Source organism: Melospiza georgiana, chromosome 1, assembly GCF_028018845.1.
Source record: "Melospiza georgiana isolate bMelGeo1 chromosome 1, bMelGeo1.pri, whole genome shotgun sequence".
Classification (NCBI taxonomy): Eukaryota; Metazoa; Chordata; class Aves; order Passeriformes; family Passerellidae; genus Melospiza; species Melospiza georgiana.
The window spans coordinates 16,771,817-16,832,262 of record NC_080430.1 but is presented as its reverse complement, the minus strand read 5'-3'; the positions used below and the strand labels follow the sequence as shown (position 1 = coordinate 16,832,262).

Genomic DNA, 60,446 nt, shown 5'->3' with positions numbered 1-60,446 from the left:
TGCAACTATGGAGAATATATTTTCCCTGCCTGTAGATATTTTTGATATGGTAGAACTTTTTTGTTGTTGTTGTTTTAAAATGGGTTAGAAAGTGTAAATAAAGAAACAAATTAAGAGAAATAGCCAGAAGAGCATTTTTAAAAAGTCAGTAAACATAATTTGGAAACGTCAATATTTTTGTAAGTTTCAATTATCTCTATTTTGGTGTTGATTTCAATCCTTTTTACTGTAATTATCTTACATTTCAAGACAACAAAAAATAAATATGAAAAACTAGACTTACTAATTTTAAAAAAATATATAAATTGAGGATTTATCATCTCCAAGCTTTCTTAAAAGAAATCCAAAGAAATTAAACATAGTTGTCCTGTTCCACAAAATGTTTCCAATTTGCTGACCTGGCATTTAATTCACAAAGATTTAGCTGAAATGTTGCTGACCATTTTTCATGACTACACTGGCTGCCACTGAGTACTTGGAACATTTTAAAATCCGGCCACATATTTTGTGGCCATTTCACAAGATTCCCAAAGTTAAGATTAACATTTTAAGTGCTGCCCAAACCATTTAGCCATGTACTTCAGTTATAAACTCTCACTCTTCCCTATGAATAGTTTTTTTTCTCTGTATGTGAAGGCAACAAATGTGAATAGGGAATTTACTGTTGAACCCATTTGTGCAGTGCAGTGATGGCACTGAAGACCCCAGTGTGGTGTCTATGTCCTTTCCCAAAATCACAGCAGGGTTTTCTTGTGCTGCCTGACTTCTCTGTTTCTTCTGATTCTTATGAGCACATTCTCCAGGTCTCAGACCTGGGAGAAAAATTCTTTGAAAGGTGCAAAAACAGAGCTTTAAACCCTTTAAAGTGAAGATTCTCCTCCCTGCATCAGTTTATCTGAGGCAAATCAGACTGCTCTGCTGAACATTCCCAAGTCACAGGGACAGTCCTAAATGAAACATCTTATCTTACACCTGAACTTGTTCATCCACGAATTCTTGGGCAGCAAGAAGTCTTTCTTAAAGACACATTTCAGACTTCCTAGGATGACATTATCCATGTGCTCCAGTGGGCTCCTCAGCTGATATTGCAAAGGAAGGTCAGTAGTTTTGGCCTGAGCCCAGTGAGAGTCTTTGGTGTGTGGGTCCCAAAGTCTTGTTTCTTGAGAGTCCAGTTTGTCTTCCCCAACTTTAGCTGTGTCAGATTTGGATATCTGGTCTCAGTAGCTCAGTCTCTTCCTGCAGTCAGTGAAGAGATGGAAGTGCTGCAGAAGGTGATGCCTGCACTGGGACACGTGACTGAGGTGAAATTTGAAATTACACTCAACATCTGAAAGCCATCACTCCTTGAGGGCATCCGACTGAGTGTGCCACTTACAAAACAGCATTGCTGTCTCCTACCACAGCACTGAGGGACATCTCAAGACATTCCCTGGTCTTTAGAGCACCCCAGGGAAGAGTCAGCTTGTCTGCATGGACCAAACTCAGAATAAGGCTTACCTGGCCTCACACAGGGAGTCTGTGGCAGGAAAGGGCCTGCACTCCAGTTCTTTACCAACAAAATATCTTTCTTATGCTCAAGATAATGTGCCTTTACTGTAAAGAAAGAAATGTCCCTAATTTGTGGTTATTTACAGCACTGTAAATCAGACACATGCCACGAAGTACCAATAAAAATTGTTTAAAATCAGCCTTAAATAGCTAAACTCTCAAAAGCAGCTCATAAAATGAGACTTGGCAGTTCTTAGGTAGTTATGGTTAAATTGACAGTCCTTTTGGGAGTTAAGATAGCCAAAAGCAGTAGTAGTTAGGAGTGAAGTGATAGATGGTGAGCTTGTTGGTTGAAGAGCCTCTATTGCACACCCCTGAGGCTTCATATGTTCATTGGCTGGACTGTGAGAAGGGAGATACCAAACTTTGTCATTGAGCAGCAGCTTGTTGTATCATTTTCGCTCTACATGGCCCTAGGAACTGCAAAGCCAGAAGAACGAGCCTTGGCCTGAAGGATCCCCTTGCTGTCTGCATGAAACAGGAGACTTTTCAGGCAGGAGGAAAGATAGAAGGACAATTAAGTCCAAAGCGGGCTGAAAGGAAAGTTAAGGAAATCTGGAGAAAGGACCAATACCAAGAATGAAAAAAGCCCATCCATAAAGAAACCAGATCTCAGCTCCTTTTAAAACGTCAGGTGCACAAGTTATATTAGCCTTGAGCCAGGTCTAACTTCCGCTGCCAATAACCACTTCCACTGCCAATAACCCAAGCTGACATAACAGCAACATTAAGGAGGTTTGGGGTTTTTTTTTTTTTCTGTTGCATTAGGCATTCATGTCTCTTTTCCACTTCTTCTTTTTTTTTCCTCTTCATTTTTTTCCCCCCTCAAGGTACTTGTATTTTAGCCAACTGCCTCCCTTCTTGTTAAACAAGAGGAGTTTCAAGATGGGGCCCAAACCTAAACACTGGCTCAGCAACCCAGCACTGTGAAAGCTGTGGGTTTGGGTCTCAATTCTGCTGCTAATGAGAATCAAGCACACACTGGCACTTGCAAATCAGCTTGTAAAACATGAACTGGCATCAAGGCTGGATTCCTGTAGCCTGCCTTGCAGTGTGTCAGTGCAGTGCTCTGAGGCAATCCGGCCCTTTGCATCATGCTTCACCTTTCTTTCCTGCCCTACCTAACTAGGATGGGCAGGGATGTCACCAGAGCAGCTTCCAACTGCCAATGTCCTCCTACAAACATCGACTCAGCCACACAAAGCTGTATTATTGTCCTCTTTGAAATACTGTACCAAAGCACAGAGAAATTTGTGGATAATCTGAATAAGACATAGAAAAATCAATGATCCCAAAGCTGCACAGACATATTCACACCATACTAAGTCCAGTTCATGCTCTTTGGGGGATCTTGGTAGAGCAGCTCAGGTTTGATGCCAGACTTGGCTACCCAAATTTCTGTCCAGCTGGCTCAAAGTAGGCATGCTATTGCCTGCACTTGGCCATGGAAACATGACTTGGCCCTCAGACCTCCAGAAGCATTTCAATTTGTTAGGTTAGGAGCCTGAAACCCTTTGAGGTTCTTTCTAATTTTCCAAGAGTCTCACAGATCGTTCATAGTTGCACAGGAATAAGAACAGGGGTTGTCATGCTTAAAGCTGTCACTGTGACCACTGAATCGGTGCCAACTGGACTTCAGAGCTGGTAGTGCAGCACTGGAGGATCTGCTATTCTCAGTCTGTGCCAAGTCCAGGTTCTATTTTCCTGCAAGTACCAGGCTCAGGTTTAAGAAAGTGTGGTCACACCAAGGACTGCATGGAGGCACACGTGTGCTGAAGGTGCCATAGCAGAACATGGGGTTTCACAGCAAGAAAAATTTGTTTGTGTGAGAAAATAATTGAATTTGGACAGAAATGTGGGGAACACTAAAAAGATTTTTTTGCAAATGTATTAATGGTAATAGGCAGTGCAAAAACAACTTTGGACCATTATAGGATGAAGATGTTCACCTCACAGAGAGGGAGGGACATGGACACGGCAGAGGCATTTAATGCATTCTTTGCCTCTAACACGGACGATGGATCAAGGGGGTCTCAGTGCCCTGAGCTGGAGGACCCTGATTGCAAGAATGATCAGTTTCCATTCAACCCTGAAACTGTTCAGGATTTGCCTCCCCAGCTGGATCCCTACAAATCTATGGGATCTGGTGGGAATCATTCAAGAATCCTCAAAGAGCTGGCTGGTGTCATTGCAAAACCTCTCGATGGTTTTTGAGCAGTCCTGGGAATCTGGAGAGGTCCCAGCTGATTGGAAGCTGGCGAACGTTGTCCTAATTTTCAAGAAGAGCAAGAAGGAGGACTCCAGAAACTGCAGGCTTGTCAGTCAGTTTAGTGCCTGATGAAGTTATGGAGATGATTCTGGGAGGTATTGAAAAATACCTGAAAGACAACACAGTGGTGGTGTCATGTGGTCACAGTGTGAAGTCTGACAGAGTTAAAGAAGTGTTTGGACAATGCTTTTGGGCACATGGCGTGATTCTAGAGAATGGTGCTGTGCAGGGATGGGATCTGGACTTGATGGGTCCCTTCCAGCTTAGCTTATTCCATGATTCTGTGATTCTGTGAAAGTCAAACATGATAGAAACAGCTGCACCCTTCCCTTTGCCACACAGCAAGAGGACATCTGAGGCAATGCCAGGAGCAGTGGCAAGCTTTGCTTTTCTGTTTTTCTCTCCTGGCAGTACCAGGATCATGGCTCTTCCAGGGCTGCTCCAAGGTCCTCAGTGTTCTTCTGAATGCAGAAATTATGCATAAGACTTGTATAGCCCTAGTGTAGCTCAATTTATAGAAGTTTTTCTGTACATTGGAAAGTTGGGTGACTAAACACTCATCATTTACTCTCATCTTCAACCCCATACAGGGGACTCACCAGCAGATAAAGCCATCTCCTCCAGCCCCTAGACGCCCTGTGAGGAATATGGCCCAAGACTTCCACAAGACTGAAAGATACAGAGGTATGATGGAACCTGAAAGCCTCTGGAAAGATCCCTGAAGGAGGATCCGAGCTTGCTGGCTGCGGTCCCACTACTTGGCAGTGCCTTAGGAGGCAGGGTGAATTGTGCCCCACTGGCATGCTCTCTGACTGGCCCTGAAGGACTCCTCATGCCAGTGATTCCTCATTTACTCTTTGTGGTGAATCAGGGAGAGAAGGCAGTTCCCTGGCATTTCAGAGCATCCCCAGAGCAGTCACCAAGGCCTTTCCCTGGTGCAGGGCCCCTTTTGACTAATGCAGAACAATTCCTAAACTGTCTCCCATTGCTGGGGATGACACACAGGGTAAAACGAAGGACTTTCTGAGCATTAAAAGTACAGCAAATTCCAGAAGCTTATGATTTTTTTAATAACCAAATCTGCTTCCTGTAATAGCAGCTCACATTTGGTGTGGTTGATCTCCACTGATGGATAATTTAGGTAGATAAAAAACATAATTCATCAAAGCCAGGGAATATGATGAAAATCTCTGTGAGTAAAGAAATCATGAAGAAAGTGGTTTAAGCCTGCATAGAATTTCCCATAGCCAAAGCTAAACCCATTCTTCCTTTCACAGTACAGACATCTTATCAACCTCCTCCCTCATCTTCTCCTTCCAGCTCCTGGTACAGTGGCCACTTCACACACTTGTGTGTGGGTATCCAGGTCTAGCTGCTGTCCTTTGCCAAACTCCAAATTAAAACATAAGCCACCAAGTTATCAAATGTCCTCAAAATGGTCTGTGTGTTGTCCTGGCACTTGGTCTCAGTCTCCCTGGTGGAATGCTTCACCTGGCATATGTATTTATGCATTTGGTCACCAGTGGAGGATATGAGGCTACCAAGTGAGAACTATAGCTCAGTGGCTGCAGCAGTTCTGTGGTGCTAGGAGAGTCTGCAATCCTGAACCTGAGAAATATTCTAACTACTGAATTGAAAATTGGAGCTCCCCTTACTCAGTGGTTTATAAGAATTTGGAGTGCTCAGCTCTGGCAAATGATGTGACAGAGTAGGTGGGAGCAGATTGAGTTGGTGTCTTCATGTCAGACTCGGGTACAAAGTAGGTGCCAAGTAGCTCAGCATCATTAAGATGTGGGTGTTTTTACACATTCCCAACAGCAAAAGTCAGGCTGTAGATACTCCCTCAGGAACTCACGTATCAGCTGAATACCCAGATCTCCACTGACATGTTGGGTGGCCAGAGGTGTTGCAGAAGTACATTTTTATCACAAATCAGCAGGACATAAAACCTGAAAGTGATGATTGCCCACCAAATCTGAGCTATCACCCCTCCCACACAAGTGGAGCAGCTTTGCCAAAGCACAAAAGTTAAGAGATCACTTGCACTGGGCTCTCTGCTATGAGCACTGAGCTCCTGGATGGGCTGACTTCATCTCCTTCTCCGCCTGGTTCCCCAGCCAAACATCCACACAGGGTAATGTAGGCAAATGTAGCCTGTGCTCCCAAAAAACCACAATGACCAAAGCTTTTCCCCAGCTGATGGACCTTCTCCAGGGACTCAGGTCCGTGAGTAGCTATGGCCTCCCCCTGCACTCCTCCAGTGTGGAGGATTTATCAGCATCAGGCCACGTTGTCATTAGCAGTCATTACTCAAACCTTGTTGCAGGCATTTTCATTGGGTAGGAGCTAAACTACTTGACACAACTATGTACCACGAGGTGTATGGATCAGAACAACTTTTCTGTTTCGTCCTTGCCCATCACAGGCTTGTGTCCCAGAACAGGGAAACCCTGACTATTACAGGAAACCAGAAATGCAAATGCCTAAGGACAGATAAATGAATATTTAATTCAAACCAGCAAGATGTTGTTTGCAGTTATTTATTTTACTAAAATGGTTACATATGTTGAAACAAAGAAGAGCAATAGTAATAATGTTTGTTTTTCCAATATCATAAATAATTACTGAGTTTTCATTAGCTGTTGGCTCAGCACTGGTCATGACTTTCGTTATTTAAAAAAGACACACACATAATTCATCAGAATTTGTGTTTTCAGAAAACTCTAAAGCAGCAGTAGAAAAAAAAATAAATTAAAGGAAACAGTAACAAGAAATTAGGCCAAGTATTCCTTAAATTTAAAACCCACTTGATGTGTTTTACAGATTATTCTTGTGCTTTGATCATTGGAAAAGAGAACCATTAACTAGTTGTTTATACAATGGCTTGCCTTCTCCAGTTTTACTTCAGAGGAGTCCCCAGAAGTACCCTTTCTACATGACAAATTTTGTTGTTTATACAGACAAAAACACTGAATATTCCTAACAGAAGAGTTTGTCAAAACCATGAATTTATTGTCACAAAATATTTAATACCAGAATAACTTATAATAGTATGAACAAAAGTGAAGTATTAACTCTCTGCTATTAGTTATAAACTCACATTATTATGCCAAAATCCAGTAAAGTATTAAAAATTAATGTCATGGAATCTTAGACATATAATGATGCAAGTCAGTAAAACATACTTCAACTGTTCATACAGTCACAACATACATTTCTTGCTTGGCACTTTAAGTCAATGCAAATCAGCAATTTAGAAAACAAAGTAAAAATATATATGTACAAAATATTTTCATATCAAATAATTTTCATTGTACACTAAATAAAACCAACAACGTTATGTTACATCAAGAAGTTTCCTAAGAAGTCACACCAAGGCTGATATTTGCAATGTGTCTTGACTATTTTAGTGCAACTCAAACAGCTTCTATTTGCAAGTTAGTTACATCATTAGCATAGTCCTGCTTCCATTGATGTGGGAGTTCTGCCATTAAACTCAGCAGGAGCAGAACTGAAGTCTTGTCTTGTTCATTGATGGCTCACCAGAAAGAGAAGCAAGGAAAGGGATAAGTAGGAAAAAACCCAACAGGATACCCACAGGAAAAAAAATCCAAATCCTAGCAACAATCAGCTCTTTTCCAGTTTTCTGTAACAGATTCTCTATAAATTGGTTTTGGCTTTGCCACTGTTTATTCAAGCACTGTAAACCTCATTAGACTATTGTTATATGACTTAAGAATAACTTGTACACCTCCAGATAAAGTTTTAAAATAAACCTGGTTTTATGACAGTTATTACACTCAATAGCAGTCAATTTTAGAGACATGACATTTAATACGTGGTTTAGTATCTTCTTAAAACCTTCCTGCCTTAAATGCTGAGATTTTTCAATGTTTCAGTTCCTTCTTTAATTCTTGTTTGGGCTTTGATAGTTTGTATTACAGGCTTTTCTTACTGAAATGTTAAATGTCAATCAACTGTCGTCATTTATGCAGTACATACAAAATAAAAATGTTTAAACCACATTAAAGTAATAAGTTCCACCATGGAAACATTTCTGAATGGCACCATAGATTTAGTTTTGTACAAGAAGAAACCAATTTTACTTCTATCAAAATTTCAGTAAGTCACCAGTAAAGCTTTAAAATTATAGAAATTCAACTTGAATTTACAACTAGTCTGACTAAAACCTTCTCAACTAGAAATCTTTAATGAGCAACACAGCATATGTATAAGTTCAAAATAATCTGAACAATTAACTTATTTCCTAAATTTGTGTGTTCTAGAGTATTGCACTTTTCAAAGGAATGGTTTTGGTATTTTAATATACTGCATATACAGGTAGGAAACATGCATAACAACCTTATCGTCACTTTGACAAAACGTACTGTACAATTTTTATAACACTGTTGATTAAAAAAAAAAGAGAGTGAGAATGATGTAACAATTTCATTAAGACTCATCAATTTGTACAAGTCAAATAAGCACGAATCTCCAGGGCCTTCAGCAGTAATGTGTTTAGCCCTCGGCTGCTTAAGCCCACTTGGAATAATATACAAAGTTTAAGCATTATGGCATTGTCATTTTGAGGCATACCACTGTTGTACTATGCCCACGTTATAGCTTATTTTTTCAAAGCAAGGCACTTACTGTAATAGCAATGCAAACATCTTATGCGCACTTCGATTAACATAAAATAAGTTAATGTTTTGATAAAAACAGGGTTTTTATAATTTACATGCCTTTTATAGAAGCAGTTGAACATTTCATTTAATACAATGAAAACATCTGAGTCAGAAGGGACCTCAATTTTTTTAACTGACCATTCTGTAAAAGGGGACCTATTTTCCACATTTTCCCCCTGTCTGTGAACCGCATTTTGCCGAAAACAAATCCTGTGAGGGAAATGTCTGTTTGACGTGAAAAAGAAAGAGGACCCACCCCTTAAAACTGCTGAACTAATGGCACTTTAACAGTCTTTACTTCTGATATATGTGATGATTTCTGAATGATGCAGCTGGTGGTTCCCTGCAGTTTGTCCTTCCCCTGGGCAAGGTTCGTTAGGGCCATGGCTGCGTTGATCTCCTTCCAGTACGTCTCGTCTTTGCTGGGTCCCCTTCTGTTAGCTGCACTAGATTCAAGCAATAATAAATATTTACACACACATCTTACATAGCTACATGGCGTCAGGAAAACTGTAATAGCAACAATAGTTTTGGAAAACTGTGAAGTCCCTTACTCACCTTTCACACTTATTTGGTCCATTCTCCAGATTTTCTGAAAACAGGAAAAGAAAAGTCTATTTTATTTTAATAGTTTTAAAAACAAGCATGTTCAGGGAATAGGCATATTGAAAAATAACCCAAGATTTATTCCAAATTTGCTACCAGATCTAAAAGAAAATCTTTGCTTTGACACATATAAAGGACCAGCTTTATGCAGGCATCTTCCTGGAGAAAGCTACACTGAAGGTGTAGCTGTTCCTGAAGGTTCACCCACATCTTGCAGGGCAATAGAGGAGCTCTTCAAAACATATTTATGTTTTGAATACCAAGGACATAAGGAATTGCAAAACCTAAAAATAAAAATCAGCTTCATTGCCTTTCAGTGAATGCCTTCTAGTATGCACTAAAAATAGGACACTTGATGTGTGTGGGATTCAGCGCTCCCCTTGCCCAGGCAGTGCCTCAGTCACAGAGGCAGCTGAGAGGGACACAAGTAACAAACACACCTGGTCAACAGCCCTCAGACATGAAATTGCATCACAGGCATAAACTACACTTCCTCATCAAGAGTCATATTTGTTCATTCAGTGAGTCCTCACGTCCCAGAGAAGCCAGAAATATTTACAGAAATGTATAAGCTTTATTCAGTGGGTTTGCCATCCTGACACAGAAATACATTATAGAGGAGCAAGAAGCTGATGCCCAACTGCAATTCCTATGGAAAACAGGTCAAACCAAAGAAACAGCAATGGCATGAGCACTAATGGCTACAAGACCCAAAAAGCCTCTAAACACAACATCAATCTCAAAAAGTAATGTACATCTTTGTGAGGCCAGATTCCCAAATAAAATCAACCTTGCTGCTAGATTTCCATCAGATTATTAATTAAAAGTTGATCTTCTTTAAACAGAGATCCAGTGGAATAACCCTTGGTAGCCCTTCCCTTAGGAGCAACCTTGCCCACCACAGCCAGCAGCCCATTGCCTCCTACAGGCAATAATTCAGCTCAGCTGCACGGCCCAGCACTTGGAGGTGACTGATGGAGACCACAGTTCCAATAAAGAGCCACAGGGAGACCAGCTGCAATTTCAGAGATCAGCTGTTTGCCTGTTTGATCTAGCAGGCCTCTATCCTTTTGAAAAACAGCTTTATAAATAAATGTTCCCAGGTGACCAAGATTTAAGTGTTGTTCAAAAATTGCACAGCTTAAATCAGTGTCTCTTAATATTTCCTAGAACCATGCTTGAATGGGATTCAAGAAGGGGAAGACCAGCCTATGCAGAGGAAGGAACCAAGGAAAAAAGAAACATTTGATCCATAAAGAGGTACTGGATTACACAAAAATCTCCTTCTTCACACTGTACTTCACTATGAAGAATTCCTCAGCCCTGCTTCATTGCTTTTTCTAATTAGAGACAATTTTCAAGATGATGTTTAGGACTGAATAGATCAGTAGGTATAGAAATGGAAACGGCAAGTAATAGAGAACATCATGGCCAGAGCAAACCTGGCTATAAATACACCTCTCTCAAGCATCTGTCCGTTTCTTTTGCTGTTGGAAAATATTTCCTATGAACAAAAAAATTGCTTGTACAAACTTCTGAGGGAAGTAGGTGTGAACGGTGACACACATTCCAATTCCAGCGTTTATTTGAAGGAGTATTTGCAAATATTTTTTACTGGTGTTTAGCCAGCTCTCAAAGAAAGCATCTTGCCCATGGTATATAAAAGCAGTAGCAAAACTAAAACATAAAATCCAGGAGGAAACAGCTGCCCATTCTTTAACTTTGCTGAAGATTTTTCCTGAATCACACATATTTTCTTATTCTGTTCAGATTTTATGGTTTTTTCAAACAAATAATTTATGTCAAAGAAACTCAAAGCTAGGTTAAAATAAAACCATCACTAATAATTTGCAAAGCTCTGGCTAATAACTGCTCTTGAAGCATGTTAGCACAATGAAGTCTGAAAATCCATAATTTCAAAGAACAGGCCCTCTTTTTCTTGCCAAAAATCCTTTTCTGCTATACCAAACCTCTGACAGCATATACCAGTTTGCACTACCACAGCATCCAAGCAGCTCCCTTGTGTCTGAACAGCCTTTAGCAAAGGAAATAAGTAGTACTTTTTTTTTTTTTTGATTGGGGATGACCTCAGTGAGATAGACAAAGACCTTTCCTTATGCTGTCCTTGACATCTTGTCAGTCAAACCAACTTGACGCGACTCAAAGCAAAAGTGGGGTTCACTTCACATGCCATGAAAGTGCCATCTAAGTCACATAAATTTGTACATTTTTTTGTCCGGACTCCATTCATAAAGAATAGAGATGTTCCCCAAAAAGTGGATTCAGCCACTCTATTCAACACTGCAGCCCGAAATCCCTGTGGGCTGCTGCAAAGCCAAATCCCTGAGTCCTGCTCTGTGGCCCCTTCCTCACACGTTGTCCTTTGGACAGCATTATCATCCATGTGGATATGCTGAGAGCTGGATGGGGGAGGACCATCTCTCTCCTTTGGCTATTTAGTATATCAATGATTCATATCTATTTTTATATAGAGACATTAGACACTGCTAGTATAACTACAGCCTTAATGGCTTAGCTCAGCCTGGAAGAAATGCAGGCTACTCATGTCTGGCTCTTCAGTCCCCAGAGAAAGAACATAGATGACAAAATGTTATCAATCATATAAAAAAACCTGCAAAATTGTGAGTCTTACCCAATATTTTGCTTTTTCTTCATCTTTTGTAATCTATCTGCTCTGCCTCCAACTTCTAATTAAAGATTTTGATAATTTTAAGCTTTTAATATTTGAGGTACCTTCACAAGAATTGCAAAGTATATTTCAACTATAAAATATTAAAAACTATAAGACTATTTTGGTGAGATCGCTCCATGAAAATAATCAAAGAATTGCACTCTCAAAATGGAAAGTGTTCACTTGTTTGACCATCACACAACACATCCCTAGATTTAATCTCTGAGGCAATTAGGAAATGGCTCTGGGGCTGGATAACCTCTGGAAATGGTGGTGAAGGGAATGGAAAAACAGTGGAGCATGCTGAATCTCACCAAGCAGCCTCAGTTGAGGACTCACCCCAGAGCAAGTGCTGATGGGCGCTCCACTCCTGACCCTCTCTCTACAACATGAGAAGCAGCATTTTACCAACCTTGAGGTGCCAAAGTTGCAGCAGAGCTGTTCTCTCCAGGCACTGTGGTTACCTTGAACCTCACGCACCTTTGGTGGCAGAACCTCTGTTCTCTTCACAAAGTGTGGGGCTCTCTCCATAGTCAGATCAGATCAAGGCAAGCTGTCACACAAATCTAAACCCCCACAGACTGGTCAAGCTTAGATCAGTGTGCCCAGTGACTCCTGGGAAAGCCAGCACTGATGAATTATTGTATTCCACACTTTTCCCAAGGCTCATTTGATAGGTTAAAATTTATGTTTACCCTACTACACACAGACATAAATACATTTTAACAGCATACAACTGGCCAGCACAAATAGTTTTCCTAAACAAACACCAGTAGTGCTCAATAGCATATTTAGTAATTGAAACCAGAAGAAGCTGCTGCTGAAGGTGTTTTGTAGCATCTCAGAATGGATTATGCTTCTTGTCAAAGGATGTTGGTAGGCTTTCAACATGTATTGAGATTCTATAATAAATCTATTTAGTACTAAACCTCAGAGATACATTTTTGCTACATGTTTGGAAATCACTTAAAACAGTGGTCATTTGCTCTGTAGCCAGAAAAATTTTTAAACACTGTGAAAATAGAAACTGAATCATTTAAAATTAGGAGTTGTCATTTATACCTCACTTTCTGGTGCTTCATTCTGTAAGCATCCTGAGAATTGCTTTTGCCTGGCCAAGAATGTCTCATTCTGCTCTCAACATCCACCCCAAGAAACCAGCAAGGCAGGATATTTGTTCCCTCTTGTTTATAATAGGAAGTCACTATAAATCACCTACCAAAGGAATTCTGTATACCTTTCCATTAATATGAGTTTTCAGTATACAGTTTACTGTAGGGCATAGTGCCAAGAGTGTAGACACCAGACAATACCAGCTTTGTGATACAGCATGGTATTTTTCAGGACTCACATAATTATTAATAATATACATGGCATCTTTTTTTTACCATAAAATTTCTTCATAAATATTAACTCACTGATCCTGACAACTCTCTTGCAAGGTAGCCTGCTGTCCCATTTCAGCAGAGATGTAAATGAGACTCAGAAGTCAAAAGTCAAAATACTGCCTAGGCAATATTTTGCCTATTTCAAAAGCATTCAACAACAGAGTTTTCCAGGATTTCTCTTATATTTAAAATGTTTTCCTTTGTTCTTCTGCTATCAGAAAGGACTAGCCAAAGAAAATGAAGCCTAGGGTTCTTGCAGGCAAACCAACCTTAAACTGCACAATAGCATCACATACCTCCAATTTACTATGTGCAAAGGCTCTCTGGTGACACAGAGCTTGCAGCACATTCAAACATTTCAGAACAACTCAGACCCTTACTGCTTGCTGCATCCAGACTAAGAATTTTTTTATATATCTGGACGACTTCAGGGGTGTGCTAAATAACGTTAATTACAGTTAGATGTTATCACTTGGATTTGAGAATTCTAAACTAAGCACTGCATGTGTGCAGTGATGAAGTACACGCCAAGGCCCTGCTGGGAGCAGGGAAAGCAGGGCTGAGCCCTTATGCAGCACCAAGCAGCCTCACTTTGCTCCCCCACTCACCCTGCTGTCCAGCTGAGCCACAACAACTGGCTCAAACCCTGCTTTGTGTTATCAGGTAACACTGACAAAGCAAAGATGGCTTGAAACCAACAGGGGAAAGAATGTGTGAATGAGGGAATGAGACAGAGATGGAAGGGTACAGAACATTATGTAGTGGGGAAAAAATGGACATAGAAGTCAAGGCACAGTAGGTCAGTCTCACATGACCGTCGTATTTTTTGAAGCTACTTAAACATGTACAGATTCCTGGTGAATTACACATCTTCTAGCTTAAAATAGAGGGGGAAAAAAAAGAACTTCTGGCCTCAAATGGTGAACACTATAAAACATTTGTTGGTTCAATAAAAGGTCCTGTATAACTTATCTTCATTTTAAAATTGGCAACATTATTCAGTTGTTTCTCCCACTGCCACTCCTGAACTTTCTTTTGTTGGTTTTGGAGACTCTGGCTTAACATGTGTTGACCAGCATTTTCAAAACAAGCAAGAAGAGGAAAAAGAAGGAGAAACAGGAAATAAACCCGGGCAGCTGAAAGAAAAATGAACATTACATGTGTGAGTAAATTAGTGGGGAGATGAAGAATTTCTGTAGGTCACGTACTCACGCACACCTTGATCCCAGTATTTTCCAAACCACAATTTCAGGGCGCATAAGACTTTCAGATCTCTGTTTCCCCAAGAACAAAGTTGGCTTAATTTGAGTTAATACTCCTGTGCTCTTCTGCACTGACACAGCTCCTTTACCCCTGAAGGATCCCAAAGTAAACTGTGAACCACACAACACCACTGATATTCACCCACATCTGGGGAGGGAATGTGGCTTAGCCCAGGCTGCTCAGCAGTGCAAGGGAGGGGAAACTGTAGCCCAAAGCAGCAGGCCAGGGCTCTTATAAAAAACGTCATTTAATCTTGGTGCAAAAACTACAGTAATGTTTTGAAAAACAAGAAAGCCTCAGCTTCTCTAGTTAGAATTGGAGGAAGAAGGAACTGGCCATCCCATATTTACACTTGCAGCCTCCCATTTTGAGCCTAATGTAAACAGACAAATGAGCCTGTAAACACGGATAACTGCTCAGCCAGAGACCCACACTACCACAGGCTTTCCACACACAGGCAGGGCTCATCCCACCCAGCACTGAAACTCCTAAAACCCTTTTCCTTTTGCACCATCCTCCCAGTTTCCTCAGGGACAGCAGACCTATTAAGGATGAATTATGAAGAAGTGCAGACAGGAAAGCTCATGCTGGATGAGACTCCAAACCGCAGAGTCTCCTACAGAAATATTCCCCAAACACGCCCTGGCAGCTGATCTCCTGCAGACCCCAGGCCACCTCCACATGGGACCCTTTCAGTGTTGCCCCTTGTGAGTCCCCTCCTGCCCCAAAGCAGGTCCTGGGCTGGGAAGGTCGGTCTGAAACCATCTGGTTGGGGCTGGCAGCACTCATGCAGCAGAACCTTTAGGTGGAGGAATGAAAGTCCCTGCTGGAGTTTCAGGTGACCTGTGGCTGCAGACACAGCATGGCAGTGTGACCTGGGAGAGGGCAGGATACCAATCACAGCTGGTCCCACCTCAGGGGTGTACTGGATTTCTACTGACAAAGATTTATTGCCATGTCCTTTAGCTGGGTGGGAGGAGGAAAGCTGTCAGAAACCTGCAGGAATGAGCTGTGGGCCCAGGCTCTAGAGAAAGCTCCTTTTCAGCAAAGCTTTATTTTACCACTGCTCTCTTTCTTCCAGGAGGAGGTTACAGAGCAGCTTGTAATGAAGTCACCCCCACAACCCTGTTACTTCACTCCTTTGGCTTCCCAGGGACACCAAGTATAACAACTGACCTGTCATCAGCTGTTATGTCCTTTCAGATGAACAAACTGCATAATGACAATTTATGTTCACAGTAACCACTAGAGTGAATATTTTTCCCTGCTCACCCAGTGGGTTTTTTCTCAGGAACAGCTATAGCCCTGGTCTGACATCTTCTATTAAGATCCATATGGTCGGTCTTTCCAATGTTAGAAACATCCCTTTTCCATTGTGCCCCAGACTAAATGTTTTCTATGAAAATACTTCCTTGCAATTTGTTTCTTGCATCAAACTTCGCATATAAGCTTTAACTGTGAAGGACTGCTAACAATCAAGTTTTTTGCTGAATATCTGAGCATCCAAAGACTTTTTTACATTGTGCAGCCTGGAGCCTGCTGCAGTGGGAGTAGGCATCTAATTACATTTTAATACATGTGATTTTTATAAAATGAGTGTACATGCCCACAGAGACTGTGATAGGTGTATTTTATAAATAATAAAAGAGAACTGAGTTTGCAAGTCTATATTAATATTTGCATTAATAAGTGCACTGAAAGCCCCACATAATAGTTGGCTTGGTGCAAATGGTCTTAGAGTCTTGAATTATGCACGTGAATGTAAGAATTTATCAGTTAGCATAATAGATAAAAAACTGGTGTAAATCACTTCATTGTTCAGGCTGTCACAGCTGACTCCAGGTTTCCACTGACCAGTGACAATGTGTTCTCCTTGGTGAGATTCAGGGCTCTGTGGGAGTCTTGTTTTCTTAGCCAGACCTTAGCAGAGCCTATAATAGGAGCTGGGGCTGTGAGTGTTGAGGTGAGCTGTTAACAAAATGATGGTTATACGGTTTTATTTTCTTTACAAGTTTGCTGCAAAGCTGGCTGAAATACGTTTTTTTCTCATTGAGTTGGCATGTTCCTCATTGAGTCGTGCAATGTTGTCAGATTCCTTGGTGATAGTCTCCCACATGCATTTCACAATGCATAAAGGAACATCTGACCTGGGCTCCTTTTTTTTTTTTGTGTGTGTGTGTGTGTATGTTATTTGGGAAGGTATTTACAACACGTGCTGTGCTGACTCATCAGGTGAAGTGGTCTGCCCTTCTGTGGCAAACCATTGGGGGTTAACATTGAAAACCACATTAGGCAGCAGGTAAGGGGGAGGGTGAAATAAAGAAAAGAGGAAAAAGAAGAAGAGGAAGAGAAAAAAGAAATAAAGGAAAGACTAGATGTTACCAAAAAAAAGAAGAAAAGTACAAAAAGCAAATGAAGATTCACCAGGAAAAATAAGAGTAAGGAATATAAAGGGAGAAAACATGTCACTATATAAATTTTCTTTATTTTTAATACAAAAATATCCTTCTCCCACCCAGGAAAGTTGCTGTTGTGCAGGCAGGCACGTTCAGTCTTTCATTCTGGATCTAAAGATTTTAATTGGGAGCTCTTAAAGACTAAAATAAGGCTTTAAAAATAAAAAGCTAAAGTCAAATGCAGCCAGGGTAAGCACTATTACACTCCAGCACGATTGTTTTTCATTAAAAAAGCAGGGTGAAAGGGAGGGTTTCAAAGCCATATTTCAACCCTAGGCTGACACGACAGCAGTAAAATCTGATTTTGTTATGCTAGTTGGCTGTGGGTTTGGGAGCAGACCCTATATACGCAGTGTAATGTTATGATATGAATGCACAGACACAGGATATTTTCAGAAGCCTCTTGCAGAATTTAGAGGAACGTGCCACCCATTCCTGCAGCCCTGCTTGCAGGAGCCAGCTCCTCTCCTGCTCCTGGGAGCCAAGCATATGCTGTGCTAAGACAATTTAAATTACAAGGTGCTGTATTTTCAGGCAAGTGGAGGAACTTATCAGTGGATGTCAGAACTGATTTCCATGGTCTGTTTAGCCAGAAGCATGGAGTAAAGAATGGGTGAGTGTCTGAGAGACAAAAATCAGTTCCTTTCACTCACCTGTAAGATAAAGAAATTACAAATATGGTCTCTTTAAACACAGCTTCTTCCACCCACTGCATGGGGTACTGAAATGTGCACAACACTTACCACAGAATCATGGAATATCCTGAGCTGGACCTACAAGGATTATTGAACTCCAGCTCCTGGCCCTGCACAGGACAGCTCCAAGAATTACACCATGAGCCTGAGAGCATTGTCCAAATGCCTCTGGAGCTTCAGCAGGCTTGGGGCTGTGACTGCTTCCCTGGAGAGCCTGTCCCAGTGCCCAGCCACCCTCTGGGTGAAGAACCTTTTCCTAATATCCACACAAACTACCACTGATACGTGTGCAAATACTGAACCCCAGGCAGCTCAGCAGTGTCCCAAACCTACTGTGCTGTGGGATCATAAGCTTACAAATTCAAGGAGCTTGTAAGAAAAGTGCATCAGCAGGGCTCCAGCAATCAAACAGCTATAAAAATGACTGTAAGCTGCAACCCTCATGGTAACCCAGACAACTGTTGCACAACAGATCCTGTAAATCCAGGGATTACATGTGAAATTTAATATTGTTTATATCTCCAAGGAGATATAGATATTTTCAAATATATACCTACCTGTATCTGCTTCTACATTATGTTTGCATAGAAATGGGAATGGCTCAGCATTCTGCCTTCACACTAGGTATATTATGAGATACAGCAGTACAGTCACACACGGTATTTTCTGTGGTCACCACCTCCTGCAGGCACATGGCAGAGTTGTGCCAGGCTGAACCTGCAGCAGTCAGTGACACCTCTCCCTGCACAACCTCGGTGCCATGACACAGCAGCTCCAAGGCTGTTGCTGCAAGAGGACACAAGAAGAGAGAAGACAGATGGACTTAACACATTGAGTACATCATGTTAGGGGCTGACAGTCTCTCTGCTTGTGCTACAGGTTAGTGTGGGGCTCAATGAGTCATTCTAACTAACCTTCTCATAGGTGCTACAGTACATTCCCTGGTCTGAGAGAACATTCTCTGCCTTGAGAGCATAGGCTTTCCACTTCAGCATGGCTGAGTACTCACAGGTGCAAATGAGGTAAACAAGAGTGTTCCTTTGCATGCATAAAAAGCCATGAAACCTTGAGCATCCTCAAGGTCTTACACAGCTAAAATTACTTTAAATTGTAATTATTTGATGCCTTACTTATCCATTTGTGAAATACAACAGATGTCTTATGAAAATACCTTTATTAAACTTTGAAAAGGGCCAAATAGAATGTATCAAGTGGCACTGAACAGCACATCATGAAATCATCCTGTCCTGAGAGGAGCTCAGCTACATTCATGCTGTGGCTTTGGTGGTATAGAACCAGCAGTGAGCAGCCAATGAGGATTTAAGATAAGTTTTGAGACATCTAAACTAGGCCAGGTCATATATGTCAGAAAAGTACCTCTTTCCTCATCTAGCTCTAAGTGTGATGGGAACCCCTTTATTCAGCATCCTGAGGAATAACAGCAACATACACAGAAAGCTTAAGTCACACAGCTCCCTGACCATATACAGAATAATCACTCAGCACAAGGAAAGTGCTGAGTGAGCTGCAGGGGAAGGAGCTGCCTGTGGATTATTCCCATCTCCAGTTGAACAAAAGTGATTTTAGTGTTTGACAGTATTATTTTTGAGTCAGCTCTTCAGTTTTGTTTCCTTTGCTTTCCCTTGTGAAGCTATTGCAGTCTTCATGCTCCTGCTTACCACAACATGCACTATTATTATTTCCATTACAGGATTTCTTCCCAAACCTAAATATTCCCAAGCACCTTTTAAACAGGCCCTCAGAGATCCTAGTAAATTGGGAGGCCTATCAAGAAGGGCTGTGTTTTCAGTTTTCCTATTCACTGAGTGAGTGACAGCCAGTGCGCTAAAAGCCACAAGGCTCTTGGAGCAGAGCATCATGCCCAGAGCTATTCAGGAAGATGTGCCTATTTGCCAAGAGCTTCTGTACTCAAAACATCATCTCATGTTTAAAATGGTTTGAGTCCTAATGCAGTGCAATTCCAGTAACCCTGCAGAAGAATCATTCTAAGAAGAGCTCAAAGCCTGTCTGGGCTATCATGGAGATTGGTGCAGTGGAACAAATCAGCCACACTGGACTTGAATTCTCAAGGAGCAGCTAAACTTTAACACTGCAGATGCTCACTAATTGGAAGTTTTAAGTCCCTTTCACAGCAGAGCCTTTGCCCAAGACAGATGAGGCTCCTGGACTCTGAAGGAGCACGTGTGGGAGATCCTGAAACAGTAGTAGGTCAGTACTTAACATTGCAGGGGCCTTGGATGTGAACGGCTTTGTGGAAGAAGATGAAATTGCTTCTCTGGCAAAATGTATGAAACCGTCTATGATAACAGCAATGAGAGTGAGGATGACTGAACAAATATTTGCACTGAATGCCTTGTCAGGACAGCGAAATTGCTACTGATATGATCTTCACTTTCAATGTTACTGCTTCTGACAGTCTTACAGACCTTGCAGATGTTTATTGGCCACTAAATCATTCTTCAAGAATGTTGGCTCTGTTCCCCAACCTGAAGAGCCTGAATGTGAAGGGGTTTGTTATTCAACACACACACTGCTGCTTTTGGAGACAGTGATTTTTAAGAAACCAGCAGGGAAGCGCTGTCACTGATAACAGGACAGGGGCTGGGCTCAGATTCCCTGCGCCCCAGGCCCCAGGCTGAGTAAATGAGCAGCAGTAGCAGCAGGCACGGAGCATCCATCCACGTGGCAGAGAGCAGCGAGCTGTGACAGCAGCGGATAATGGACCTGCATGGCAGCAAAACTGCAGAGAGACAGCGCTTACAGCCACCCCGACCAGACATGCTGCCTGCTCCTCTCGGTGCAGCACCGCTGCCCAGCTCCCAGAGCCTCTGCGGAGCTGCAGAGCAGCTCTGCTCTGCTCCTCTCCTGCAGGACACGCTGCAGAACAACGAGGAGCATTCACAGCCTTTGCCATTCAGCTCAGCAAGAGCTGCTCGCAAAGCTGAGCCGGGGAGGACCCCGGGCCGCAGCATTTCACAGCAAACAGATTGGCTTTCAAACAGGGTTTTTGAACTACGGGCAACGTGCTCAGGCTGTTTCTCTGAGTGAAGAAGACGATTTTCTGAGATCACTGCAAACAGTTCTCACCTGAAAAAGCTACACTAGCCGCTGTACCTAAATAGGCACTGGACTAAAATAGTATTACTAATAATTGTGACAGTAATAATACATATCTTTTAAATAATGAGTAATAAAAGTAATCCATTCCCTTCATACTATAAAATTATTTTGTAATAAATTTATTAATAAAATTTCATAATACAAATATGAGTTATCGATGCACAGTGTATTATTACCACAGGAAAAATATATTGTCTATAGGTATTGAACATACTTCTCCCAAAAAGGCATCAACACATTGACCAGTGAATGGGATCTAAAAGCAGTTAAAGCCAATAGCTTCCTCTAAACCCTAACTGAATTGCTGGCTATCAGCTTCCAAGATAAAAGACAATGCTATCTGAAGTAGCACTTGTAACATTTTTCCTCAAAATAGGGTGAGTGCTGTTGAAAAATATCAGGTTGGTGCAGACATAAGATGCTTTAAAAATATGTAAGACAGTTGCAGAAGGTGATAATGTCATATATACTTTGTTTTACATTAGCTCATATGTGGTTTTCTGGAAGCCGGGAGACTTCTGCCAGGGAATTCTCTCCTGCAACAGTTTGCCATATCAGACTTAAAACACACATATATATTTATGGTAAAGCCATATGGTATTTATGGTTAAATCAACTGAAATACTTCAAAAATATAAATTTTGCTTAATTTGGAAGCTCTATAAATCAAAACCAGCTCAGAAGCTTTATTAGCATTATAAATAATTGGTCTTTCTTCATGTTACCATAAATAAAAACAAAACAACCCCTAAAAATTCTTCACCCAACAAGGTTTGCAATGGGAAACTGAGCTACAGAAATGTGAATAAAAAAATTAGAAAATACCAGCATTCATAGAACAATTCCTTACACAGATGCAGTTGGAAATCACTGTGAACTTTTTGTTCAAGGAGCAATTAAATTAACTTTATCTCAGAGTAATTCACACTTATGGAATTTGTTAAGGTGTCTTCCCTAATCTACTTAGATGTTTCCTAAGGGTAAGAAGGATCTGCAACAGTCATACATTTGTACAGATAGCCTTGCATTCTCACCTGCCTTTTAAGAATTAAGATCCTGAATTTCTACTTCTATAAAGAAAACAATGAGACGTGAAACCATGGCTCCAGACATAAAGAACATTTATAGTCTTTAGGAAATAACTGTGGTAAAAGAAAGTGAGATCCTTTGATCCCTCTAACACAGTTCAACCCTAGGCTCTGAGCTTTTGAACAGAGGATAAGAGGAGGACTCAGCAGCCATGCAAGCCAGGCAGCTACAACACAAAGTCTTTAAGCTCTGTGAACTGTTTCATGTTTTTTAATTAACTTGCTGCTATTATTAGTAGTACTTCTGTTTCCACTTTTATAACAAGAAAGGCTTTTTCTTTAATTTTGCAAGAACTTTTTATTTTTGCCCCTGAGCCAAAGCTTTCCCATAGAACAATTGCCTATACATCACAGTCTGTGAAGTTTATGGGGCTTTGCAAAGCAGACAGAGAAAATCCCATGTGTGGACAGTGCCTGAGTTCCTGCCCACTGTCCTTCTCCAACAAAGGACAAACAGACCTTGCATCACCAGCAAATGCTGTATTTGATAATATGGATTCATCAGGATGCACAAAATTCACCCTAGTTGGGTGGGACCCACGTGTTACTTCAGACAAACAAACTAGAGAGGTGTTGGCAAAACCAGCCCCTCCAGCAGCCCTGGCAGTGGCTCACCCAGCTCTTAGGCAGGTCTTGGTGAGTGCTGGCAGACATCATCAACCCCAACTGAGGCTCCAGGTTCAGCAAATCTTTTAAAAATTCTCTCTGGATAGCACATCCCATCTCTCACTGGTCAGAGTGACCCCCACAAATGTTAGAAAGTCTCTTTTCCCAGCCTGGCACTTGAAGAAGGAGTCAGAGCTCTTCAGTTCTCTGTCTCAAGGTTGTTTATTGTTCCTTATCTGCCAAATTGTTTCTCCTGTCCAGCTGAGGTCTGTTCAGCACGACAGTCCAGGCACTCTCTCTGCCCCCGGGGTGGTGTTATGTCTTTATACTAAAAACGACATATACAATATTTACAATTACTTTCCAATACCTATCACCTGTGTTAGACAGTGAGCTTCTACTCTAAAACAATCTAAAGTGCCAACATCACAGCAGAAGATGGAGGCCAAGAAGAAGAAGGAGAAAGGCTGGACACGCCCAGATCCCTCCATCTTGCCCCCTGAACCCCCATTCTAGAACCCCCAAAATCTACCTTGTGATAATTTCACCATTATTCTACCTAAACTGTTGTGGCTTGCTGATCTTCATATAAGGTTGGTAATTTGCTCCATGGGTCATAATCAAACCCACAGGTGTTTTGGGCTCTGTGCCAGGGTCTCTGAGCCCTCTGGCAGGGGTCCTGGCAATCCAGGACAGCCAGAGGAATTTCCTGGGTTTCCACAAGGTAGGAGCATCCTGAGAGCTGATGAAAGCAACCTGAGGGCTGCTGACCACCCACAGCCCCATCTGCAGCAACACCCACCCTTTCTCTCACACCTCCAACACAGCTGGCTGCCTCAGGCTGTTATAACACAAGGTGAGTTCTGCTCCTAAGCTCTGCAATTAGTGCTTGCCTTGCACCCTTCAAACACCCAGAGGCCCACTTTGGGGCTTAGATGACACCTGCCCCTTTCCTTTATTTTGTTTTTAATAAGACTCTTTAGCCTTTGTGGGGAAGCAGAGATTCCAGATTCCAGAATACAAACCAGGACACTGACACTGTGAATATCCACACCCTTAGACCCCAAGGAGGACCTGCCCAGAAGAAACAACAAAGTGTCTAAAACCCTGGCATCGAGGACTTTTCCATATTATTTTGGTTAACATTAAGATGCCACATTGCTCAGATAGAGCAACACCCTCTGCTTTATTTGTGAAATCTGCATTTCAGTAGAGAGAACAAAACACAGGAATGTTCAGCCATAATCAGTGATTGCAATTCTCAATCAGAATTGCTTCTCAATTGTGTTGTCATCTTTTCTGTCACATCTGTCTTTTTCCACTTCCTCCCCATTTCCAACTGGATCCTCATTTTATTTTCTCTGCTATGATAAGGGAAGAGAAAACTGAAGCAGGAAGAGTTCTTTCAAAAAACATCCAGGACTACCTGTTGGGATGGCACCTGGCTTGCCAAAGTCACACTGCAGCAACCATCAAATACGAGGAGCAGTGCATGTTCAGCTGCTGGCATTAAACCCTTGTTCTGTAAGAATTGGGTAGAAATTGGTAATTGCTGTCTGCCAAAGAGGCAGATTGGGAAGAATGACTTGTGAATATGAAGCACAAAGACATTGTTAAAGTTTCCCCTGGCCACAACTCTGTGCACATGTCCTACTCCTGAGTTTGGTATGTAAGCTGGTTTCTATACAGCATTTAAAATGGAAAAAAAAATCCCTTTGAAAGAAGCGCCTTGAAACACAGATATTGGCAATGGATGACACTCACTTGCTGTAATTACTGAAAGACAAATTTTTGATCAGGACTCCTATTTGAATTCTCTCCAAACCCTCTCTGAGCTCCAAATGCTGTGACCTTTAAAGTCAAGGGAGCAAAATGTTCTCTGTTTTAATGACTGGTACTGTAAAAGCAGAAAATCCACATTAAAACAAAGATTGAAATTGTACTGTTCAGCTCTAAAATCAGACTAGTTTCTTTTTGGATATCAGAGAAAAACAGTCTGTACAAAAAATTTAGAAGGATACTAAGCTTTAGAAAAATAGGCAAAAGTTATAAAAAGGAGTCTTATGTTTTCAAGGATGATGAAAACAGTACCTAAATATGTAATGGCGTAAAATCTACTGCCTGAATTCTACATTTACTTGTATGGAACACAAAAAAGAGCATTTATGTTTCAAGCAAACAATAGAAAATTTTCTTTGATGATGACATTTCAGATGAGTTTACAGCTCTAACTGTTGTTCCTGTTCTCATAGATACATGCAAGAAACACTTCTGTACAAAACATCCCTACTTTCCAAACGAAAGAAAGGATGCCCTCCTTTGGACAATCATACCCTTTTCATTTATTTGGACAAAAATATTAAAATTAACAGAACAAATTTTCAGTCAACACTTGTTAATTTGAAACACTAAAAATTCTCCCATATTGAAAGCAGATTGCTCTGAAAAAACATTCATTTTCAAGGTCATAACAGTGCTGGCAGAACTCAAAAAATTGTAGTCCAACTTGCTTGTGTTCAGCTGTGTTTACTTAGTCTCAATTTGACAAAAGTCTGCCTCTGATTATACATAGCAGTCATCTGCCCACAGATAAATAGATATTACACAAACACTTGGAGAGAATGACATTTGGCTACCATTATTTTTGGAATAATTTACCCTGCATCCTGAACTTAAAACACCAAAATGATTCATAATGGTTTCTGGACCCAAGTATTTCCATTTAATAAAAAAATTTACCTCTATGACCTTTGTGGACTTTATATTGTACATGTTGCTGGAAAATAAAAAAAATAAAAAAAAAGAAAAAGAAAAAAAAAAGAAAAAAAAAAAGAAAAAAAGGCAATTTATTGTTAAATATTCTGGTTTCTTGGGAAAGGTGTCTTTACCCAGAATTCAGACCCAAGTCAGTGGCAAACCTGGTGTGCTCACTGCCTCAGCTCAGAGGCAGCAGGTGCAGTGCAAAGGGCTCAGGGTGCTGCTGGGGAGGGGGCTCTGACTCTCTGACTCAGCTCCACAGGACATCCCACCCCATCAGCACCTGCCAGCCCAGGGGCCCTGCTCAGCCCTGCAGAACATGCACCTGCAGTGGGAGCCCACACTGGCAGAAACCACAACAGCACTGCCTGAGAGAGAAATGTGCTTTCTATTTCAAGTGCTCCCACCTCAAATGTAAACTTAATAGCTCTCTGCCTATTATTTGTAGGAGGGAAAATTAATACATACTGGATGCCAAAGTGAAATTTTGTGTTATCTGAGGGAAATAGTTGTTTCATGACATCTATGGAATAACTTATATTTTAAAGGAGAACTGCAGTATTTCTCTGATGTGGATAGAAATTTTGTCCAGTTAAAGATACTACTCGGTCTAGGGTATTTTGTGTTATAAATTATCCATGAATAAGGCAAAATCTTATGAATAAATTATAGTCCCTACTCCCATTCCTTCCCTGATGCCTCTTCCTAATTCTCTCCCCTTCAAGTAATGCTCTGTCAGTTCCACAACTTCAACTACCCCAAACCATATTTTCCACATCACACACTAGCAGTGTTGAGGGCAATTCAAAGTCCATGAGGTATACTGTTACTGCTGCACATTTAAAGTGGAAAATGGTTCCAGAGTGTGCTGATAGATGGAAGAATAAAGCCTGGACCAAACAGAGTCAGATTAGTTTCTGTAAAGTTAGCATGATTTCAAAAATATCTCTTCAATTAGAACACCAAAATTAAGAAAGTCCCTGATGCAATAGGAACCATATGTGTTTGATATACCCAGCTTCTCTAACATAACATCTAAATACTCCGTTTAAAGAAAATTAAGAGGCTTGTTTACAAAGAACTAGTTTATGTGTTTACAAGACTAAGCTGAATATTTTTAGATGGAACAATTACATACAAGTCATTTCCCCTCATTTTCCCTTGTTTCATGAAGGAATATTACTACAAAGAAGGAATATTTTTTTCAATGTGGACAGCTGGAGGTACAGAAAACAGATTTCTGTCACGTGGAACAAATGCAGCAAATTCCTTCTTTACAGGGTATTTCCTTACAGAGATTAAGTATTAGTGTTCATTACACTCATTCAGAAATGTGCTAATGACTGTGACCCAAAGAAGAGTTAATTCAGATGGAATCCAGGAAAATGAGGCAACACACAAACCTCATCAGCAGTCCAATCACATGACAAAATGCAAAGCATCTCCAAAGCCACTGCCTGCCAAAAAAAGAAAGGCTGCTGCAAGAAAAATACTTTCACAGCTTGATATCTGGGTCTTGTGACTGCTATCCAAACAAGGAGTAAAAGTGGTACTATATAATGTGGCAGGGTAAACAGAACCACCCACTCACCATCACCAACCATGTTTTTATTTCAGATACATTCTGTTTCTTTAAAAAATGATGGGGGAAAAAGAAACAAAACCTTTTGTTGAACTTGAAAATTATACGTGTAATTATCAGATCTGGCATGACATATTTTAGGTTCATATGTACCATGAACTGTATAGGAATGCATGTTTTGACATACAGGATCATACAACCAGTCCATCCCAGGTGATGTCCTTTCTACTCTACTGACAGATGCTCGTCTCAGAGGAGCACAAAGACACTGCCCCAGCTAACCATGCATTAGGTTAAAAAGATTTTTCTCTTTAACTTACAGATGATGACTTGAAAAAATTTCAAAGAGAATATTTGATTTGAAAAAATTACAGAAAGCAGCAGACCTAAAAGAAGTTAAAACTTTGAGGAGCACTGGGCCAAGGAAGCCTCCACACTTGGCCAAATTGTCTCACAGTAGCCTGAAAACTACTTACAGTTTTCAAAACAGGTCTTGGTAGAATCCGCCAAAGTCTGGATTGGGTATGATTAAGCCAAAGTATGAGAAGTATTCTATACTTTTGTGTCCAGCTTAGTCAGGGATTGCAGATGCACCAAGAGACTGGGAAATTAATAACCACACACCTCACACAGATGCCTCCATCACTGCCACCACTGCCACTAACACTGGAGCATTTCCCAGTCCCAGACTAAACTGTGTTTTTGCCCTAAGTTATGGAGCAACAGTTTGGATTAATTTGCTTTGTATCCTAAGCAAGGTCGTACCCGTTCCTGGAAGTGCATTTCTTCTTAGCCTGTGTAACATGGAAAGAAATGCCAAGACACCACAACTGCACTCAAAGGTTCCTTCCAAGAAGAGTGGCAGTGTCTTGAATGCTTATCTACCCTCATTTCTCAAACACATTGAAAATGAAAATATCAAACTTCTAATTTTTGACTTAAAAATGCAGATATCTCCTTCCCTTCTCTAATTTATTCTAGAATCCTTTCCTGTTACACTTCAGATTCCTACCATTATTTCCATAACTGCTTCCTCAGTATTTTATCTTCTTGTCTTCATCCCTTTGATCCCTTTTCTTTCCTTTTTCTTTTTGTTCTTGTCCTTAATCTCACATTCCCCTTTCTGCGTCCTCTCCCAACACTATCTTCTCTTTACAATCTTCCAAAACTTTCTGCTCTTTATTTTCCTATCTGTATTTATTTCCTGGCTCTGAGTTTTCTTTTTCCCTTAATTCCCTATCCTTTCTTCTATCTTTTCCCTCCTAGAACTAAAATGATACTCCAGCCGTGACCTACCTGAAAAGAGAGTTACATCTTTTAAGTCCATTGTCAAGACTAAAGGGATGGAAAATATCTCAAAAAGAGCTAAACGACTATTCCAGTCACTGTCCTGGACAAACAAGTGTAACTCCCATCAACAGCTGGAGGAGTTCAGCACCTGAGTCAAGTTATTTCCCATTTGCCACCAGTGACTGTTTGGCGTGGGAGTCCTGCTATAGCAATCTGTCCTCACACTAGGGCATGGAGACAGACAGAATTTCATGCAGTGGCTGCAGGGTGTTGGTGATGAGAAAAACAACTCTGATAATGTAAGTCCTTTCTTCACTCTTAACTGAGAACAGAACCTAACTCAAGTGAAAACTGTTGAAACTTAAAAAGTAAGGAAGAGACCTGTATAAATATGGAGACAGCTATGCACCACTTCACCCCCGTATTCTGCTGGATCTCTAATAAAATACCAAAACATCACAAGAAAAATTCCTTGCATGGCATGCATTGTGTAATCAGTATCACTAGTAATGAAAGTCTTACTCTTGGCTTCAAATAAAGTGGTGTAACATCCTGTCAAAGGACAGAATTACCACACAAGCAATTAGGGCAAGAGGATAAAAAGACTAAGAAGCATTCGCTCCCTGAAATTCTTGAGATCTGCCCATTGAAGCAGTAATGTTTGCTTTTCAAGACAAAACAAGCTAACAGAAACATGCAGTAGAAATCATCTTTATGGCCAACACTGCAGACAAATTACTGGGGAACACTCTTGTTTTTCATGGTGAATAAATTGCCCCTGTAACACTCCCCAGTCGAAAGCCCAGTTGGTGCTGCCTGGACAAGCTGGAGCTGTCTTGTGCATGGCTCAATCCAAGTTGCACACTAGATCTTACAAAACTTTCCCTGTTTTCTTTGTCTCACTCTTTTTATATTGCTTCTGGTGGTTTTCTCTGTGTGTTTTTGTTGCTGCTTGCTTCCCACCCTTACCACTCTCCAACTGCTTGCTGGGCAGGCACAGCAATTCCATGTAAGGAACGCAGGAAAGAGAAGCATTCCTTGATTTTTCTGTGCGCAGTAACTTGCACGACATTTGATCATAGACAGAGATTAAGTCATTCATGAATAGGGCCCAAAGGGAGGAACAACTCAGAAAAACAACCCTCCTCACTGTTAGTGAAGCATCCAGGACTCCACAATCATTACTGCCACACTTACAGTTCATAGCCGATCTGGCAAAGCAAGGAATCCAACTGCAGGCTCTGTGGTTTAAATAAAATGTATCTACAGCAGCTTGGATCAATGTTTAAAAATGTTCCATGTTGGTTTAGTCCAAGGGCAAGCTTTTAAAATTAAAAGAAAACTTTGGCTTTAATTGCAGATTAAAAGTGAAAGTTGTTTAAAAAGAATGCATATTCTAAGAACAGTAATAGAAGTTATTTAAAATTTAAAACTCATTTTTCTCTCTCCCAAAGTGTGACAAGTCTCCTTGTAAATATTTAAAACACAACTTTCAAAGCTATTAATTTGTGGACAATATTTAGGGTGCTTCTGCCTTGCTGTTGTGAATCTTTGGCAGAGCTCAACTTTTTCCTACATTTATACTTTCAATGTAAAATAAGTGTCAGATTTTGATTCATGTTACAGTGGCCAAAAAATAACCACAACTGTAACTTGTACCTCCTTTTCTTCCCCTAAATTTTGTCACCACATATGTGTGATGCAGCAGATGTCACCACCCTGTACATAAATGCAAAGGGTTTATTCCAGAGCAGCTACAAGCAATGTGATCCCACAGTGGTTAGGTGCTACAATGGAGAAGCTGCTGCTCTTGGGATGATTTTTAGCAACAATTGCCCATCTGAAAATCATTAGTGCATAGCAGTGGATTTTCCACATGTTCATATGCTGGACAAGCAGGTTGCCCTTGAAGTATGGTTCCCTGGGGGAAGAAGGAAAACCCAGCGAAAAGTATTCTATTGTCAGATCACGGTTTCACTAGAGCCAGACAAAAATATGGTCAAGCATTCACTGGGCTGCTCTGCTGGCAAAACGATAGGGTACCGAAATGGAGACAGCTAATGAGGAAGGCAAAGAATGAACCTCAGGAAGAAGACCTTAAAGCAGTCCAGATTTTTTTTTTTTCATTTAAAAATTCAAAAATAGGGGTAAACATGTGAATGTAATTACTTTCAGATTACTGACCTTTCTTTTTATAAGGTCAAAAAGGTTTAGAAAGGGTAGTATTTTCCAATAAAATATGTCATCTTTTAATTCAGCTGTGTTTGAAGCACCAATAAGAAAGCATTGAAAGAGCCTAAGTTAAAAAGTGTAGGATTCTAACTAGGCTGTATTTGTTACTTAATGCCCCATTAATCGATAATTTGGCTTGAAGAAAGAAAAAAAAGTTGGCAAAAGGGAATGGAATTCTTTAGCTCCTTGTTTTACTTAAGAAAAATTCCCAATGGGCTTCACTTAAACAAAGAACTTTAGTTTTCCACTGGAAAGACAAAAAGAAAATTTTGGTCTAGCATGTCCTGCCACATGCTTTAACTACACAGTAAAAGAGTATGTACTTGGATCCCAGGCACATTTCAAAAGTGTAGTATTTATTAGCTGCTCTGTTGCCAAGTTCCACTATTATCATTTTATTATAACTAAGGTATATTTTTACTAACTAAATTATATTTAGGTTTTTAGTTTAAGCATTTGAAGGTCTCGGAGTGTCACGTACAGACGACATCCAATATATCAAAGGCCTTTGTTGATTTTCTCCCTCCTCTCCTCTCCAAACAGTTGCCCTGTATTTGTGAACTCGGTGTGTCTGATTTACCTAACCCATATTCCAGCTGGAAGATGTGTGGGGGCCAGGGGAGCAATATCCAGAGCAATATCCTTGGATGGAGCAGAGCTCACCAAGGACGAAGCTGAGCCCCGTTAGTGGGTAACCCACATGTCCCTCACAGCCTGAGGGGCAGGACAAACCCATCTCTCCCAGCTACCTCCTTCACACACCTTGCTCCAACACTTCCCTCTCACCCTTTGGCCAGCTCACCCAGACCTGGCTTTTCTCTGTGAACTCCTGTTCCCAGCTGGGCCGGGGGCTGGAGGTGCTGCACGGTGGGACACGGGCTCCCCATGGGCAACCATGGGCAGGAGCCAGTGGCTCGTGGGGAGTTTGCCTCAGAAGACCTGTCTCCTGTACCTTCTGTAAAAGGATTTTTGGTCCTGTGGGGAGTGTGGAGCCACTGTCTGGAGCCTGTCCAGACGTGATGGGAAGATGACGGAGCCATGAGGCAGGAGAGGGTTTGGTGGGCTCACACCAGGCTGAGTGCTGCCACTGCTCTGGACAGGGAAGGGGTGTTTCCGAGCAGCCATAAAGCCCATGGACAGGTATCAGAGCTCCCCAAACCTCAGCAAATGCAGGAGCACCGCAGCACTGAATACAGCCTTTATTTTTCCTACTTTGTGCAAGGAATGAAGGATAAGGAGTACCCAAATATGAGCACTTACATTCTCTGAGGCTCACAGTCTTTGATCTGTGAGCAAAGATCCCACTGAAATCAGCAGGAGTTCACAAAATGAAGTTTGGAAAGCTCTGTGAACACATGAACATTGTGTGTCACATCATGTAGCACGCTTTGGGGCCAAAACACTCAAAACCCAGACCAGATCCTGGCAAATTGGACTTCTGCACTTCCAATCACTTCCAAAGGGTTGGTTTTAAAACATATCTGAGTGCCTGTCCCTCAATAATCAGGTGAAGATAAAGGCCCTTTGAGTTGAGTATAGAGATAATTATCAACCCCTTCTGAAATAAGAGGGAAGAGAATCAGGTGTGTCAATCTGTGATTTGAATGAGGTATAGAAGAATGAAAAATATTAAGGACATTTACCCTATATAGATTTACAGCAAATGCAATAAACACAAATTAATGCTTATGTGCACAAGTAGCAAGGAGAAATTATCAATCACAGTCTCATTGGACAAGATGTGAAAACAGCAGCAGAAAGGCTGGGACAAAATGCTAAAAGGAAAACAGGCTTATAAAGACACCTGCCATTTTTGTTCATTTAAATATTTAAACAAGTATTTCTTCACATCAGTTTAGACAGCAAAAACAAGCCTTTCCATGAAAGAAAGGATTAATTGGGATCAATACCTGTAGGTCAACCTTGTCACCTCTGCTGACTTTCGTGAAAAGGGTTTTCAGATTTGCAGGGGCAATCTGGAGTAAGCAACTCAGCAAGGTATGGGATTTGAAAGCAAGATATGTCACTGTTTGTAGACAATACTGTTGGGAGCCTCTTTTCCTCTCTCTTTGCAAAATTCACTGCCATGGTAAACTTCTGCCCAGCTCTGAGCTGAAGGTACAAGCACAGCAAAACAGCAAGAGAAATTGTAACAGAGCACTAAGGAAATGCATGTGCATCTGTGTGTATGTGTATATATGAAACATTGTACATCTCACAAACACCACTACAATCTCAAGCGCTGGCCAGAGCAGGACAGCTTTTTTGGTTTCTCTTCACTTCAGAAAGTGTCACTAAACACCCAGCACTGCTGAGATTCAACAAGTAGGAGGCCCAGAACTATTGTGATTATGGCACTGCAGACAGAGAGGGGCTCCAGGCTGCACCCTGCAGCCCTGCTCCCCCAGCTGACATAAATTTCACAGGCTGCACATGGCTCCCTCTGACACTGCTGGCACAAACAGTGCTGCAGACACCCAGAGCTTCCCCTGATAGAGGGACAAAGGCTGCTGTCTTCTGGAGGAAGCTCCTGTTTCAAGATGATCCCAGAGAAATTATTTGATGCAAAAGTCAACAACTACACCAGCTAAAAAGCATGAAAGGGAGAAAAGCAGGACAATGATTTTAGTGTGTCTGTGTAGAGGATAATCCACCCCCATAGTGCAAAGCTGCCATAAATAGTCAGGAGCAGACCATTGGATTTGCACACCAGACCCAGAACCTGCTCCCTGAGCAGCCACCAGTCCAGACTCTGTATGATCCATCCCACAATGGGACAAAGCCAGATCCTGCTCCTTGGGGTAGGAAGAGCAATTAGACAAACAGGGACCTGGGAACAAAGTCTCCCTGAAGGGAAGGGCCAAGACGAATTCTCCAGCACACCAAGAGCTCATTAAAACTGCCCGCAGTGTCTGGCCCACAAAGCTCATCCAGGGCAAGGAGCGCAGCCCCGCCGCTGTTTTGCAATGCATTACAAAATACCTTGGCTAGCAGAAAGAATTTGAGGCAATTTGCTCCTGAAGAGCCAGGTCGTGAAGAGCCTTCATTTTTCCAGCAAAAAAAAAAAAAAAAAAAAAAGTATTTAAGTTGACAAATAGTAACAGAGAGAAAAAAAACACCCTGACAAAGTAAGAGGAGATGGAGAAGCCGACAAGGTTTAACTTGATCTTGGAGGGTGTAAATCTGTCAATACCCACAAATGACCACAAGGCCACATGCCAGTTTTCACTCCGAGATACCATAACTAAGACATTTGGCTGGTACCTCACATTGGAAAGAAAGTTTTTACATTTAGAAATGTAAAACATTGTAACATTTAAGGAATTTTGGCTACAGCCCACTAGCCAGCCTTCCCCCAGCCTCAGCTAGGGGATTATTTTGAATGTTGCTTTGCTTTTAGTGCATCTGTTGCCTAAATCAATGTGGAGGCATGAGGGAGGGACTGAAAATTGGCTCTAGAAAAAGTGGTATATTTTAGTGTCATAACTGAGAGTCTTGGCAATCCCTTTTAACTTGAAATGTCAGTGCCATACCAAATGATCTGGTCATCCTAACCTCAATTTCTGGCCATCAGTGAAAGAACAGAGATAGAGTCTCTGACATCGGCTTTCAAGGCCACAGTGAAAAATTAAGGAAAACAGATTTCATGCCTCATTGGAATTTTGCTTTACCTATTTTTGTGTTTCTTTACAGCTATTCCCGCTTCAAATGTTTATCTGATCTCTTTCTGTTTGAACAGTTTTTCACTTTTCCAGATTTTCTACAATGTAATTTACCTCTCCAAATCTCTTCCCTGCTTTAAAAAACTCCTGGTCCTTTTTTTTAAAACTCATATAAAACTCATTTATACAAGCCTTTTGCATGCTTTTGCTGTTAGGACATATTTCTCCTTTAGCAGATCTAAAGTGGTGATTCAATGCCAATTTAATGCCATAAAGCATAAAAGACCTCAACAGGTCTTAGTAATCACTGGTAATTTCCACATCTGTCTCTTTATCTCATACCCAAATTTTTAAGTCTGTAGTGAAATGGATTTAATATCACTGGATCCAACTCTGGTTTTCTGAATAATTAGAAATAAAACTCTACAGATGAACACTAGACAAGGTTTTGCAGAACAGGTGTTTTTAAATGCACTCCCCTTTCTCCTTCAAGCTGATAAAACTCTCATTTGCAAACAATACCTACAGGTTTCTGACATTTTCTGAATTGCTCTGTACAAAATTACCCAAAGCCCAGCATTATTCCATGCAGATATCACTTCAGTCCAGTTCTCAAATTGTGTCAAAACCCTCCCAAAATCTTCTCTGTGAGTACACATGGAATATCAGAAATCTGGTCTCACTAAACTGCTTTCATCGTTATGTTTCTGTTATTCATATTATGGACAAATGACCAAAAAAATTTCAGTTAAACACATATAGGAGGGTTGTTGGTTTTTTTCAAATTACAGAATTACTTTTAAAACCCACAAACCTGCAAAGGGAAATAGGATTTGCTAGATCAGATAAGATCACTAGTTTATATCGTCAGGCATGTTCACTGTGTAGCTTCTTAGAAAAGAAAATTAAAATGGGAGGAAGCAATGGTGAATAAAACTAATTTTGCAGTTCAATACTGCATCCATTTTTACAGTATTTTAAGAAAAATTTAAAAAAAACTCATCCAAAAGAAAAAAATCCAAGAAAAAAAAAGTCTTCTTATTTCCCTATTTTTTTCTATTACAATCAATAGATAAATTTTACCATTTACTCCAGCACAAATACAATTTCTTAACCTACTTGAGAATCATCAAACACTGCTTTAGTGCACGAGACTGGAGAATTTCAATTGTTTGCCACTCATATAAAAATCTTGCCATGGTAAGGAAAATGCATGTGTTTGTGTACGTAAGCAAACACAGAGAGACCCAAACCATTTTCTTTATTTACAGCTATATGACTGAATACAAACAAGCTGGTTTTTCACTAGTTTCACCACAGGCATAAAATATTTCAGACTCCAGGACTACTGAGAAGCTCACAGTTTTTTTCACCAGTCATCATGCTCCGAATTTACAAGCCTAACTCAGATGGTTATTACTGGGATGTACCTGCTTAAATCCCTTCCACAGATGGGAGAGTGAACACTGTTCATGCCAAGTTTCAGTCTGGATTGAATTTTTACAGCTGGGTCATAAATTTGCAGATTAAAAGGGTTCTAATGGAAACACAGGTACAACCTTAACTACAGCAACACGAACAGCAGCAAGGTAACCAACACTGCACGAGGGACAGTCTGCACTATGAGCAGAATCCACCAGGATTTACCCAAAGTCGCATTATTTCTCCCCAGCAGTGGCGGAAGGAGGCTGGGACATGCAGAAAACTCATGCCAGGTGTGAAGTTTCAATTCAGATGTTTTTCCAGAGAGAAGTAAAACTTTTATGGGCTTGCCATTCCTTTAAGTTTACTGCCCTAGCCAGAATGTGAAAAGTCCAGCCCTTTTTTCCCCTTCTGCTCCTCCCCTGTCTCGCCTGTGCCTGCCTTGTCTGCAGCCTGTCCCCTCCTGGTCACACTTCCTTGCACTGCACACAGATTAGTATGTTAGTAAGGCATTGGTTACTCATGGTGGAAATTATAGATTTCAAATGTAAAAGTGATCCACTGGGCAATAAAGAGGTTTGTCCCTGTCATTTCTCTTTCTTCATGCAGGTGCCATGAGCAGGTGTCTTGGTGCAGGAGCAGAGTCAGCTGCACTGCCACAAGAGCCCTGAGGAGCAGAACAGGCACATTTCAGGGTTGGAGCCAGCACAAGTCCTGCTCACAACCCAGTGATGTGCCTCCAGCCATGGCTTTGTCTGCTCAGAGGGGCTACCCCATCACTGATACAAAGTTGTGTGTGATTTCTGAGCCACTTCTGATGAGGTGACAGCACACATCTCTGTCTCTGTGTTTTATTCCTCTGTTTCGCTATTCCAAGTATAAAATCACGCCATATTTTTAAAGATCATTGGCATACATCTCCCCTTTGGCAAAACCAGCTGATACTCACTCACATTTTGCTGCTGGATTTCCTGGGTAAGGGGCAGAGCAGACACACTCTCCTTTGTGCCTTCACAAGCGTTCTGGGGGACAGCAGCAGTGCCAGGGCCCCTCTGCATGCACACCAAGGCAGAGTGAGGCTATGGAGACATCCCTGGGATGCAAACCACTGCTCCTGCCTGGTGCTGCCCTGCTCGGCCCCTGCCCCTTGCACCAGGGCTGCAGCACCCAGGGCTTTCTGCTGCTCTGCTGCAGCTGGGGCATGGCTCATTTATCTCGTCTCATTGTCTCCCCTGAGCCCCACTCTGCCCTCCTCTCTGAGCAGTGTTTCTTTCTGCAGCAGTGGCTGCAGCTGGCTGATGTTTGCAAGGCTGAGGGACCCCTGAATCAGGGCAGAACGTGGCAAGGCAGCACGAGAGCCTGGCGTGTCTGCTGCAAGAGATCTGCACGCAAATTTGGCTACTGGGGAAAATCCTGCTCAGGCAGTGGAAGGAGAGAAGGAATCACATCCATTTCACTAAATGAGTTTTCCCAAGCTGTAGTTTCACACACTCTTTAAATATCCCTAAATTAACTGCTAATTTTCTAACTAATTTCCCTATTATATTCATTACTAACTATGCAGTCTAGAGCTAAAACTGGAAAAAAGTCTGATTTATGACTATGTGCTTTTCCATGCACATAATTTCCTGAAACATTCACATTTTGGCTGGCCCCAGGCTTTAAAACCAAGCATAATTCTGAAGACATTCGGAACAATGGGAAAATGGGGATAAATATTTTTTTCTCTTTGAAAACACCTTCACTAAATGAGTGCAGCCTAAGGCTTGCCAGAGAACAGCCCTTCCTGAGGTCTGGAGCATTGACTAAGTCTAAAGACAAGCATTAAAATAGAATAAAATGTAGTTGTTAGAAATTGGTGACAGTACCACACATTTTTCCTGCCATGTCTGAGAGAGGTCTTGGGCAAGCACAGGGATCTGATGCTTTTTGGCCACTGCTGTGAATATTTGCATTGGGAAAATTTTAATGGTCTCAGAGAAACAAAGGCGGGCTTGCTGCACCAGCACAGGCAGCAACAGCCTGTGGCTATGGAAACATGGCTGCTGCCCTGACTTTTTTGGTGCCTTCTCTGATTTTTTGGTCAAATGTTGTAATCTTTTCCATTTCAAATCATTCATGCAGGAACATCCCATTCCCTACAATGATAAAGCTGTCAGGAGTCCTGACACGTGCTGCTCTGAAGCAAGCTGATTTGAAGAAAATCCTCTGCAGCCAATAAGTGGCTCAAGACAGTTTTTACTGAAGCATGTGGAAAATTTGCCATGACATCAAGAGAAGCAAAACCAGAAGATGTGCCTACAGTCCACCTCTGCTCTGTGGGGTCCCCACAGCAATTATACCTGAGTTATAGAACAGGCACAAATATGCTGCTCTTTGAAGCACACCTTATCTGCATAGAGGTGGGAATCTTTAATATTTTGGCTTTAAACGGGAAAAAAAGCCTTAAACATTCATAACCTTTTGCATCTGAAAACAAACAGATAAACCAAGAATGCACAGTTTTTGCACTTACACCTGTGAGGAAACAAATACTCTCATTTCCAATGAAAGAATGGAGTGAAGTGGCACAGGAAAACTGCACTGCCCGAGTGCTGCTTCCCCTCTCAGCAGGGCTGGCTCCAGGCAAAGCTCTCCCTTGCTGCTGGCAGTCCCTGGGTGCCCAGCCTTTGGGACAGTGCTCTGCCCCAGCTGTTGCTGTTCCCAGCCCACCCAGTGCTCTCTTCCTCCATTCTCCTACTTGAGAAAGGTTGGAACTGCTACCTTCCCACAAAAAAGATTCAGTTTTGATGAAGCACTGTTTTTTGGGGTCATGTGGAGAAAATCCTGACCCATTCCCCTTGCAGCTCAAGTACTGAGAAATCAAGAAACTAAAGAGAACTTTAAAACCAGCTTATTTGATTGTTGGTGTTTGAACTGAAAGAAATGCAGTAAGTGAACCAAACTAGCAGGGAACGGGTGGGATCTTTAAAGCTCTCAGGTTTGGGCTATCACATCTGGTATATTAAACCTGACGCTTCCCGTGCAGTAAAGCCATTTCCTTTTATTCTTTCTTTAGAAAAAACAACAGAACAGTAAATTAAACACAATCTTCTCCTCAATTCTCAATTCCATGCTATTTTAGTAGACAAATCAGGTCATGTAATAATAAAATTCCTGCAGAAATTCGATCTTAAATTGTAACCTTCAAATTGCAGTTATGCTGCTGTGTGCATTTAATACTATACTTGACATTCACCTTTTACATTTCACTTCTGGATGACATTAGGATCTGCAAAAAAGACCTCCTTCAGCTTTCCCAGGTTGCCATTTATTTCAAAGTATCCCCAAAGTTTCCAGCACCGTTTAGATCCAACTTGCAAAAGTCACTGCTGTGAGCAGTTTTTGTAGGTCCCTTGAGTTGTTTCTGAAAACAGGTTCCATTGTGTTCATATTATGCTTTCAAATTTTATGGCTTATTTTTAAATCACATGCTAATTTCTAAAAATGTTAAACTGCGAGGAGAAGTTGGCAAGGACCACACAAAATCACAGCACTGTTCTGCAGTTTGTGTCTCTCTACAGTAGTTCTGTGCATGGCTACACCCTTACACTCAAGTGCTCTGTAGGAATGTGGCCCTGATCCTGCAGAGTGATGAGGGTCTCATCAGAGGTGCTCAGTGTGCTGCAATAAATGACCAGGATAGTGCTTTATAAATCACCAACTTTGCAGGATCCAAAGGAAAGAAAGAAAGGAAGGCAAGAGGAAACAAAAAGTCAGTAGTAATGAAAACATCAGAAACAGAGCGCACTCCTGAGTATAAATGTCTAAAAATAGAGATCAAACATCTTCAAAAATCGGCCAGTCATTCAAGCGCTTGTTTAAAACCACCCTCTTTTCCAGCCCTGCAAGTCTTGAGCTTCCTCGCTGTTTTTATTTGTTCTGGCTTTTCTACTGTGCTAAGTAACATATAAAGTGAAATCAATGAAAAATCTGCCTACAGAAAAAGGACTCCCTGTCCTGCCATTTCATCTCTTTTTCTCGTTTTAATTTTTCCTTTCCTTCACTAGACAACAATATCCCAGAAAACTGGGAGTTTTCATTTCCTTGTGCTACAACGATGCAGAACATTTTGTTTCTGCAGGTGACTGACAATAGGGCACTCAGGGAGCACTGCAGCTTGATTACAGAGAAGTCAGCATTTTAGTGATCCGTAAACCAAAGACTGACATTGCCTCTTTAGATTAATATTCAGCTTCACTACAAACATTAGATCTTTTCCTTGTAGATTTCTGGAGTGCTTGTTGCAGTCAAGACTGTTATTTCTGCATGCATTTGTAAAACAAATAGGGGTAGACAAGTCTGCTTTCACTTATTCCTGTCACACAGAGAACCCGCTGTGAGTGACTGCATGCCAAGCAGTTAGTGAAAAGCAGTTCTCCAACACGGCTTTTTCACTAAACAAAAACACTGAACCGAGCCTTTCAGTCATCAGCTTAAGATGCATATTTGACCAATTATCTATACTTATATATTATACTTGCACCAGGATTGATCTGAACTGAAATTTTCTGCTTTAAGTGAACACACTTGTGTATGTCCTGTTATATACATAGGAATATCAGCTTACAACAGACAGGCTTGGGAAGGCTGTGCCGTACCCGTGACAGCCGCTCTTCCCCAGGCTGCCAGCACTGTCCACCCATGCTGCCTCCTGCAGCAGCTCCAGCTCCCTGGGATGGGGCAGGGAATTGAGGGCACAGCACCTGCCAGGGCTCCGGGCATGGGGCAGGGCAGGGCATGGGGCAGGGAACTGAGGGCACAGCACCCGCCAGGGCTCTGGGCATGGGGCAGGGAACTGAGGGCACAGCACCCGCCAGGGCTCTGGACATGGGGCAGGGAATTGAGGGCACAGCACCCATCAGGGCTCCGGGCATGGGGCAGGGCAGGGCATGGGGCAGGGCAGTGCAGGCACAGCACCCGCCAGGGCTCTGCTCAGGGCTTGCTGCTCCTGCCCCAGCTCCCAAAGTGCTGCCCATGAGCTCACGGTAATTGCACGGAGGTATAAACGAGGCTGCTCTGCCCACAGTCAGTTATACAGCCTGTCCTTGATCTTTATGTGGGATTTCCCAGTTGCATGAAGCCGGAGTAGCATATGGTCCCGTGTTTATAAGCATGTTAATGACTGAAATGGGAACCTCTACAACCCGTTTTCCTTATAAACTTTAAACTGCAATTTCTTGTTTTTGTTATTGGACGCTGCACGCATACGCCGCTAATTTGGTGCAGGCTGTTGGGACACGCGTGGCCACGCTGACCCCAGCACTGGGCACACAAAAAAACCAGCTCCAGACACACTGATGTACCTGAAATCACAGTCCAGCCCCTAATCAGAACCAGACAGGGCGAGGATGATTTCTTACTCCTGATCTGCTACAAAAAGTTGCCTTTCCAGGAAAACACAATAGAGAATTAGTTTAAACTCCAGTGACTTCCCGTCCTTACAGGCACAATGACCTTGCCAAATATTTCTCAAAAATAAAACATCAATCAGTTTTCACTCTGTGCTTCTCGAAATGCTGCTTAACATGTCTTCATAAATTAAAATTTCTAGTAGGGACTTGACAATCCTGCAACAGCTCCTTTGTGTTAAAAATTAGCTGTTTTGCGCTACAAAAAATTGCAGTGTGGAACTTCTTGTAAGTGGCGACATCTCACTTCAAAACACACTTGCCACTTTCAGGAGGGTAAGAGTGGTAAAGTCAGCCATACCCATTATTTGCTTAACCCAAATGTATTACAGCTATTTTAGGGAAAACACAGATACAGATCTAGTACTGTACTGCACTGGGAATTGCCAACCCAGGTATTCAAATTACAAAGAAAAAACATTTTAAAAGTATATAGTCCTTATTTATCTCTCCCTACTAACAATCATGTGGATAATTTCATCGATTTGAAGGTAATTTTCATAAATGAAAAATACCTTGTAAATATATGCTTTCTTCATGAAAAGCATGAAAATTCCTGTATGTGTAACATCAGAAAATCATTAATGGGTCTGTAATCTTGTAAGTGAAAAAAGCCCATTTGTACCTGTATTTCCTGAATGTTCACACATATATAGCAACGATACAGTAAAAAAAAGTCATGTATATATATTTATCATATGTATATAATGTGTATATATATGATCTTTTTTTCTTTCTATATACTGCTTGTCTGCTTTCAAAGTGCAAACCCAATAAAACTATATCCTAAGAGCTGCTGGTCTGTTCTCAAAAAATGTGAAAATATGAAGGAAGATATTTAAGAACTGAATTAAATGCAATCTCAAGAGGAGTTCCAGGACTGTCACTCAGGAACTTTAAGGACAAGCATACTAGTTTTTAGTCATTCCAGCACAGCTGGTGAATTTACACAGTTACAGTGTGCCGCCCTCAGCCTTCACATTAATGACCATATTTTTCAACGCAACCTGAAATTTGTCAAGAAGAACTTAATCCAGTAGCAAATTTATTATAAATTTTAGAAAGTCATTGCATCCATTTTTAGATTATGGTATAAAGTACAGAAAAACAGAAGTTTACATATCTGAGCTTCTGCATCTGCTCTTGAGTAATTTTTCACTTAAAAATAAAGCTTGGCAGACAATATACTCATAATGCAGACCAAATGCATTTGGTATGTTCAGAAAAAAAAATTAAGCAGAGAGAGTTTATTTTGAAACTTATTAACTGAGCATGCACTACTCTTTCTCTCCATGAGACCCCATTTCTCTACAGGGTCCCCTCTCATTCTCTGGTCATTCCCAACAGCCTGCACACACAAACATCCTCCTAATCCCCACCTACAGAACTCAGCCTTGTGGCCCCTCCATATGAACAATCCCCCCACCAGGAAATGTGCCAGAAAAGAGAGAGCAAAGGCTGCAAATTGAAGAAGTTGCAAAGGCACCTGAACCTGCTTGCCAAGGAAGCCAAGGGGAACCAAGTGCAAAATCTAAATCTGTATTAACTTTACTGCAAAATCCTCCAGTACTTTTCAGCAATATCCATCCCTAAAGTGATGCTTCCCCCAGGGTGGTCCCTGGCAGAATAACCTGCCAAGAAAGGCCCAGGACAACACAAGGGGCTGCTGCAATGAGTCAAAATCCTGAGACACTGGTGGAGACCTTCAGAGACTGGGGTGCAAAACTTCGTATTTTTCACAATTAATTTTTTTTTTTTTACCTTATGTCCCAAAGAAATACAGAGGTTTCACAAGAGGAGCCTTCCAGCACCCCCTGACTCACGGGAATTTAAGCAAGTCCTGATCTTGCCCTGACTTAGAACAATTTATTGGCATGAACCAGGCAGTCCCATGTGCCTTGCTCTGACTGGTAATACAGTGGATGACATTACATCATGCTTGTATGTTTTTATTGGTAAAATAAAAATAATAAACTATGTGTAACCCTTCAAAAAAAAGGAAGACAAGGTATTTAATGGCCAAGTCTGTGGCCCCTTAGCTCTGGAGAGTGATGCAGAAATGAGCCCTCACTAATGCCTGTATCCCTAAGAGAAGCATGAGCACCAAAGGGTCACATACTGGGCAAGGCACTCTGAGGACAGAAAGGTGCTGTGCAACAGGGGAAGGTGCTCACATTCACTCCCCTGAAGGAAATATGACTCATGTAAGTGTCACAAACAGTCACCTTGAAATTTCAAAGCCCTCTTCCTCTCCCAGCTGTGGCCTTGGAGAACTTCAGTCCTCCAGTCCTCCCTTATTGTAATAGAATACGCAAGAGCTTTCTCCTTCCTTAGGCTCATCTTAGTGCTGACAAAAAGTGGCCTGTAAGTGTAATTTCAAAAATTATTCCCATTGCTCCATTTGAAAAGCAAACCAGCTTCAGCAGCAGTCAATAACAGCACTTAACTCCAATACTGTAGGTAGAACTTCTCCAGAAAATGAAAGGGTGGACAGGATTTATCCACTCTGCTACAAGAGGATGGGCAGGAGTAATCCACTCTCAAGTAAGAAGATGGACAGGAATTATCCACTGTGATATGACAGGATGGACAGAAGTCTCATAAAGGGCACAATCAGAAGACACTTAATCCAGGAGCCAATGTCTACAGAAGATGTCTGTAACAGAAATCATGCAGAAAAATATCCCTTACCTGTCCGATAGACAAAATTGCCTTCTGTCTCTGATGATGATGGAGACACTAGTTCTTCCTCAAATTCATTGGAACTAAATGAACCAGAATGATTCCTTTGCCTTGTTTTTTCCATCATAGCTGCATTAGTAGCCATGACGTGTCTCAATGAGTCATTTAGGTACCGATTCAATAAGCTGCTTTTGTATTTGGGGGGTGACACGTAATCCTCATTGGCACTTGCTTCTGGTCTCACTCCTGTTTTTATTACTGAGCTTTCAGTTTTAATCACAGTGTGGTGAACTGGTTTGTTATATCCCCCTTCATTCATATGGTTTCTTGGAGGATTTTCTCCATCTGAAAACAAAAGAACAAAGATACAGTGATACACTGAGTACTTAATATTTAACATGAGGCTTTCTCTCCATGTTTTGAATTGTGATAAATATAACAAACTAGACAGTAATTTCAGCATTAGACACTGATTTTCATTTGCTTCATTTGATTCTCAGATGTTCCAGGTATTCTAAATAAATTAGCTATAGAAAAATCTTTGAGTCTAATTTGTTCATGAGTAACACAAGACAGGTAGAAAAAAAATGGAAAGTGCCCTAACTCAATAAGCATTTAAAAAGCCGTGTGAATAGGCTGAATTACTACTATCATAACTTGAAATTTGGTTTGCCTCGACACTGCAGAATATTTAGGTACATTTGCTTAAACTGTACTCTTTTAATTGTTCTGCATGCAATCTTTTCAAGGGAAGTGAGTAGAAATGTGAGTACATTCCCACATTTTTCAAGAAATGTGAGTACAGACTGAAATTGGAACAAAGATATTTAAAATTGAGTACAGATCGAGACATACTCTTCTAAAAATTCACATACAGATTTCTGACAATGTTCTGTAGGATTTGTTCCTGTCATTGTATCTCCATGTCACAACTGTCTAAAAAAAGCACTCACAGACAGAATTAATAGAAGAATTCTATTAAAAATACAGGGTACTTAAAAAAAATTCCTGCTTTTGTTAATTTGAGTAAGAAAGACAGTTCCAGTACCTCCTTTATGTAAAACAGCTGCTAGCAAAATACATCAATTAAATAACAGTAATATTCAGTTTACCATCTAAGATGCCCCACAATCAACCCTTTAATGATGTATATTGCTATAGCCCTTCCACAAAGGAAAGTAACAGCCAAATGATTTCTCATTTCCTTATACCAACAAATGTAATCAATTTTTTCCTTTAATGCAGACTAAAGGAATGGACTTATAGAATGTAATGAACAAACAATTCTCTTTCTAGCAACAATGAAATATAATAACACACAGCCAGATTGCCACCTTGAACAACTTACACAATCCTGCTTTGCAAGGTTGCACAGTAGTTGGGAGCCAAAAGAGGCACCTAATTCACCTAATTCACAAAAACAATAAAGGCAGATCCACTGGGGGTATTTGTGACTAAAAACTACAGCTAACTTAAAGTATCTAATACTTTCTAAATATATTTTACTCTGTTTAAAATCGATAAAAGAGCATCAACAAACCTTCAGAGCAGGAGTCATCGCTGCTGACGCTGAGTCTCTCAGCATTTCCCTGAACATATTTGTTGTACAGTTTTATTCGCAAAGCCCAGCTCAGGTCTGGCTGCCTGACAGTGTTCTTCAGGCGACGTCTTGCGTTGGCAAACCAGTTCGAGACCTGCACACAAGCGTGTCCATTAGCTTCCCTTGAAAATGAGGCAAATCCACCAATCCATAGAGCCCTCAAGAGTTTTATGTATGCTTCAAGGGGACCACAAATAAGAGAAATATGAACAGAAGTCCATGAAATTACCACTGAGCAGAGCAGGAATCTCATACAGGAAGGCAATTTCAGGCTTCCCACCCTTCCCAAGTGTTAGCAAAACCACATTATCACAAGGTTTCAATTAAGGTGTCCCAAATACCAGTTTTATATTAATTTTTTTTAATTTTAAAGATAAAACCCTGAATTTTTAATATGAACCTTTAACATATTACCAACTTCCTAAATATCCTAAACTAATATCTAGTATTCAGGAATTTCCTTTGATATTTATATAGGCTACAATAAAGCTATTGAACAGAAAAGATATTCTAAATTTGTATATATAAAAGCCCTTGTTTTTTATATACATATATATATGAAAGCCCCAAATTCTCCCTTCACTTTAACAGAACTCTTAGTCTGACAAGCCGTGGGCATCAGGAAAGTCTTACACAGAGTACAACGTACTTTGACTCACTGCAGAAATCCACCATTTGCTCTAAAGAGAAGCTGATTTTACAAGCTCTTTTTGTCATGAGCAGTTTAAAGTATAGTAAAGATGCAATTCCTCACAAGGTGACTACTAAACAATAGCCTGTTTTGTCTTCCTTGCCAACTTCAAAGCATTTTCTAGAGTTTGACTTAGCAAAATGGATTCATGTTGGTATCCCTCTAGCACACAGACTCATTACAAAGTCAGGCTCAAACACAAGTGTTTCACAGTGTTTTAGGCACTGAATGAGCAAAAAGGCACGGTCTACTCTTCAGTGCCAGCAGTGCTAATTAAAACACCAAATGGGATGCGTGTACTTGCAGTGACTTTGCATGAAAGCACACCTGAGAAAATGCTGGCCTTGATTCTACTGCAACTTAAAAAAGACAGAAAATAGAAAATACTGAGAACTCTATCTTTACTATGAGCAAGAGCAGAGGCAAGTGACCTACATTCTAACGATACTTGCTAAATGATAAATAAGGTGTTCAAAGTACTAATTAACCCTGGCAGGAGTAAGTGCATTTTGACATGACCTCTGCAAGAGGAGGCAGAGTAGCATCACTTGCAAAGGAGAATGTAAAGAATGTTAGCAGCCCACAGCCCTGTTCACATCTTTGTGTTGTGAACACACACAAAGAGAAAGCCAGACTACTGTTGTCATATTCTGACCTGGGAACAATCACCATTTAATTTACTTCAACCTGCAAAGCAATTCATACATGTTTTATCAATACATGCTACCCCACCTAACAGAGAGCCAAACTGTAGACCTTAGTGTTGGATTCTGTCCCTAGTTCTGTCATCTGTCTGTTGTAGCTAAGGTTACTGTATAAATCACACAGAAGTATCTAATTATTCTGGATCAATAATCTCTTCTAAAGTGATTATGAGAAAAATAAACACTATGTGCCTAAAGAAAAAGCAAAGCTTCAGTTCAGAATCCCAGCTAGAACTTAGCAGTGGTGCCTTATGCCTGTCACTTTGATTTGACTTAAAATCACGTTTACATTGAACAGGGTTCCACTGAAAATACGGTGAGCACTGATCAGTGCTCAGATGGCAAACACGTAACTTTATAAGCCATGTAGTTTACTATGACAGGTTAGAAAACCAAAACTCTAGCTGGCAAAGTAATTCTAATTCTCTTCTGAGGCTACTTGCTTGTAATCTTCGTATTTACACAGTAGTTTTTACAGTAAATGAGATAGGGACAGGCTGGAATCCATGCACTTTCTAATGCTGTTAGCAAAGTCACACCAGACTGCTCAGCTGAAGCAGCAGTCACCTGCTGCATGACAGTGTAATTCTGAAATCAAGTATTTAACAGTAGAGATGGATCAATCCAGTGTCCCAATCAACAGGATTGCAGTTACTGTAGCATTTTACCAAACTGACAGCTCTCCAACCTCTCACAATAAAGATTTCATTATGCTTCATTCTATTACATATTGAAATTTTTCATCAGTGAAGTGCCATTTACAGAAAAGATAGGGTAGTATTAGTGTGATTCATACATAAAAGCAATTAAATTTAGCAGGAGTGATTTCTGCATGGTACGCTTGGTTTATTTTGGGCTCATTCTTCCCATGCCATTGCTTTGCTTTCTGCATATCAATATGAAAAGATGAGTCATATTTTAAGTCTTCTGCTGTGAGAGAAGGGAATAGTAGTATTTGATCATTATTTCATAATGACATAAATACATTGCATCTTGTCCTCCTGCTCTTTATGGAGCAGATGATTTTAAGTGCCATCACACACCACATACAAGTCAATCAGGAGATCAGACCCAGCCAGCAAGGATTTATGAAAGGCAGGTTCTGCTTGAACAACCTGATCTTCATCTATGACAGGGTCACCCACTTAGTTGATGAGGCTGTGGTTGTGTCTACCTGGACATCAGTAAAACCTTTGACACCATTTCCCACAGCATCTCCTGGGGAAGCTGGCTGTCCGTGGCTTGGATGGGTGTGCTCTTTGCTAAATAAAAAACAGTTTGTGCGGCCGTGCCCAGAGAGTGTTGGTGAATGGAGCTACATCCACCTGGTCACTTTATCAGCTTTATCATTAATCTAGATGAGGGGATGGAGGGCACCCTAAGTCAGTGTGCAGAGATACCAAACTGTGTGGGAGTGTTGCTCTGCTGGAGGGCAGGAAGGCTCCACAATGGATCTGGGCAGGCTGAATCCATGGGCCAAGGCCAGCTGCACGGGGTTCTACAAGGCCAAGTGCCTGCCCTGGGTCACAACAACCCCTGCAGTGCCACAGGCTGGGGGAATTGGATGAAAAGATTCCTGCTGGAAAAGGATCTGAGGGTGCTGGTTGACATCAGCTGAACATGAGCCAGTGTGTGTCCAGGTGGCCAAGAAAGCCAATGGCATCCTGGCCTGGATCAGCAATAGTGTGGTGTCAGAGACTCCAACCCTTTGGCACGTGGTCTGGTTTGCATCTTAATTCAGGCAGAAGTATTTCTAACAATTTTAAGAACTGGACCATAACATGTGTCCAGCAGGACCAGGGCAGTGATTGTACCCTTGTGCTTAGCACTGGTGAGGCTGCAGCTTGAGTGCTGGGTCTAGTTCTGGGCCCCTCAATTCAGGAAGGACATTGAGGTTCTGGATAGAGTCCAGGGAAGGACAATAGAGCTGGGGAAAGGTCTGGAGCACAAGTCTGATGAGGAACAGCTGAGGGATCTGCAGGGGTTTCACCTGGAGAAAAGGAGGCTCAGGAAAGATCTTATTGCTCTTTACAACAACCTGAAAGGAGGTTGTATGTGGGGGGGTCAGTCTGTTCTCCCAAGTGACAAGTGATAGGACAAGAGGAATTTAATTCAATCAGGGGAGGTTTAGATTGGGTATCAGGAAAAAATTCTTTATAGAAAGGATTGCCAGGCACTGGAACAGGCTGCCCAGTGAAAGTTACCATGGTTGAGTTGCTGTCCCTGGAGGTATTTAAAAGAAATGTAGACAGGGTACTTAGGGATGTGGTTTAGCAGTGGACTTGCCAGTGCTGGGTTAATGGTTGGACTCAATGATTATAAAGGTATTTTCCAGACTAAATGACTCTATCATTGTGAAAGAACCTCCAGTCCACTTTTAGAAGAGAAAACTTTAACTAAAGCAAGAAGCAGCAAACTCACTCTAGGAACTCTTATCCCAAATGCAATTACAACAAGGCCCATTAAAGCCTTGGAAGAAAGGAAAGTTAGTCAAATCCATTTAAGAGATTTTTGGGCTTAATCTGTGATGGGGTAATCTCTAGCTGCTTTCCAGCTTTTGGGCACCGGTGCATGTTGCTGGAAAATCCTGATTTCTAAGACATCGTGACAGTCAGCACCTCTGTCACTGCTCAGTCTTGGACAGCCTCCAGGTGTGTGGGCTGGACCAGGCTGCATGGCCACAGGCTGGACCAGGCAGCACGCTCACCCTGACCTCCACCTGCCTCCTTCCAACACAACAACAGGTTTACCACTCATTTCAACCAACCCCAAATCTTACATTGCCTATCCGCGTGGTCTTTAAAAACCTGCCTGTCCACTGCTGTAGGTCCCACTCACAAAGAGTGCCAGTTTGCAACACACTTACCTAAACTATTACAAAAAAAAACAACCAAAGCTGCCAAAAAACATCCAACCTTTCCAATGGTCCCAAGCTGTGCTACTGTGATCTCCAAAAATAATTAAAAAAACACAACAAAAAAAATACTTAGATAAAAGCCAGTGGGGAAGTCTTTGTCACATAAACCTCCCAAGAAGTATCTTGAAAAAACACATGATGAAACTCACTATTCTTGTGAAGTAACAATCCTGTAGTTCTTTGAGAAGTAAAAAGACAAAACCCAAGGGGAACGATAATAGATGTGCTTTCCAGCATTCATTTTTTTACAGCAGTTCAGTTGTTCTCTAAGAGCATCAGGTACTTATATCAGCATCATGAAATATTGACCCTCTGGCTTTACTTCTGAAGACACATCTTCAATTTTATTGTAATTTGTTCTGCTTCAGTGCTTAACAGCAGCCAAACTTTCAGAAAGAGAACAGACATCAAGTGATTCACCTCCTCCAGTAATCCAGATACGCCTTTATAAATCTGAACATTATTAAATCCATAGCAGCACATGACTGATATACAAATCTTTGTATTGAAAACCCTTCTTTCCAACAATACACACATTCGTATTTCTTTCTGGAAGGAGTATACTGCCATTTTTCTTTTTTATTTCACAAGAACATCTAAACCAAAATTTAAAATAAAATAAATCAAATACTATGGTAATAATACAAATGAAAATGTAGCATATTAATAGGACAAGTTATTGGATTCTGAATTGGAATCTAATTGGAGTAAAATATAAAATGCCTTTTCAAACTATATTGCTTTTTTGGTTTCCTGCTTTGGCAGTTGTGGAAGTAGAAAACTTTGGACTGCTGGACTGAAATCTGCAATAACGTTTGCCTTGAGGACTCCCAAAGACCTTGTTGGCCTGCACAGGAGAAAGTCAGCCCAGAATTTGCCCCAGGTTTTGCTACTACTACTTAAGAAACAAGATGATTTATGATTTCTGCAAAATCCTACCTCCTTGAAAGAGTCTGACTTTTGTCCAGCACTGCAGTCGGACATGCATCGGGAACAGTCCCCTCACTGTCCCACTGCACCCAGGAGCAGTGGGGTAGGCCAAAGTATTAGTAAAGTAGAACAAATTAATTTAAAATCAGCTAACTGAGTGATAGAAAAACTAATGAAAATAAAGCTGTGGAGGATTTGACATGCAGATGCAAAAATTATTAGCCATTAGCATGTCGTTAGTTTGTTCTTATAACAAAAGTAAAAAAGCCAGGACTGGATGTTCATCTCTTTGTCTCACAGAATGGGTTTTATCTATGTCATGGTCCTGAAAAAAGCTCCTTTGGATGGGTGGTACATACTGGAATAAGGTTCATTAGATGAAAGAAAAGCACAGGGAGGAGAGTATGATCAAAGCACAGGGAGGAGAGTATTACATCTGCATGATCAAAATTACTGCGACCATCATCATCTTCCAGGCAGCTGCTGAAGACCTTTTCCAAGATTGTCAGCCAGGTGAAAAACAAAAAAACACCCCAACCATTCATTCCCTAAATGGGATTTTGTCAGAAACTCAGAAAACCAAAGGGATATTCAGCAGTATCTTTTGCCTTTCCTACGGCTTGTGAGGACAAGGTGTCAGCACGTGAGGGATGCTGGGGAGAGGCAGCAGCTGTCAGCAGACAGCAGCCTCCACAGGAGGGGAAAACTGTGGGAGCAAACACCACGGGACAACACTGAGAATTGTAAAAAGTGTAGGAAATATGAGACAGGTCAGCAAATGTGAAGGTGTTTAACCCAGAGGAAACATCATACACTGATTCCTTGTTCTCCAATGATGACCTACAATATTACTAGATTAGAAAAACAATTTATAGGCAACCCTGGTTGATGCTTTTGCAAAGTGCCCCTCCTGGGACAGAAGCAAAGCTTTCCAACAGACCCACAGCCCAGTCCCAAACCTGCTCTTGGTTATGCCACTTGTCTAAAAGAGCACAGCCTTTAGGAAAGCTGTTTCAGATGTACCCAGCGTGACTGGGACCATACCCTGCCATGCTCTCTCTCACTCTTAGAGAACAAAAATTTTGAACTGAATTACAATCTTGTTCTTTTTGAGCATCCAAAAAGTAGGATGTTTGTTTAGCTCTTTGTGGCTCAGGAATTACTGCTGGTGCCAGACATATGTATTTACATCTCATACAGATGCTATCAAATTCCTGGATTAAAAGAGCATTGCACAAAAAGATGAAAAAAACACCTGGGATTTCTCTTTGATGTTGTGCTTCTGTAAATGAAGATAGATATGCCTGTTTGCACAGTTCTTTCAAATATTACAGCTCATAGAACAAAACTGGTCAAATTCAGCTTCAGCGTAAATCTGCTAGAGTCACGGGTCTAACAGAGCTAAAAGCAGCTCTCCCTGAATCTTTTTAATTTTATTCTACACTTTATGTAGATCATAAAACTCTGTGGAGAAGTGGCCATGGTTCACTTGATGCTTTTATAAAGGCTAACACTCCTTATCCCCATCAGGATTTATCAAAGCTGCCAGAGAGAAATCCTGAAAAACCCCACCAGCTCTTCTCCCTTCGCTGTTCACTCCGAGGCATTTTTAAAAGAACAGCAGAACTCTTCAAGATGTCACTAATGTGAAAGTGTCCCAAGACATATTCTGGATATATGTTTTAAATCTCATGTAAAAATGCAGGGGTATTCTAAGAGCCATAGTCCAATAAAATACTCCTATTGAATTGTGCCATTGAAGGGATAGTGTTTATGTAATCATAGTTTAAACCTTTCATGTATATTTTTTAAAAGCAAGAGAAGTTGTTTTAACTATATCTTCCAGTTATAACTGGCATTTTCTGAGACATTAATATTATTTTTGTCAAAGCTATAGTGTTTTTCCTAGTGCAATAGTTTCATAGTGAGGTACTGAAGTGTAAAAATTTCCCATTTTGCCATTACGAGAACTGAAGTTCATAGTACAGGGTTTTTTTGAAGGGGCACTCAAAATAATAAAGCTGAATTACCACCTGTTTCTTTCTAATACTTTAGGTTGCTTTGATCTCTTTGTGCTCTTTGCAAAGTGACACATAATGTGTTAGGCAGAGTGATGAGGACCCAATCCTGCAAACACATGGGTTTCATTTTACACACCTAGCAGTAGCTTGCAGTAAGGAAATTAGATTATTCACAATGCATAAATCTTTGCAGCATCCAGACCTGAGATAGCATCACTTGGCAACTGATAGCATTTAACCACATATTTCAGTAGAGTACCAGATGGCAAAGAGAACAAAGAAGTGAGATTTATAAACATTTGCAGCAAAATTTATGCCTCTTACAGCAAGAAAACTGCCAGGCACTTCAGGGGAGAATTACCTGAGAGCAAAACAATTACTCCCCATGTCTAACTATATTACAATGATAATTCCTGCAAGAGTGTGTGTGCTGAGCCAATGCACACAGTGTATATGGTAGCACTGATGTCTGTGCAACAGGTGATGACAATTATCATCAGAATAATAGAACAGTTTCCATCCTACCCCCTTTTCAAAAGGGAAGAGTAGCTCCCCTGAAATTTCCTCAGCAATTTCTATTCTGTGCTTAATTCTCCCATGACTGATATTTTTTACTTGAGAATTTTGAAAGACTAAGCAAAAATATTTTCATCGTATTTATGAATGAGATGAAAGGATGGGGGCATCTATTCCTAGGAGTGCAAGCACACACTTTCTGCTGATTGTCTTTAGCAGTTCTGCAGCCACGATACCTAAGATACGACAATTCTGGTTTGAGAGAGCCAGTCCTGCTGGGGTGGGGAGCCCAGGGGAGAGTGGAAGAAGGAGTGCACAGGACCCCGGTTTTGCTGGCTGCACCGATGCTTCCCAATACCCAGCACTGTCCTTTGCTCAGCTCCCAGAGGAGCTTTGGCAGATGCTGCTGTCCCCATCCCTCCCGTCCATGAAACGCCTCGGAGCGGTTTTTAGAGGTGGGGATAAGCGGTTCCCTTCCTTACCTGCACCAGGGTCATCTGGGAGCCGAGGGCCAGCAGAATCTTCTCCGTCTTGGTGGGGTACGGGTTGTCGCGGTGCTTGTAGAGCCACTGCTTGAGCGGCCGCGCCATGTCCTGCAGCGCCTGCCGCTTGTGCCGCACCTTCCCGCCGCTCTGCCGCGCCCTGCCGCGGAGAAGGGGCGCTGAGGAAAGGAGCGGAGCGGAGGGACACCTGCCCGTGCCCGCTGCCCGTGCCCTCCCCGCTGCCCGCCTGCCCGGGCTCCCCAGCGCGGCGCGGTGGATGCGCCCCGTCCGAGGAGGGACCCAGCCCCGGCTGCCCCTGCCCGGAGAAGCCGAGCCCGGCCCTCGCGGGGTGCTCGGGGATCTCCCCATCCGCAACCCTCGGCCCGGACGACAGCTCAAGAGAAGGTGATGCCAGCAGCTCCCCGAACTGCCCTGTGCAGGGTCTGGGCGAGCGCACTCGGAGCTGGTGAATGGCCGCGGGGATGCTGCGGGCCCCGGCGGCGGCCCCGCGGGGATTTCAGCGGGGCCAGGGCTGTGTGTCCCGGTGTTTTCGGTGCTCGGCACCCGACCGGAGTGTGGCCGGTCTGTCTACAGAGGGGCTTTCCAGCGCACCTCGCACGGCCGACGGTGCATCCCGCAGCTGCGGTGCGCGTTACCCCGGGCCAGCCCAGCCTGATTCCCCCGCCCGGGTTTATTTCCCGCTGATGCTTAAGAGTTACCCGCGGCACCGAGCAGCTCCTGGATCATTTCCCCCCTCGGAGCCGGCGGCGAGCGGTGCTCCTGGAGGAGCCGGCATGCCGCTCCCAATGCCGCCGGCAGCGACGCGCGGCAGCCCGCAAAGCCCCGCGCCTGCCGAGTAACAGCGAATGCCGGGGGAACGAAAGTCGGGTTCCGATTAAAAAAAAAAAAAAAATAGTCCCTTTGTAAATAAAGGCCTACAATAAAAAGTGAGTGAACAACTCGGAGGAGTGCTAAGGCAAGCCCGGCGGCGGGCTGGGGCCGGCGGCAGCGCTGCGGGCGGAGGGGGCTCGGGCGGCGCTGGTGCCGCTGCCGGCGGCAGGGGGCGCCCCGGGGCCGGGCTGGGCCGCGCCGCCGCCTCCCGGGTCCCGCGGCTGCCCCGGGATCGGCCGCAGCAACATCCCGGTGACACAACACACACCTGCGTCCCGTGGGCCAGCAGCGCCGGTAGAACTGCGAGCTGATGCAATCGCTACGGGGAAATTGGTCAGCACAAGCAACTCCCCCGGACTCCGCGGTTTCGCAGCCGCCTGACTGCGCTCCTCGATCTTTACTTCGTAACGCTAACCCGAAATGTCTGGTCAGCGCACGCCAGTTCAACCCTCCCAGCTACGGCTGTCAACACGCCAGAGCTCGCACGTCCTCTCATCACCTTCAATTTCACCTGTTCCGGCACTAAAAAAACCAAAACTCTGACCCCCGCAAAAAACAACAAACCAAAACAAAAAAAAACAACCCCAAAATCGGCTTCGGGCGGCTTAGCTTCAGCTGCCGTTTTAGCAAACCCGATCCTAATATCACGTTATCGAGCCCCCGACTGGCACCGCGCTAGTCCGATCTAAATGCCATCCCTGTGAAAGCACGGACAGCGCAGCTCCTTCCCGCCCGTTCGCTCGGCGCGCTGCGGGCCCGCGGAACGGCGGAACAAGTGCCGGGGCCGCGCCGTGCCCGCCGCCCCGGCCCCGCTGCCACGGCACTGCCCGCGGGGATCGGCCGCGCCGCCGCCCCGGCCCCCGGGTCCCACACGTCCCGCCTGGCGCCTCCGTTTTGGAGACTTTAATCACATAAAGCGCCCGAACGAGCCGGTGGAGCCCCGGTGTTCCCGGTACGTTTCTGTTCGGAGGCAGACGGGGAGGTCAAGCACAGCCGGACAGGAGCGCTCTGTCTGGTATATTCCAGCCCGGTCGGACGCCCCTGCATCACCTATCGCCGGAATTTCCCACCATAGCTGTGGAATGAGAATCCCAGAAAATACGAACCCGGGGCCGCGGGCAAAGACCCAGCTAGAAACCCATCTCGCAACCCCAAATCGGCGACGCGGCGGCCGGGAGCGCAGGGCCGCCCCCGGAGCCGGTGCGCGGCGCGGAGACGAGCGCACGGCATACCCCGTCCGCCGGTTGCGCAGGCTGAGGCTCTCCTTGATGGACGGGCTGTCGGGGAGCAGCACCTCGGCGTGGTGCGGGCCCTCCACCACCCCCACGTAGGACCGGCCGCTCCGCTCCCGCTCCTTGGCGTCCTCCTCGAAAAGCACCTGGCCGCTGAGCTTGCTGAAGACGATGGTGTTCATGGTGGGGGGCTGGGGGCCGCCGTCGTGCTGGCCGCCGGCTCCGAGGTGCGGGGGCTCGCTGTGCGCTGCGGGGAGGCGGCAGTGGTCACCGGGCAGCCGCGCCGAACCGCCGAGACCCGCCCGGCGCGACCGGCGGGGGGGCAGCGCGGAGGCACCGGGCGCCGCCTGCCCACCCACGGGGGGAGGCAGCCCGCCCCTCCCACGGCCCGGCCCGCTCCCACGGCCCCCCCACCAGCCCCGGTCCGCTTCCTCGGCCCGGCCCGCTCCCACGGCCCGGCCCGCTCCCGCTCGCACCTCGCCGCCAGCCTCCGCCGCGCTCTTCACTCTGTGTCGCAAGAGTTCGGAGCGCGGGTTTTCTGTCGGCTTTGGTGTTTCTGTCTCGCTTGCTCTCTCTCTCTCTCACTCCTTTTTTCCCCCCTTTTCCCTTCCCTTTTCCTCCGTTCCCCTCCCCCGGAATGATTTTCCCCTTCCCCCTCCCCGAACGGGGAGGGAAACAAATTGTTTTTAACGACCACCAAATGCGCAGAGCCGGCGCCCGGAGGCACAGCCGCCGCGCAGCCGCTCGCACTGTCGGGACTGCCGCTCCCCATGGCCGGGGGGAGTCACGGCTGGCCTGGGGACCCCGGCAGCCCCAGCCGGGGCACGGCTCCGCCCGGGCACGGCGGCGTCGAGGGGCGCTGCGTGGAGGGGCGGGAGGGGTCCGGCCAGGGGCATCTGAGGGTGCGGAGGTGCACGGCTGGGCAGCTCACCGTCGGGATGGGGGAGCCTCCCGGGGAAGGCGGCTGAGGACACCGGCTGGTGTCACGCTGACCGCAGGAGAGACCCCCGTCGGGGAGCGGGGCGTAGCCACAGCCGCGTGCCACTCGTTAACACCGGTGTTTAATGATGCCATGCCAGGAACCATCTCCCACCACGCTTCCCCGTCTTCTCTTGTGAGTCGTGTGTCCCCTCTATAAGCCCAAGGGCTGCAAATTAGCCGGCAGTCCAAGCCGGGAGGCGGCCCGCTGCCTTTAGCATCCCGGGCGCGCTCCCGCAGAGACACGATGCTCGGTGACCGGCGATGCCCACGGTTGCCCCCGGCCCGCTCCCGCTCCCACGGGTGTGCCCCTGTTCCCCCGGCCCCGCCGCTCCGCACCCCCGCAGCCCTGCGGAGCAGCAGCCCGGCCCCGCCGGGCGCAACGTTTCGGTTTTCTGCGCGCAGGAACGAAGAAGATGGCCACAGTCAATATTTACAAGGATGTAATTCAGACGGTATTTGACCGCCGCGGGTGAACGGGAGCAGCCGTCTGCGCCTGCGGGCCCGGCGGGACGTGCGCGGCGCGGATCCCCCGTGCGGGCACCAGCCGCGACTCCCGCTCCCCATGGCACCTCTCTGTCCCTGTCCTTGTCCCCGCAAGCGTGGCCCCAAAGTACCTGAGCCTGCATACCGCTACCATTCGTATCCCCCTTCCATCAGCCTGGCCTTTCCCTCCCGTTTTCCCGGGCTGCAGAGGCCGCCGCGGAGGGAGCGCGGATCTCCGCTGGCTCGGCGCTGCGGCGCTCCGAGAACCCCCGGCCCCGGGGCTCAGCCGCCGTGGGGTCCTTGCGGGGCTCACCCCCCCACAGGGTCCTTGTGGGGCTCACCCCCCCACAGGGTCCTTGTGGGGCTCACCCCATCCCTGCACCCCGCCGCTACGGCTGCGTGACGTCACGGCCGCTCTCGGGGACGTCACACAGCCATACGCATTAGGGAAAGAATTCCTGGAAGAGGGGCAGCTTAGCATCGGGATTCACCGACCCGATTGTAATTTCTCCATTGGTTGATGGGAAGCAGGGAAGAGGCTGGGGAAGGGCAATGCATTTAAGATGCCCCAATGTCCAGGGAGAAAAATTACTGTTCCCAAAATGTGAGGAAAAGACAGGAACAACTTGCTGCCAGTCCCCTGCTGAGAAAACAGAAGGTCTAAAAATGTAAATAACCACGGGAGTGCTCCTGTGCAGGCTGTGCATCCTGAACTTCCACAGACTTCTGGGCAAAGCCCTGGGAAGGCTGTGCCTCAGGACATGACTTGGCCAGAGCATCCAGGAGCCACGGGGGGAGAAGCAGGCACAGGGGAGCAGTGTGGGACAAATGCCTCCTGTTAGACAGAGCTAACATGCTGATTAGGAGCTTCATGCAAAACATGCAGCTCTGATCATTGCAATGCTCAGATGAACTGCTTATGACATGGGAAACATTGCTATAATTATGTCACAGCAAAAGGAGTCTTAGAAAGTGACAGATTTGACCCAAATCAAGCCCCCATGGGAAGGTGATCTCAGCCGTTCACAGTCAGACAATTGTTTGCCCTGTTGTCTTCCCACTCCCCTCTCCAAACCCCTCTAGCACAGCAGGGGTGATCCTCTCTGCCAGGTCAGGTGCAGGTTCTGGTCCCCAGAGCCTGAGGGGAGGTGCAGATGGGGCGTGGGAGTTCCTGAGGGCCCTGCAGGCTGAGGCAGGCTCTGGAGAAGGGACAATCCGTGCACTGGCAGGTACTGAGCAGGTGCCCTTGGAAGAACCTTCCCCCTGCCTGTCCACCGTGGTGGAATGCATGATCACTCCCTGTGAGGTGACACAGGAGGATCTGGGAAGGCAGGAATATTCCTTCCCTGCGTCCGCTGATGCTGGTGCTGCCTGGGGATGGGCTTGGAGGGTCGCTGTACTCGCAGGGTATGTGGCTGTCCCCAAGGACATGTGTGGTCCCCAGGAGTGGTGGAAATGTGCACTGCTCACCTGCCTGCCTGTCCAGAGCTGGGCAGGGCAGGGCAGCAGGTCGCTGAGGGCCTGGCAGATCCCACACCCACAGCCAGAATAAATCACAGCAGCAAGAGCTGAGGGCAGAAATCACCATTTGGAAAGCAGTTCTGGAACAAAACAAAAGCGTGTGTGGGGCAGGCATTACCAAACGTGGTGAGGCAGTGGCAGGAGCAGTTGGCACTGCGGCGCCTCACAAGCCTCTGAAGCAGTGAGATCTCCCAAATCATCACATGTAAATCTCACACACGCCCGCCCCCTCCATATTTTATTACATAGATCACAGTTGGAAAGCTTAAATGAAAACAGTGTTTCTATTTCCAGAGCTTGTTTAACATCGTGAATGTGATACAAACTGTGGGCTTCATGTTTTTAATTAAGGTTTCTTACCCTTCCATGCACGGAAAAAGAAGTCAACAGTTGCCGGCCGCATACCGCAGCCTGCAGCCGGCTCCCTTGAGGATGCAGCCCCGGCTGATGGGAGCTCTGTGGCTCCCCTGCATCCCACAGTGGGACAGGAGCCCGGGGCACAGCAGGGCTTCAGGCACCTGCCAGGCTGGAGCTGCAAAAAACTCCCTGCCGCTCTTTGCAGCACCCCTCTATTGGCCCATGCTTGTGTGCCAGCTCCAGACAGCTGGTAGGCCAGGCTGGCATGCCAAAGATGGGCAGCAAGGCACATTCCAAGGGATATCGTGCAGAAAGAGCCTAAAAGCTATGCTTTGGGTCTTAATGTGTCCCACTGGAGGAGCCAGGAAAAAATCAACTGTGCTGTCAAGCCTAGAGGAGAATTTGCTCCTGAGGCTGCAAGTGATGGAGCTCCTCAGTGCCAGGGCTGCCCAGCCCTTGGAGAGGCTGCAGTTCAGCCCTTGGAGAGGCTGCATCCCAGCCCTTGGAGAGGCTGTATCCAGCCCTTGGAGAGGCTGTATCCAGCCCTTGGAGAGGTTTCGTCCCAGCCCTTGGAGAGGCTGCATCCCGGCCCTTGGAGAGGCTGCAGTTCAGCCCTTGGAGAGGCTGCATCCCAGCCCTTGGAGAGGCTGCATCCCGGCCCTTGGAGAGGCTGTATCCAGCCCTTGCCGCCCCAGCCCTGCCACCTGGGGTGGGCAGTCATGCCACAGATGGCCCCACTGGGGCTGGCTGTGAGTGCTGCTCTGCCTGCTTCCCCCTTCTCCAGCCATGGGCAGGAGAAAACCCAAAACCAGTTCAGTAGAGTTTCATCTATGCTCCTAAATACAGTTCTTGTTTCTGGTGTCCACTTCCAGCAAAATGCTGCTTTTGTCTGTTGTTCTGGTTACTTTTTATATGCTATCAGCAAATATTTCATTGGTGTTACATTCTCACGGCTCCTCCCTTCAGCTGCAGGTTCCTTCACAGTAAACATATATGTTTGAAATTCAAAGAATTTCCTCATGTTCCTGGCACTCTCTGTGCTATGGCACGTTGGGTGGATGAATAACTACGGCCATGTATGTTGAAAGGCCTGAAGTTGTGTAGGAGAGGAATTATTTAGTATTATGCTGAATGGGATGTTATCCAAACTACAAAATAACCACACTGGCAGGTAAAGCAGCTGCGGAGCCCTTTTGCCATCCCTCACAGCAGGTGGATCAGCACTGACCAAAGTCCTGAGGCACATATAGACAAGGATGAATGCACTAAACCATGTTGGCTAAAGGGAGTTTGGTTTGGTCTGCTTCTGTGAGGAGCCAGAGATGGCAGAGTAGCCTTAGAATGGGCTCTTCGTGCTCAGCCTGGTAGCTCCCAGATCACTGGAATAAGAAAACGTAGGGATGAAATTAAATCTTGTAAGGGTGAGTTTTGTTAAGTAGAATCTTAAGAAAGGAAAAACTGCCTCTTCTGAGGACTCTGCTTCAGTTCCTACAATAGCCACTGTCTTAGAGCAAGGAGGGTCTCAGTGCTCCGTCCTTGGTATCAGTGGGGTCATCAGACTGGGCATACAACATCTGAGAGGGGATGCATAAATCCTAATCTAGTG

The 60,446-nt window shown here is 43.6% G+C and overlaps 1 protein-coding gene across 3 annotated transcripts; it reads right to left on the bottom strand.

Moving 5' to 3' along the window:
- Window positions 1-6,341: 6,341 nt before the first annotated feature.
- On the bottom strand, window positions 6,342-57,138 carry MKX (mohawk homeobox). 3 transcript variants are annotated; one of them, XM_058023986.1, is made up of 7 exons: window positions 57,094-57,138; window positions 55,499-55,745; window positions 53,376-53,535; window positions 45,055-45,208; window positions 43,524-43,859; window positions 9,061-9,094; window positions 6,342-8,948 (listed from the first exon to the last, which is right to left on the bottom strand). In XM_058023986.1, exons 2-7 carry the CDS (start codon window positions 55,678-55,680, stop codon window positions 8,762-8,764), a joined length of 1,053 nt encoding a protein of 350 aa, XP_057879969.1. In that variant the 5' UTR covers window positions 55,681-55,745; window positions 57,094-57,138; the 3' UTR covers window positions 6,342-8,761. The 3 variants fall into 3 exon arrangements, with proteins under 3 accessions (XP_057879969.1, XP_057879960.1, XP_057879978.1); XM_058023977.1 differs by lacking the exon at window positions 57,094-57,138 and adding an exon at window positions 55,975-56,063; XM_058023995.1 differs by lacking the exon at window positions 57,094-57,138 and adding an exon at window positions 55,975-56,063 and having other exon boundaries at window positions 8,858-8,943.
- Window positions 57,139-60,446: the final 3,308 nt, after the last annotated feature.

Coding starts and splice junctions, on each gene's coding strand:
- MKX (XM_058023986.1), bottom strand. CDS start 55,680: ATGAACACCATCGTCTTCAGCAAGCTCAGCGGCCAGGTGCTTTTCGAG. Junction 9,095..43,523: donor CAATTTTGTCTATCGGACAG/GTAAGGGATATT, acceptor TCCTGTTTTCAG/AAAATCTGGAGAATGGACCA. Junction 8,949..9,060: donor GGACCAAATAAGTGTGAAAG/GTGAGTAAGGGA, acceptor GCTTGAATCTAG/TGCAGCTAACAGAAGGGGAC.